At 44.3% G+C, this 72,089-nt stretch overlaps 3 protein-coding genes across 3 annotated transcripts; 1 reads left to right on the forward strand and 2 right to left on the reverse strand.

Moving 5' to 3' along the window:
* Positions 1–14,240: 14,240 nt before the first annotated feature.
* Positions 14,241–19,511, forward strand: LOC131285701 (angiopoietin-4-like). Its single transcript, XM_058314557.1, has 2 exons — positions 14,241–15,159; positions 19,498–19,511. The coding sequence occupies exons 1-2, from the start codon at positions 14,241–14,243 to the stop codon at positions 19,509–19,511; spliced, it is 933 nt and encodes a 310-aa protein (XP_058170540.1).
* Positions 19,512–26,996: 7,485 nt separating this feature from the next.
* Positions 26,997–31,091, reverse strand: LOC131287552 (toll-like receptor Tollo). The gene has a single exon (XM_058316610.1). The coding sequence runs from the start codon at positions 31,089–31,091 to the stop codon at positions 26,997–26,999; it is 4,095 nt and encodes a 1,364-aa protein (XP_058172593.1).
* A 19,633-nt stretch (positions 31,092–50,724) lies between these two features.
* LOC131285702 (fibrinogen-like protein A) lies at positions 50,725–51,732 on the reverse strand. Its single transcript, XM_058314558.1, has one exon. The coding sequence runs from the start codon at positions 51,730–51,732 to the stop codon at positions 50,725–50,727; it is 1,008 nt and encodes a 335-aa protein (XP_058170541.1).
* Between the last annotated feature and the right edge of the window lie 20,357 nt (positions 51,733–72,089).

Consider the following 72,089-nt stretch of genomic DNA (forward strand, 5'->3'; position numbering starts at 1 on the left):
ATGATGATGATGGTGATAGTGCTGATGGCATACGTCGAAGGTCCTCGAAAGGCCCTAGAGTGCGAGCGAGGTTGGACGTTCCATTGACGGACTAGTTCGACTCCGATCGATTATGCTACACATGCTCTCAAGGGTCGTCGGTATGGGTTTCGAAGGGTCGTCATCGCTGCATGCGTTGTAAGAGTAATGGTTTGTCAAAAGCCTACATTCGAACCCGTTATCGGGACGAACCGGGGCAATAGCGATGCCCAGAGGAGTGCGGGAATAAATTTGCATTACAAGCGATTATCTTAGCATTCTGCATTCGATTTGCTTATGCTTTTTTGCATAAATCGTTTGACATCCATCGGTTCGGGAGTTACCCGGGACTAGGTTGACTGTGGCCCTTTGTGTGCGCGAACTCTGCACGAGGTGTCCCATCGAGGGCATCATCATCATTTTCGGTCAGCGGTTATCGGCGACCCACCATCCATGGCCGTGTATGAGCGTACATCGGTTCGGAATGCATCCGTTTTGCAAATGCAACTGCAGGATGGAAGGGGGCGAAGGGAAAAAAAACCAACAAACACACTCGAACCTCCAATTCCCCAAGCTCTTTTACCCGGCGCCCGATAACATATTTATTGTGCAGCATAAATAAAACCTACACACGGAACCGCACCGGAGAGGTGAACATATTCATCGATATGTTTGTTCCTCATCCCGGGCGCAACTCTCGGCTCGGGCGCAAGTACTTCTGCCAGAAGGCTGGACTGCAGGACATGGGGGCTACAGGACGTCGATTGCAAAGGATGTTTGCATCCCCTTCGCAACCATCCACTTGTAACTTCCCGCCGCCAGTGCAACAACCCTTTCTTCAATCGTTGTAAAATGAAAGTCGGGACGGGACTCCCGAGGGAAGAGCGGAAAGTTCGTTTGTTCTACGACTCTTAGCCCTTGTGTTTTCTCTCCGTTTTCTTTCGTCAACAACTAACAACCGGCGGAAACATTTTCGACAAAGAGGCGGCTACAATGGTTAACGGAAAAATGGTTTGGCAAATTTCGAATTATGAATTCATTTCCCATTTTCCATGCTTGACTTTCAATTATAGATCACTTTTCAGCTTTTGTTTGACGTTAAATAAATTAATCTACATTATTAAATCTTATGCTTTAGTTTTATACACCTCTAACGGGCTAACTTTGACTTTATAAATAGAAAATGGAAGAAAACGAAGGTTACTCAAATGAAACGCAATCATCGAAAGGGCATAAGTGATTCAGAGCATTCCAGCGGCTCGCGAAACACACATTTGCATTGAAAATTTGGTACGGTGTGTGCTTTCATTTATTCATCACTGTTTCACTGCCGTCGTGGCCGTGTGCCAATCTCCGGACGCATTACGCTCCCATATTTATAGATATGTTCCTATATTTGTTCAAACGATTTATAGTTGTGTGTTTATTTGTAGAACATTTATACTTCCTCACTAGTCCGCTCGCCAGACCGTGGCCGAGTGCCGTTACGTCCGTCTTAGTGGCCAAAGTTTGCCGTCTTGTTTCGCTGTGTCGGCGACCCGCCTTAAATCCGGCACAGGAAGTGAGAAAGCCAAGCCTCTGCTCCGGGTGGGTGGAGAGGTGGTGTGCAAAAACGCGAATCGAGCATCGAACCACCCTCGGCCGCTGTCTGAGACGAGCATAAATATCGACAGTTTATGTGTTCGTTTGTGTCTGTGCCTGTGTGCTTGTGTTTGAATATTTGCAGTAAGCTGTACGGTTATCTACGATACATACTGAACAACATGTATATGATTAAGGGGCAAACCGACGGGTCAAGCTGGGGCCAAGCGTTCACCTAACAAGCCGTCGGATTCGCCCGGTGGGCAGATTGTATGCTCAAGTCTCCCGACGTCTTCAAGACATCGATGCAGACGCCCCGTGGCACTGTGAGGACGAGGATGGACAGAAAAGTCAGCTCGAGGAGGTGTATGCAGAAGTGTAAAAACGTCATATTGTGAAAAACAGTTCATCTCCTTCTGTGTCACGTTTAATGAAATTTGATTGAATTGAAGGAAATTACTTACAACTTGAATTGATAGTTTATAAGATGAATATTATGTTTGAATGATTGAAATATAAATTGATTAATTTAAAGAAAATTACAATTCTGTCGAATAATACGAAAACAATGGATATTTAACAAGCAAGAATGCTTACTTGTTATTTATGAAGAGTAATAAAGTAAGTAATGAAGATAAATGCAAAGACAGTAATGAGATACATTTTTCGAGACGATGAATAAAACAATAGAAGTTGCTGTCGATGCTTTTCTAGAAACCAATGCAACGTAAGAAATGAAGGATATACTATTTTGCTTACTTAGAACTCACAGTGAAAAAAAAAATAAAAAGTGTATTTAATTGCTAAGTTTCTATTTATAAATAAATTCAGGAATATAAGAGATATAAAATAATAAAACACATGCAAAGTGAGACCTTATTGAACATGGTACACCCACTGTGCTTTGTAGGCGCGGTTTGATGCTGCCCCAAGCATTCGAAAGGCAGCTTCCTCACGGCCTACTGTGCAAATTCACCAGCGATCCACAGACACCATGCGCTTGCAGCGTTTTAGCGGAGGAAAAAAGTCCCAGAGTATTTATTTAATGTGCATCCTTTGGCCAGCAGCCGGTGCTACCAGGAACGCAAACTGATTAGTTGATTTACATTCAGCAGGGTTCAGATAATTGACTTCTGCCATTATTCAAATACATTTCAATTGATTTACCTCCGGACTGGCCGGTGGCGACTCGCCCCCTAAGAGGCGGTCAAGAATATCAGCTTCTTCGCTCAAGTTCTCCACGCGGCTGGACGAAGGGCCGGGACTGGAAAAGATGGGGTAACCTTACCACTCAGTCCAGGGCTTCCTGTGCTACAAATTTGATATTTAAACAAAGATATTCCGGGAAGCTGGCAGGATGCGAGCGCCCAGGAAGTGCAAGGCAGTGCGAGCTCCGGTTTGGAATGGATAAGTTTACCTTTTTGATTGAATTTAAATATTGAATATTGGCTGGGAGCATTGCTCGGGCCCATCAATTACCGGCGTTTGGGAGCGTTTGGGATCGTCTTGGGTTCGTCTGACTGACCTCTCCCTTTTCAGCTCAGACAAACGTCGTTTAACAAATGTATGCTGAAGACCGGCCAAGCCAACAGCAAGCAGCCAATTGAAATTCAGCAATTCAGCAAGGGCAATAAATAATTGCCGACAAGTCGATTTAACCCCTTCGTCTGCAAATGTCTGCCATCTTCGCTCATGCATGCAAACAAACGCACACTCTAAAGGACACGCACGCAAGGATACTCGGAGGGTTGCTGTTGGTATTATTTTTTAAACGGGGCCACATTCTTCCAACATGATTCATGACAAACGACCAGCGCTTCCCAAGGTGCGATCGATCGTAACACGTTTCGTTCCAGAAAATCGTCATCGAATTCTTTCTGGTATGACCAAAAAAATCGTCTTGTTGTGGCCATCGTGATCGCTCACACATTATCCGACATCAATCAATTAAGATTCCCGGAGAGATCGGATAGGTCGGGCAGGGAAGATGGACGCTGATACATCAAAATAAACACTCAAACCAAAAATATAGAAAAAGGAAATACCCGCCGTAAGAAACATCACCCTCCGAGCAGGAGCGAAGGATCTGATTGCACGGAGTTCCTCTCTCCATCTTCGGGAGGACACGGAAGAGTTTGACTTACATTTTTTGTTTGTTAAGGATTTCCATTCAGTGATTGAGAGCACCCGGTTCCAGGAAAGCACCGCTTCCCGATGCCGACGACGATGATGTGTCTAATTCTTTTCAACAACCGAATCGGCCGAACTTTCCGCTGGTCGTTTACATAACCACACATAATACCCGCACACACGCACACACGATTGGTGAAGATCAATCAATGTCAGACGGATGCTCGCGGAAACCTTTTCACGCCGTTTTCCGGCGTCGTTTGCGTACTCTTTTCCGTCGGACGCTTTGTTCGGGTCGCCGGAGTGCTTCCGCTTACCGGACGCATGACTCCATCCGTTTCGAGGGGAGGATTGGCCCCATCCTGCGATGGATGACTTATTGATCAGAAAAGAGCGTCCTCGAGCTCGAGCAGAACTTCTAAGCGATTATTTTCTGCGTTCTGCGATGTGCGATCTAGAAATCGATAGATTGAACAAAAGAGTCCTCCATAATCGTGCGCATGGCCAGCGAGCTGAATGCATCACTACAGTTTTTGCTCTCATCGTCTCTTTCTCTCGTTCTCTCTCAAAGACGGAAATCTTACCATTAATTTATGGGCCTTTGAGGAATTCCTCGGGACTTTACAGCGACCAGACGCAAACCTTGCAACCAGAGTTGCGCTGCAGAACCGAAAAAGAAAACAGTAACGTGGAAAAAGTGGAATAAATTAAACCAATTTAAAATGGCACATGGTTTTGCACTTTTTGTTGCGCGTGAGGTAATAAAAAAAAAACCAAGAGGAAAGTTTCCCCAAAACGCACACATACACATTCCTCGTTCCGGTGCAGTTTTGCGCTGGAAAGAGGAAAGAATCTGACTTGCCGAGAAAGAAAAACAGGACTTCGAACGAGGGGACGAAAGGCGCCAGGATAAACAAAATCTTGCACCGCAGCACCGGATCCACCGGCTGGCGTCCGTGGAGGGATTGTTTTGTAAGATGAAATTAGAATTTATAGCTTCGCCCCGATGGTACCACCATAAATGGGAGATATAAATTAATCAGAAATTATTGCACATACTCTCTCTCTCTCTCTCTGGCCGGGCCCGGGAAGTTGGAGGCCAATATGACTAATGGAGCCGTGAGTGGTCGACCGGGAAATGGATTGGTTCGATTTTTACGATGCCACATTCCAAACCGAACGCACATGGACCCAGAGTTCCGTATTCTTGAATCTTTTGTTTCGCCCCGGACTGGCGTTTTCATAAATATCATTCTCATCAACACAGCATCAGTCATCGACATCGACGACGGGATCGACATTGTTGTGTGTGCTCGGGGTTTGAGGGTTTCTTTCTTTCCTTGACTGACTTCCTTGCGCCATCGCATCCGACTACTGGCCAAGTTGTTGTCAAACGCGATATTGTCATGCACTCAGCGGAGCGATTTGTCTACATCAGAGGCCGAAGCGGGATGGCAAAGTGTTGATTGCGCAAATGACACCGACTTGTCAGCGTTTTTCGTCACCCCGACGATTGCGAGCGATATTGGTTCTGACAGGTTTCGGTCTTGAGCATTTCCAATTGGTTTCAGGTTAAGATTTTAAGAACATGTGTTTCGTTTGAGGAAGTTTTCTTTATCGAGTTGTGAATGTTGTTTGCTGTTAAGACCTTAAGTAAAAGAAGTGTGTAAAACTTAGTTAAAACACATAAATATCGCATGCATGGTTAAAATTAAATCTTTCAATGTTTACCCACTCACAATATTTGTCTATGTCAAAAAGTGTGTGTGTGTGTGTTTAATTTTAATATTTGCACACTCACTTACATAAAATGCTTTATTAAAAGCTTCCCAGGAATGATCATTTTCGTTTTACTCTAAATTTTTAAATTTCATGCTATCTGTATGACTTATGAATTTTTAAAATCTACAGATTAATCCTCATAAGCTTTAAAGCATATGTATTGTGTGCTGATTCATAACAAAATTTGATGTTTCGTCGATATTTTAAAACAAAAATCAAGCATCAATCTAGAACATTTGGCTAAACCGCAAACGGTGGTCGCAGTGGGGAGCGTGAGCCAGCCGTTAATTTCGGCTACGCAATCAATCTAGGGGTGCGGTATGAAGGGGGCCCGTAATAACGTCATGAGTTCAGATTAATGATTCAAAGCTTTAACCTATCTTTTGAGAAATTAAATTAAGCAAGCTGGGGACTATCGGGTTTTCGAGATTTTCACTTCTTCTTTATCATTCTCAAGAATTTGTTTCAATGTTTCTCTATTTTTTAGAAAGTGTATGTGCAAAAGATATTGTGTTTTCAATATAAAGCGGTGATTTCCTATACTGAATCGAATAAAAACTCTTGCCACTACTCTTTTGGTAGAATAAAGATATGCATTTTTTGGGGTTATCTTCGAGAAGTTATATGAATCAACATAAAATTGTTTTTGTGTTTCCACTTCAGTTTCATCGGTTATTATTTATCAACTGAATTCACATGTAATCGAAAGTCTCTGCGGACTACGATTTTCTAAAACTGATCTCGTTTAAATCCACAAATCCTAAACCGTGCTATAGTTAACATCATATTTAGCATCGAAACCGTACCGTACCGTGACCCCGTGGGCCAATCTACCTTCCGAGAAGACTGACAAGCAGAAATCAAAATATAATCACTCTCGATATCCCCTCGTCACGGCGGTTTGAGCAACCACGTTGACACGTGTCATCGTCGGGCGGGTTTTTCGGTGCAAATTCCTCACGTGATTATCCATCCTAAGCAAGGACGCATCGTCCTGAGTCTGCCATCCCGGATTCTTTCCACACCCTTGGGGAAGTGAGAGGTCCGAGGTAGGCGGTGGAGGCAGTTACATAATCCTACGCACGGTGCGCCACTCGGTAAAGCTGAAGCGATCCTTCTTTTACGGTGCACGGTTTCGGTAACGCCATACAATGTTGGATACCACGTCAAGCCGTAGTAAACGAACCGCTTGAAATGATGGTGATTTTCCGACCGATTCTGTGGTCCCGCGCGGGGCTGAGGAGAAAACCGCTACCTTTACGGGCAAGTGATGGCTAGATGATGGCGTCCAATTTGCGTGTACATATCCACGGCCGTCGCCAGTTGTGTGGAACATTGTGAGAAAGCGGGTGGACAGCGGATTGTGAATCAATCAAGATAGAGAGGTTTGACTTGCGATGGGTTAATGTTTCTTGGAAAGATTTTTTGAACATTTTTTCACCTTTGCTTGATCGTTCTGTTGGAGGCTGTGAATTTGTTTTTATTTGGATGGGCATATGTCGGATAAAATTAAATCTAAATCAAATGATTTTAAACTATTGTTAAGTTCACTAAAACTTTAATAAGTGGCTTTAGTATTATTTCCTTACACTTCCTTCCATTTGTAACACCTTGCAACCTACCCATTTTGTCCATCCACATGCACGATTCTCACAGTGGGTCTGGATCACCCGGAACGTCACCTTCATCGCCCTCATCAGCAGAAACGGAGCGGACGCACGCTCAGTATAATCTGCTTCCATGCACAAGCAGCTCCTTAACGAACTGTTATCACAATCTAAGGCTCCTGCTCACGACAAACGAGATGAGATACGTTCGGCGGAATCGGAATCGATTTTCCTACCACCCTTGCGGCTTTCCTCCGGCACCACGGCAAGGTGTTGTATGCAAAAACGCAAATACGCGCGCGCTCGCACACCGGGAGAACATTGTTGCAACGGGATTGCAGGCACCCTCTCATGAATGGGCCACCCAGTTGTCGTAACGAGCGCAGTTGGACTTCGATGGGGGATAAATCATCAACACCACCACTCCTGGTAACCAGCCCCGACAGCTATTCCTCTACTCCTCCTCCACCTTCTCCAACCAGTCGATCGTCACAAGGAGCCGGAGAGCGATTTTCTTTTATTAAACGGTTTTAATGAATGTGATCAATTTGTTGTTGGCTGGCGATGCAAAACGCACTCGGGAGTGAGTGCTCCGGAGGGCTAGACACCCGCTTTTGCGGTTCGATGGCGAGTAGTAGTTTGGAGGATACGATTAAGCTGCCTCCTGTGCGATCTGCCGAGATTATCTTACACCGAGGCGATTACCCGGAGCGCCCCGTCCGGTTCCTTCGGTTTCGACGGTGGCCATTTCTTTCTGGTGCACTCATTTCCACTCCCATCCGCTGTGCGATCCAGCGAGCGGAGTCTGCTCGGGGTGGTCGTTAAGAAAATCCCGGGCCTGGTTAGTGGTGCCGGTTCCCAGACGATGAATAAATGCACCAATAAAACGGAAATTAATATCTCCGGTTGAAGTTCAAGCGTGTTTTCATATTTGTTACCCGTAAGTGATGGCAATGTGGCGTTATTTATGCTTTATTTTCATTCTTCGGGTGTCACATGCAGCCGCACCAGCCTGGCGTGGTAATGGTCCAGGGAGTGTTTATACTATTTCTTTCCTTCTTTTCATCCAACATTTATTTTTTTATACATATTTGCAACCGAGAATGTGAGAATTGGCAATTGAAACTGGTTTAATAAATCCTTCTTGCATTGGTTGAGACATGAAAAGGTCCTTTCGCAGCAGCAGACGAAAAGTTATGATTAGCATTCCAAAAGAAATAACTATTGATCACGAAATCTTATTTTCAGTGCAAAAAATGACATTTTGTTTCAGAAAAGTAAAATAGTTTTTAATAAATGTTTATTATCGATACCTAAAATATGTTAATATTTTATAAAAACTTTCAATTGACCTGGAAAACTTTTTATCCAGATAAATAGAGTTGGATTTGAATATTTTCAACACAGATTGATCCCTCTGTGTTCATTAAGAGGCTTAAGAAATAGTATAATGATTTTCAGGAGTGGGTTTATTGTTGTTTTATATTATTTTTTCATATTGATTCTAATTTCCTGTTGAGTTATTCCAGATATCGTTTACTTCTCAAATTGTTCAGAAAATTATACTCTAAAATGTAACACATGTTTAGTAACTGTGTTGAAATATGAACAGTATTGAAAAAATACGGTAAAATAAGGTTGTTTTTCTCACCTTGTTAAGTGAGTTTTTTTAATATGGCGTAAAACACTAATACAAAACTAGCTTTTACATTATAAGTTTTATAGATTTAAAGGTAACGCTGTAATAATATTCTGTATTAAGGATGATAAATGATATGTTGAAAAATCACGCCATGCAAAATATCTTATTTCTTTGATGAACTTATACCTTATAAATAGCCGCTAATTGTCACAGCTTGCCTCTTTCAAAGATCTTAGGGTGAGACTTTTGACGGACGAAAGCAGACGACCAAGGGCCATGGGACTCACCTCGTCCGGAACCTTTGCGCTGTGAACCCTTTATCCTAGTTCACCTTCCAAGAAGCCCAAGTGTCCGGAAAAGTGTGAATTTGAAGCGGTCATCCGTGGAAACAATTGAATTCCATTCCGTTCCGCTGAACCCTTCTCACCGTCCCAACCGGCTTGTCCACGGTTGGGGATGACGAAAAAGCCATAAAAACGCGCGAACAAAAAAACGATACCATCAAAATAGAACAGTCATGACTTTAAAACAAAACGGCCCGACCACGGTCTGACCCGGTTAGGCACGGTTTACCGAAATTATTTCTATTGTTTCTCACCGGGAAGCAAGGTTCAAGGTTTCGGCAGATAGATTCCTTCGTTTTATTGACACATTCTCGAGAAGAAACGATACGCGAACCATCGCCACCAGCGAACCACAGTGCAACGTTCGAGGAAGGCGAAAATGAAATATTTCCTCACCGGCCATTATTCATTTTTGACTCAACGGTTCCGAAGGGATTGTGAAGTAGCAGAAAAAAGTACTGCCCATGCAACAAGGGAAACGGCGAACGGACGGATCAGCCTGTTGCGTTCGGCCCCGGTCCGACAATTCCGGTGACCATAAATCTCAGAACTTCTCGAGCTCTCGAAGATCCTGACCGGGTCCTGCTGAAGCCCACTGAGTTCGAAAAAGCAGCGGGTGCAGTTCGTTTCAGCACCAGGATTCAGCACCATATTCTCCCCGGTTTCCCCGGTCTGAACGAAGAACGGAGGTGGATGAAAAAGTTGACTAAGAAACCCCCAGCCGGAGTGGAGTCGCCGATGAGACGCGGGTTGTTATGTTTTAATTAAGAAGTTATCTGACGATGGCCAAACGCGGGAACTCTTGCTCCGCCAGTTGAAGTGAATGTGCGCTAAGTGAGGAAAAAGCTCCTAGACGAGTTCGTTTGCAAGGGGGTTTTAATGCATTTGGGATATTTTAAACGAAAGCAAATTAAAGTTGCATATGCTCTTAATGTAGTAAAGATGCTTTTTTTTTATACCATATCGGCTGAATTTATAGCAGTTCACAATTTAAAAAATATTCAACACACTTGAAAAAAAAAAATGATATCGTGGGTTAACATGTATTGCTATAAAATTATTCGTCAAATTTTTAACATTCATTGCAATGATTTTAACTGTGATTGATGTAGTATGAAAATGCATTTAATTTCTATTTTGGTAATAAATTGCATTGCAATCAGTTGCTGACTCTTCAAATGCCCAAAGATTTCCTGTTATTTAGCATACTCTATATATTGAGAATAGTCCATGAATTATAGTGACTCACGATCACAATTTTGGGCATATTTACTTTTTATACTGTGATTAGATTTTTATTTTTCATGTTCGAAAACTATTTTGTATAAATGATCGTTATTTTAAAACTCAAAACTACCTGAACAAGGTTCGGTACCAAAAATAATACAATCAACAGACGAATCTTGGATCTTTTTTTACAAACGAAGAAGAACGTTAAAGAGAAGGTAGTTGAAGAGAAGGGTAGATGAAGAAGGTTCATTCTTTTCAAAACTAACCATATCTTACACAGTACAATGATAGAAGAGAGCATAAAAAATTTATCTCTGATATGAATAATTGTGAAACCCATATATGCTTGACGTGATACCGAAAGTGTTATTTTTTTATTAAGATAGTAAAAGTCAAATATGATAAATGACAAGTGACTTGTTGATCACTTTTCCAAACGATTGTCCGAACGATTTCTTTATTATAATATTTTTCCCAATGTCGCCATTCAAATTGATTCGATGAAAAAACACCTGTCCAGCTCTCTTCGGACAAATTTGCAAACAAAATCGTGCCTTTGAAGGGTCGCGGAAACCCTAGCAAGCTTTCACAATAAATCAATCATGCTCAAGGGTTTCGGCATTTAAAAGTGGTTACGCCTTGCCCAGCGAAGGAAAACCCCGCGCCTGGGAGATTCTTCATTAATCAGCCTTCAGAGCCCAGGCTTAAGCTAGCGGATTGACGTGCTTTCGATTTCATCCAAATCATTCAATTTGCTGGAGTGTCTTGTGAGCTAATAATTAATCACCACCGCAATGCACCCGGGGCTGAGGGTGCGTGTGTGTGTGTGTGCGAAATCAATTTTTCTCCACCGGGGCTGGGATGAGATTTCATCGATTTTCAATTAAGTCGTAATCGGTTTCGCGTTGGGAGTACTTTCCTTTTTTTTGTAATCTTTTACTTACCTCACGGCGCTCGCCAAGTAGAGTTGTTTTATATTTTCCAACCATTTTGCTTCGTTCGCAAAAGACCAATGGACCGATCTTCCGTTTGGTTCCGTCATTTCCACCCACCGCATTTCCCTTTGAGTGTCTTAGGATGCGGGCCGGTTTTTCCGCGGCGCAACAAGAGAAACCTCGACCGGCAAGTGTAATGTGGGTAATGAAAATATTTTATAATTAATCACACGCCGCCCAGGCTGCGAGGCAATCGCTGCTGGCTTAATCCACCCTCGCACTTTTGCGGCGTGCGAACTCATCCCCATCCCCATCCGTTGGATCATCTTCGTCATCTTCAGCGGGCCAGTAATTTATTCAAAGCAAGTGCGGCCTCAAGTCTTTAAATTAAGCCAAGATTTACGACCCCTTCTCGTCCGAAGACGCGAGCGCGCGCGCAATCCGCCACGCATTCTGTGGTTTTGCCGTCTTACATTTCGATCGTTACTAGTAGTGTTTCTTCTGCATTTGCGTGTTTGTGTAATTTTCCTTAACTCACTCCCATCGAAAGGCAGGGATACCACACCATCCTCCGGGCGGTAGTTTTTCGGCGGGCATTAATTTGTTGTAGCCGAAAGTGAATTTTAAATCCATTCTTTTGTCGTCGCCATCCTCAAAAACCGAGTCACAAAACACACAATCCCAACCTTTTTCGATGGTGTCCGCCGGTGGACAGCAAATTATTTTCGGTTGCCGCGTATTCGTAAGAGAATGAATCAAATGAATTCAAATCGTTTCCGTACCACGGCCGGCATCTAGCATTCCTCCCCACCGCACCCGAAAGAAAAACCCCCATTCCTTTGCGGCGGACTTTTCAAGCATAAATGTTACACTCTCACGCAAATCGGTTCAACTCTTTCATGGTGCTCGGAGACTTTAGTTACACTTTTTTTTCTTACTTCTTTGTCGCGTTTGGTTGTAAAGTGTTCTTTTTTACGATTTTTCTTAAAGTGAAGAGTTTTCGGTTGAATGCAAACTGAAACGAGAAAGACATAAACGGCTAGCGAGTGTGTGTGTTGGTGTTTTAAGTGGTTTCTGAACGCCCCGGATTGTTTGGTTTGTAAACATGGCGCCGCAATGGATCGCGGCGACATTGTCACCGGTGACATTCATGGTTGTCGACTTTAGTGCAAGAGTGGTCGAGTGCGGGGTGGACATTAGAACTCGCGAGTTAGTAATCCACCACCGTAGGAGCATGTGTAGTATTTCACGGTGATTTATTGCGAGCGTATTTACATAATTGCAGATGATATTGAACAACGTTTGTGGCATCATTTTTCGAGCTGTTTTGAGATTTGTTGTTGATTTTCGCAGGTAAATAGAAACAAGAAAGTGGGAGATAATTAACGGATTCCGCTTCAACGGTTTTGCTCGTCAAAAGACCCAGGCACGCGCTTGATTTGATTATCTTTTGGCTTCAAATCATTGAACTTTTAAATGTAGGTGTAACTCACTAATTTATACAGAAAAAAACAGATTGACTTGTCCTATAAATGTATAGAATTAGAAACCAAAACAAAATTTTATTAATCCTCTTGTGGTTAAAGAGGCTAAAACTTAATCTTCGTAGAAAATCTACGGTTGAAGCAACTGCTATGATGTAATTGTTGCATTTCCATCATTCTAAACCGGAAAATGTAAGATATTTGCAATTTATTTTCAAATGTACGAAACAGTAAATCATTGAAATGACCATCGGGGTTATAATAGTTACGAATTCAATCCTTAAAATAGTGAGATATGTAAACACTAGAAATTGAAAGTAGTTTGAGTATTTGTATGTGTTTAAATTTTACTTCAGTGTGTTTCAAAACTATTTCGCTTAATCTTCTTCTTCTTGGCTGTGTTGTTGGTCAAGCCTGCCCTGTTTTTAAGGGCTTATTAGACTATCTCCCTTTGTGTACAGAGATAGTAAGTCCTCTCGTACAGGGGAGGGTCTGGCCTCGGTTAGAATTCGAACACACGCCTCGAGCGGTCAATTTACTAACCGGCTCTACCGCCATTTATCATGTATAGTATAAATGGTTATTCATTGAAACTAAACTTGCAAAATGTGTCCTCTATGGTCTTGTGCATTGCCGTAATCAGTCAAATTTGACTGGACGTGGACGAAACGACACTTTTAGCCATTTGGGAACACATTTCAATAAAAATACTAACCAACAGAATCCTTACATAAAAACTGTGGCTGTAAGTTTTCTTTTCGCAATTGTTGCACGACGCACAGTATAATGTTCAGTGTATACTAATTTCACACTAATATATGAATATTTTCCCGTTGGAATATAGATAGAGCGGGGCCTAAATGGGATACTTGAAAGACAAATACTGAATCGAAAAGAAAGTAGGTTGTGGTGAAAAAGAAAGAGAAATGATCGAAATCGAAAGAACTAGTATGGTAACTGATAACATAAAAAATGAAGTAAATTGGGATAATGAAAATGTATTGAATGGTGTAACTATTTATAGATGTTGTACAATTGCGTCAAGTTGGGAAGCCCTGACCGATAATAAACGTTGACAACAAACCCAATTCATGCACATTCTATGAAACAAAAATACTTGCAAACATCAACGACTGCAAATTTAGCGCCTTTGAGTAAAGTGGTGTTATCAAACATTAAGTGCAGCTGCGCGGAAGTCGTTATCACTATCGTTGCTTTTGCGTCCGTTGTGTTAGAGTTAACGGGAGTAAATGTCAGGGAAGAAGAACCCTTTCGCTATTCAACATCTCATCAAAGGGCTTTCTTCTCAGAAAAACTTATAACTTCCAATTTAAAATTGAAAATAATTGTACACCAATGCAATGAAAATGAATCGAGCAGCTTAAATACTTAGTTCAATTGACTGATTGCAATTTTCCACATTCTACCTTTCCTTTCTTTCGAGTTATACACCCCTGCATTCCTTCATATAAAAGCATCTCCAAATCATGAAGCCGACTATAGTTTCAGTGAAGTCTCAAGCATTCTGCAACAAGATAATTTCGCTACCAACCATGTTTACCAACGTGCGCCTCTTTAGTCTATTTTGTGGAATAGTGTTATTCTGGCATTCTTCGGCAAGTTCAGCTACTATTTCGGTGACGGATTCTTCAGATAACTCGGTCGGTGGATATGGATTCGAAGTGATGATGGCCAAGCTGGACTTTCTTCAGTACAAGTTGTACCAGATCGAGCTCGGATTGAAGGAGCGCGACGAAGAGGTGAAGGAAAAGCTGAAGAAACTCGAGGACTCGATAGACGGCATACAGTGGGAGATCCATCGGCACGATCGAGATGCTGGACACAACTTAACTGTGCTGAAGGCACATTCCCAGCAGATCCTCGCTCAACAAACAGCGTGTGCTAGCCACGAACAAATGCGGAAGGAGATCGCACAACTCAGTGCAAATACAACGCGGTTTATGCAAAATCCGCTGTGGTACGTACAGAAAAGCTCATTCAAATCGTGCAAGGAGGCACCGGCAAACGTATCAGGTGTCTACTTGATCCAGCTGAGTGACAACGAATCTCCTTTCGATGCGTTTTGTGAGCAGAATAGCTTCGGCGGCGGATGGTTGGTGATTCAGTATCGCTACGACGGATCCCTCGACTTCTATCGAAACTGGACAGAGTACCAAAAAGGATTCGGAAGCGTAGATCGAGAGCACTGGCTTGGATTAGAACGGATTCACCAGCTGACATCGCGTCGACAGCACGAGCTACTGATAGAACTGAAGGATTTCAATGGAACTTATAAATTTGCCCGTTATACAAACTTCACGGTTGGTACCGAATACGAGCAATACGTTTTAAACAATTTGGGAACTTATACTGGTACAGCGGGAGATTCACTGAACCGTCATGAAGGTATGAAATTTTCAACATTTGATAGAGATAATGACGAGAACAGTGACAATTGTGCGAAAATGCGTAATGGTGCGTTGTGGTACGAGAACTGTGCTGATTTCAATCTAAATGGACTATACTTGAACAAAACTGATACTGAAACAATGAGTTGGTATTATTTCGAAAAAGATTACCGTGGATTGGCATACTCTAAAATGATGATCCGTGAAGTTTGAAGATATCAACCTACTTTCTTTCTTCCAAACCCTAGAATGCATTTTGCATGACAAACATGAAGCTGCCTGAACCGTTAATAAGAATTGGTTGACAGAATAAAAGTAACAATATTATCTCACAAATCTTTGCTCGCTGTGAAATCCGACCAGTGGGACGCGGGTACGTTTGAGCACGGCGTTAAATAAAAAGTTCAGTAAAGTTTTATGAAGTTAACGTTAAAGTGTCAGCACTTAAAATAAACCGTGTGTCATTTGGAGCAAAAAAACACCTATATTAAAAGATATTTCGGGGAAACAAGTGTAAAGACTGGAAATCTGCATCAAATTATGTAAAGCATCTTAAAATTTTTTTTACTTAGAATGGAACTTTTGAATTTGTAGCTTTTTAAACTATGCGAAAATACAAAATATATCCGTTGGTTTGTATATTTTCATATGACTGAACAATTTTAAGGTATCGTTTTACTTTTTTTTATATCTTTTACGTTTATTAAGTTCGATTGTCGCATTCCTGCTTCGAGCTCGGAACACATGTTGCATTTTTCTCTTCTCTCTTGCAATTTTAACAGTTTTGAAGCAGGCTAGTTGAACGCTGTTTTTCAACACAAAACTCCGATCTTTTCACATTGGAATGCGGTATTCATCGGTGAGTTTTCTTAATTTTTCTTCATTCAAAGGCCAAATCATTTTCCAGCAACTTTGCGGTACACTTTTGATCTCTTAAATTCATCTTATAATGTTCAACATTTGAAGCATCTTTAAGGCACATCTTCAACATTGTGATGATCCTTCGCGTTCTCCTGCATTTAATGTACTTCACAGCAGCACCCTTGGCACTCCTTTGACCGCTGAAGACCGCTTACTGTGCCACCACACCGGGTTTTGCCACGCAGAAGTTCACTTTCGTTCCACCACGAGACGTTTCTCACCTTCCCCGGCAAGCATCAACAGTTTCGAGCTGCTGACGGAACTTCGCTTTCGCTTTAGGAACCCGAAAACCTAAAACCACTTGCCCGACGATGGCCCCACCCGACGGAACCGGCCCTAAATCCAGGCAACATCATTTCCGTGGCAGCTGGGGGTGCGCGATCACCCGGCACTTGCTACTGCTTTCCGATTTCACGGCCATTGAGCGGCGCATTCGGGGCTGCGTGTCGCTGGGAAACAATCGAATTGACTCATTTCCGCCTTCGTTCGTCGGTCAAGAGACCAAAGCGCTGGGGCTGAAGTTTTCTCCCCTGGTGCGAGGATGAAAGAAATGAAATGGGCTACGTTTTCCCTCCAATATTGTCATTTTCATCAATCCTCGCCGACGGGGAGCGCTACTCACCGACCGCCCCGGGAAAGCGGCAACTCGATTTTTGGGTTTCGATCGAAAAATGCACACGGCAGAGAGAGCGAGAGAGATGGCAATGGAAAAACCTTTTCATCCCGAAACCATTTCACCTGCACGTGGGAATGAATTGAGGAACTGCACATTTGCGTCCGTAATATCCCAAAAACAGAAATCTCTTGCTCCCTTTGGGACTGCATTCCGGTAGCTGTGGAAATTCCAGTGCACATGTTTTCCTCAAAGAACGGGTCGACAATCTTTTTCGCCTCACCATGTGACTGAATGCAAATTAGATGCACCGGCAGTGTGGCTAGTAAGGAAAGCAGCAAAAGAAATTGAGAAACTAGCAAAAACAAGACAACACTAGCACAAAGAAAGCACGTTTGTTTTGCGAGTTGTTGTAGGACGCGAAAGCAGCAGTGGAGGGGCGGAGGTAAAAGTTGGCGAAAAACAAAGCGAACGAAATGACTCTTCCGGGAGCGCAAGGATGGAAAATGTGTTTTCTTTCTGCGATGTGCACGCCATGATGCAACTCGGAATTGGCAGAGGTTGAAGGCAAAGGCAAGCGCAAAAAATGGAGTAACGAACCGATTCACGATGGCCGTGATTGCATGGTAATGTGCGCTCGCGCTTGCACTAAACGACAACGGTTATGTCGGCAAACGTAGGACACCAGACGGGCACCGAGCGGCCGGCAACAGATCGGGGCGAGGCAGCGACGTTCACGTTTTTGGTCGATAAAGTTAAATCTTAAATATGATATTACGTTTCATGGCGCTCGTAATGGCGTTCGGGGTTTCTTTTTTCTTTAAGTAGAGCACCGAGCTGGAGAAGAAGACCCTTTTCCCAACGCCAGTTGGTTTTTCCTGCTTGTCGGCGTCGTTCTTCGCCGAGCGACTGTTTTGGAGGGTGTTGCGTCAACTGTGAAGTTGTGAAGTCGGCTACCGATGTGCCATGCTGGGAATCGGTTCAAACCATAAGCTGCAAATCGGTGACGTTAATATTTTCTTCTGCAGAATTTACATGGCGAGCGAGCGAAATTGCATCATAACGAAGGCTCATGAAAGTTGAGCAGAGCACTCAATTACAGATTACATTTCACTTGAAATGTGTTTTTAAAAACGAATGCAAGTGCTGCAGTTGATGCCCATTTTTTTTTACTTTACTATCAAAAATGCAATAGAGGTAATTTAAGAAAAATGTGAGGTCCAAATTATCCATGAAACAAACATAATTATGAAAACTTTTCAAGATACCTTAACACCTGTTGTGGAATATATGAAAATCGTAGACTTGAATTCCAACTGAAAAAGTTCTCTCCCTTGAACGAAAGTCCTCATACGGTAGGCAAAGCCTTACATGCCAAAACAACACACAATTTTAACAAAAGCTGCAGAAACAAATTAAAAGCAGATAATCGTGTGTTTCGGAAATTAGTATTTCACTGAAGCTAAAATCTTACTCTATGATTTAAGAAATTGTTGTATTTTGGTGCAAAAGACCAGAACGAAGGCATCACTCTGACGTGTGAAATCAAGTCCCTTTTTATTTTAAGCAGATTGCTTTCCACGACCAAATTGTTTGTTTAAAAAGCTGCAGGCATTCACACTAGCTTGATAAAAAATCGCATACATTTAAAATCTTTCACAAACCCACATCGCTGCATGCATCGATTTCCATTCTCATGGCCATCTTCGATTCAACGATTTCACAGCACGATCCGTCGGTGCGGCGATCTTTGCAATTTGTTCGAAAATAAACCCGATGCATTTGCGTTGTTTCTTCGGCTGCGGCTCAAATTAATGCACCCTCCGAACGGTAGCAGTGTATCGAATTCCGGCGGCATTTTTCTTCGCCGCATCATTGCATCACTGCACGATTCAGATCCATCCGATCCGAACCGAGGCCGTGCACTTCAACGCTCCGGGATAACGATCGATAAAGACGCACGGGACGGGCGAAGTAGAAAAGGGCGACGCAAAAAAAAGTATAATGGAAAGATCGTCCCGTCGTCGTCGTCGTCGTCGGGAGATCACGCTCACGATTAGCACTCCGCGGTCGTTATGGATCTTCGACTATTTGCTATTCATTCCGCGTTTCGCGAAGCTATTTTCCTGCCGATTGCCAAACACGGGCAAACACGGCGGGAAACGCCAGCATCCATCGTGCGATCCATCGCCACGCGGAAGGAAAACACATAAAAAAATTGCTCCAAGAATGGCCTACACACACACAGCGAGTATAAACGACACGACACGACTTTGAATGGGCTATCATACGCCAAGAAGCTGGGCTTTTTTCTTTTGCCCTATTCCTAAGGCCCTTTGCCACTTCGGCTGTCATTATTATCATTATAATTGGCCAGCCCTCAGTTCCGCTAGAGGAGCCGTGTTTTTTTCCTTGCTTACCGTTCTTCTTAAGTATTCTTTTCATGACTCCCTGGAACTTCGGCGATCGCGGGAGTGGAAGGATTTTTCTTTTCCAAGCGCCAGGGGTCGGTAAAATGCGATAACAAGCTTTCGACCGGGCGAACTCGCCAAACGCAAACTTCAATTAGAATTCATCTTGTTCATCGCGAGGGTTTTCCCTTGGAGTATTCCCGTTTTTTCCCACCAGGACCGGATAAAGTTCGCAGAAGGTGGCCAAGAAAAGAAGCCTGTTCGTGGTAACTTCCTCCCGGTCGCGCTGTGGCTCATTTTTCGTAGCAAAAGCTTGAAAGAAAAGAAACCCAAAGTGACTTCTGTTGCCGGTGCCGTAATGAGATGTACTTTATTCATCTCCAATTTGCAGCATTACCGGAATGAGCCTCGTTCGACGGAGAATCAGCCGGACCGAGCGGATAAATCTCACCGTTCACTCGTCGGCTTTCGGGCGAAAAACCCGTCAGGCATCGGCCTCTGATGGCTACCGTTTAAGCATCCTCCGTAGGTGGCGGTGGCTCGGCCTGCCGGAAGGGCGGCCCGGCTGGGATGTTCAAATGGAATAAATTCCGATAAAATAAGTCAATAAATTATAGAGTGTGCGCCCTTTCCGCCCCGCTTTGGCGCTTGACAAGAAAGCGGTGAATCGAAACGAACGGACCCTTCGCCCGCGCAGCCCGTTCGGAAGCGTTTAACTCTTTAAGACACCGCCTCGCCCCACCGCCAGAGGGACACCGCGTGGTGCGGCGTGGAATCAGAAACAGAAGTCCGACGTTTTCCGCCCACGGCAATGGCCACGCAAGCAGCAGATGGACACTTTTGCATATTTATGTATTTATATGCTCGCCAAAACCCGGCCGCCAGCCGAAAGAGTGGGTGGACATTCGACAACGGCAGACACGATGCTGCCACCGGCATACACACACAGACACGCACGCAGATGCACGGGCCCTTTATCCAGGCGGAGAGTGTCGGCCAGTCGAGCGATAAATAAATTAGGTGCTGATGCATTGGAATTAATTAACTAATTAATTATGCCGATTCGGACGGTGCCGATGCGCGGCGCTCTGCACACGGAATGTGATAATGTGGAGCATAATGTGTCATCTTTCTTAATGTGTTTTACGCTTTTGTTTCGATCTGTCGTCCTCGGTTTATGTCCACTCGATGGTTGGAAGAAAAAGAGTTAAAAATCAATGAAGCAAATGACAAAAAACTGCAACTATTAATTGAAACATCAATAATGGACAGTAAAACATTTAAAACTTGTCCATCAATATAAGTTGCTATTTTTAACTTTTGAATAAAATTAGATTTATAGCGATACAATCTGATGTAGTCTTTTAAGATTAAATAAACATGTTGCCAATGCTTTACTGTCGTAGAAACAATGCATATTCATAATGTGCTATGATCTAAGCTAGTGATGACCTTACTATCTAAAGAAATCACGTAATACATCAAAAGTAAAAATTAGTTTGAAATTGCAATGATTGAAATTGAAAAAAACAATGAAACAAACACCAATCAATCTGTATGCATCAAACCACATACTTACCACAAAAACACGCACTTGATAACGCATCAACTGCTCAAGTTCAAACAAAATAACTGAATCATGGAATCAATTAACAGCACCATTTAAAACAAGCGTTTTAATCTTCCTTTGTTCCCTTCGTTCTCGTTCAACCGTTCCCAAAATCAAACCGAATCAAACCGCATCTGACCGCATTGAGATGCAAATTTTAGCTAAAGTTTCGAACCGTTTTAGCCCCTCGAGCTCTTTCTCGCTGGCACAAGACATTCCACTGCAGACCAAAAAGGCAGCTCCCTGTGTTTACATTACGCTTTCACCTCAAGACGGAAAAGGTGGAAGGGAGCGAAAAACAGAAATGAAAACGAAACTAATCGCTCAGCTCTCGATCATTCCGCTGCGGGGATGCGATCAAAGATTTCGAAGACTTATTCCCCCGTTCCGAGCGTGGAAACCGTCCGGAAAGCCTTGGTTCATACTTAATAATGTTCCGGCCGAAATGAAGTGCGTAGTCGACGTCGTCGTGGTCGTCATCGTTGTCTTGGGCATTGGCACTCGTGAAAGCCGCCACGGAACACAACCGGAACCCCGGGAAACACCGCCGGTTCGTTCCGGGCGTGTAACGGGTTCACAATCATCATAACTCGCTTTTCGGTACCGGTGGGAAATGATTTGTCAAAAATTAATTTGTGAGTTACAGGGTACGCTTTGCTACCCCACCCTCCTATCCTCTCTCCTCATTCCCTTCCGCTTTGTGGGCCTTTTCCTATGTGCACGTACCTTCGAGGGTTGATTTATTGCAAACAGATTTCCCAAACATGGCCTTCGATGGCCGTGGAATCGTTTCGGAGACGAAACTCAACCTTGCGATGCCAATGCGCGTTCCTTCCCCAGTTGTTGTGATTTTCTTTTCCATTTCTTACTTTCGTTCCATTTCGATCGACCCTTTGCTCAGGGGCACCGGTTCCCGAAAATCATCTCCCCACGAAAACCCGTGGCAGGGCGCAACCCGCGATGCACGATACAAAATGCTAATGGAGGTAAGCCTTTCTGCCGATGCTGAATTTCCTGGGCCGGGCCTGGCTCGTCCGTCCAGCAGCACACGCGCGCGTCATGCGTTATAATAAACTTCACGGGAAAGGAAAGGAAGCTGCTGCTCCACCGTCACGGAGCCATCGGAGCCGTCCGGGTAAGTGGAAGTGCATTAGAGACTGACACCGTGTTGTTGTTGGCACAAAACGAGCCGCGACTGCTCGGAAGGTGGCAAGCAGAAGCAGAAGAAAACGGCCTGCTTGGCCAACCCTCCAAAAACCCGTTCCCGAAGCGAGAGATCAGCCGATGGGGAGCGAGAGCGGGGATACCCGGACAGATACCGAGCATAAACTGACTGCTGTTATTCTTACTCATCAGCATCATCAACGAGTAAACATCAATTTCACGATCAGAAACGATCATAATCATAAAGAACGAGCCGGAGCGAATGTCCGTGATTTCACATCTCCCGAAGTCCCCAGGTTTCCCTCACACACAGGTCCGCAGAGAGGAGTGGTGTCTGGACTTGAGGTTCCGAGCTCGTTATTTCGTTAGCACAAGGCACCAAACGCCGAACTCCATGGGTCGTGGAAAAACCGCGTGGCGCGGAGATCGTCGTGCGGCCCTTTTTACATACGTCTTCGTGGTTTGAAATGCTGCCGTTTGTTTTTCGATTTCGTTTCGATTTCATGCTCCACTTTTCGCCCGCCTCCTTCGGTGCCAATTCTAGCGAGATGGCAGCATGCTTTAGCGTCGCTGGGTTTTGTAGCAACGTACGTTTCATTTTGCCACAGGAAGAGCACCCGGAGAGGTAATAATTATGCTGGCAAAAAGTAACACAAACATGCATGAATCATATCAATAACAATAAGGTATGAGTCCGAATGGGCAGAAAGTGAAATTTATTGGGCTCTAAACGTATAATGAAAATTAAAGGCGGTCGTATTTTTCTTGCTTCAGTTGTGAGGAATGTTAAATAGATGGAAGCGGATGGAACACATGTTTTGCGGGTTTAATTAGCATTTTAGGATTCCTTGCTCGAAACATAGTCATGATACATCGAGTAACACGAAAGTTTTTATAGATATTTAAAAGTAAAATAAAAAAACAATATTTAAAAACCTAGAAGATGATAAAAAATATGACAAAAAGTATTTAGTAGTCTATATTATTGAAAAACATTCCTCCAAAACATCCAGAAAATGTGAACATTTGTGAACATAAACTGCAATATTAAGTGTTTTTCCTTGAAATTAAAATTTAACGATAGAAAACGAAAATTGAAATGAAAATGTATCAAAACAAGCAAACATCGACACTCAGATTAAAAGTATACAATTTCTTGCTTGATTAAATTTATTACTTCATGTGTTTCTTTCTTAGATCTTTTTAGCATATTCTCGTTATAGAATCGGGTTGCCACAAATACTCTACAAGGTTAAGTTATAGTTATTATAAGAGTGTCGATAATAAATTCAACTTACCAATGCCTATGTCCCTTAATTCTAAATTCTTCAAGAGTTTCTTAAAACTGTTGTGGAAAACCCGTTTTGATTATTGGAATACAAACTTTATTAACATTGCATGGTTTAAATTCCTTACTAAACAAGCATTTTGCAATCTTTTTAAGGTTGAAGTAGTTAAACGATTTACCTTACGTCAAGGCTCTCAACGAAATGATCTTTAAAAAGGGGTTCAGAACAATTTCATTTCACCTTAACTCAACTGACCCCATCGGTCCTGCGCTTTTTCTTCCCATTCCGTTTTCCCCGACCCTTTCAAGCCAACTTGAGTCTCACCCACAATACACAAAAAATGGGGCCATGTTTGTTGAACCACTGCTTCCAAAGCGTGGTGTACTTACCCTATCCGTGGCCTATCCTTCGTGGCGGGAACAGAAAAAGGAGACAAAAAAGATGACCAACCCAGGTTGCGAAGAGGCGATAAAACAGACTCCATCCCCGGTGCGGCACGATCGGAGTCCCAACCGTCCGTGCGAAGGTCAAGCCCCGCCGAAGAGACGCAGTGGTCCAGTATCACCACCGTCATCATCAACGGCAGCATCTTAGGCGTCTAAGGTTCGGGGGCTTCATTCAAGGATGAAGAAGGAGGCAAACAGCGAAAGAGAAAGAACGGTGTGGGGGGGGAGAAGCCTCCATAGGAAAAGAGTGTTGGATAAATAAAGGCATACCCGAGAGGATCCACCCTGATGGCTGGAATACCTGAGGTTCGTCGAGGGTGGTAGTGGTGGTGATGGGTCGGGAGGATGGAATAAATCTCGATAATTTAAGAAACTAGCCCGCCAGAATTGGTACACCGCAGCGCACGCCAATCATGCCGTCGGCCGCCTACAAAACCCGACCGAAAGAGCACGGGAAGGTCCCGGATGCCATTCCGGCATCACCTCGCCCGCGTGCGACTCCGTGATGGACAGAGGGCAAGTAAACAAAACACCGGCGCCCGGCTCCGGGACCCTCGTTCTCACCGATCGGGTCCAACCCTTGGGCCGCGGCCGATAATTTACGAGACTCGACCCGGCCTTCCTTTGCGAAGAAGATGAGGTCCACGAAGAGCACGACAACGACGACGACGACGACGAGGATGATGATGGTGATGAGGAAAATGCTGGTTGTGATGCTGCAGCGAGTCGCTCTAGCTTCCCCACGAACCCTCCATACCTTCATCTTCCTTACCACTCCACCGGACAGGAAAATGACTCCCTCTCGGAAACGATCCAGCACTCGACTCCTCCACAGCGAAACTCGTACTGCGTTTGCGACCACGATCCCGCGAAAGGTATTTCGGACCTCCGCCGACAAACAACGAACCATCATCATCATCATCACCATCATCCCGGGGGCCATGGTCATCCCCAACCAACAACAACCCGCAACAACCAGCGAACGAAACATAGAGGAGGAGAGCAGGAGGAGCAGGAAAAAAGAAAAGTCAAACACTGAAATTATGTTTCATTTTTCGTGAATTCAAAATTGTATTTCATTCGGTTCGTTTTTCGTGTGTTTTTCGGGGTTTTTTTCTGTTTTCTGTTTTACGTTACCATTTTGTATTTCTTCACAATTTTTACCCTCTCCGCTGCCATTTCATTCACCTTTTCTTTTACTACTCTTCTCTCTACATCCCTTTTCGCCGCGTTCTTCCTGTACCTTCCACGCTCAACGCGCGCGCACGTTGTTTTGTAATAAATTATTATCTTCTAGTCGAAAATGTACAAATTGGAGCGAGTTTATAGATGCCTTCGTGAGTTTTGCGTCTCTGTTGTTGTGTTTGTGCGTTTTTTCTTCCTTTTGGGGTGTAAAATCTGTGTTTGAGTGTGAGTGTTTACTGTTTGGGGTTTTTGTGCCATTGTTTGCCGTTGTATCTAATTTTCATTCTCTCTTGTGTGTTACATAATTTTGGGTTTCCCTAATCTTTTTCTCTTTCTCTCTCTCTCTCTTTCTCTATTACTTTCCATTGAATTATTGACTGTTTATATTTCTCTAGATCGTTATTTCTCAGCTTCGCCTTCGGGGGCTTTTCATCTGGATTCTGGTTGGTAACTTGTTAATTTACATTAAGTTTGTGTTTCCTGTAAGTCTTTCCTCTGTCTATGGCAAAGTATTTATTCAACATTCTTCTTTTATTTCTGTTTTTATAATGTTTTCCTCTATTTTGGTCGACAACACTTTCCTTTATTTGTTATTTCGTTTTGTCTTGTTCCGCTTCAAAATGGCACCAACTCAACATCACCAGGTGGAATAACATTTTACATATTGTGACTCTGCAATATTACTATTTTAAGTTTACGCAATCGGTTAATACAATCATGGAAGAGATGCACAGAAAATACATTTACACACCCAAATACACACAGAGACTCGGTGTTACGTTTTTGTGTTTTGACTTCGAGCTGCGCTTTCGTGCTGGTGGAGTTTTACTGTTTTGTTTAGCTATTTTTCGACCACGAATTGTAATAAAAACAAACAAACAATACTTTTACCAACTCTAACGGCCGGTGTCGACGAGTAGAGTTCCTTCTTCTCCTAACTTAAGAATAATTAGTGCGTTAATATGTACGTGTGAGTGTGTGTAAGTCTGCTCAAATTACGCCTTCCCCCAGCCCGGGCCGATCCGCTGCCCGTGCCGCAAACCGCACCGGAAGGGGTTGCACGCTGATTGAAGGCCATATAAAAACTAGTATCACGTTCATTTAAGTCATATTTAGTTCTCTCTTCTTCATCTCCACAATACTCGTCGATGATTACCTCAATTACTGTCCTTGTTTGCACTTCTTCATCAACCGCGAGGAAAAAGGAAAAGGTGCTTTTCCAATTTCCGCCTATTGACTCTCCTTCCTTTGCCTATACAAATCGTTGAGCGCGAAATTTATCATTAATGTTTTCTTGTTTTTTGTTTTCTAATGTACTTTGTAACCTAAAGGAGAAAAATATTTGGCAAATAAGAGCAGTTGCGCAAAAAACGGGAATAACATACAGCGTATCGTCTTTTAACTGTTTTCATGTGGTTTTTTGTTTTGTTTTCTTCAGCTTCGCATTACTTATCTCTCCGCTCCGTCCGGTTCCCTCTTTTCTTGGGTTGGTTGTTTTCTTCCCGTCTCTTCTCTTTCCTTCCTCCCCTCGTTAGCGGTGGATCTGTGGTCTGTGTGAACTATTATCTAGAATCGTGACCACTCGGTCGCTTCGAACGGTGGTGGGCCACCATCGTAGGAAAAATTAGAGAAGCGGAACCACATTCTCTCCACATCATTCCGGCCCCGTGCCTTCCTTCTCTGTCCGCGCGCGGGGGAGGAAGGATGTGACCTCCATCATCCATCATCACATACAAACACACGCACGCCCATTCGAACACGCATTAACCAAGAAAAAGACGAGCGAGCAAACGTGGCCGAAAGGAGAGATCGTCGTTAACAGTAGAGTGAAGGGGTTGTGAAGTGGCGTGGTTTCCACCCTTCGGTTTTGCTCCGTTTTCCCTACCCTTTTCCACCCTCTAGGCGGAATCAATCGTAATCGTAATCGTAATCGTAATTGTAATCGTTAATATATAAAACTAAAAATCAACAAAATTGACTGCCTTTGTATAGCGTTGACTTGTTCAACAGACCGTGAGTGTCGTGTGACTATCTGACGTAGTTTAACCATTAGTTGGACCTTTTACCGAGCCAGTCTCTGTTTGCAAATAACGTTTACGTTTCGCACCATCGGCGGCGAATGCTATACTATATCTATGTACACCCATCATGCGCACCTGCAGTTCGGTTTTCAGGAGGCGTAGGCAAACCCTTTATCTTACACGAAATAAGCTCTTCCGTTGCGCCCCATCTGGGGCGTCTCGGGTATCGTGGAGTACACGTGTCCAAGCGAGGCACTGGAGCGGCTCATGTTGTAGTGCTGGCTCATCGGAGCCTCGTAGTGTTGCGAGGAGGCCGACGACGACTCGTCCTCGGTGTTGCAGGTGCTTTGGGAGGGGGTGCTCTGGGGCAGAGCCATCCCGCCCGGATGCTGTCCACCGGCGACGCACGGAGGTCCGCCGGCACCGACCGGCCCACCGCCGATGCCATCCCCGAGCCCCGACGGTGGGCTAATTTTGCACCACTGGTCGAGCGAGGTTGGGGCGGGCGTGTAGCGCAGGTTCGCCGGACTGCGGGTGATGTCACCGAGCTTCGTCGGCGTGCGGTCCTTGGGGATGTCGGGCAGAGCGTACCGCAGCTTGTCCCAGAACTTGCGCTCGCCCCAGCACGCCACGGTGCAGGTCCGGATGAGCAGGTTCATGATGGGGTCCATCGAGACGATTTCGACCGGCGCCGTCAGCACGATGACGATCTTGTGCCGCCTGTGGGCCGGCCGCACGTTCTCGATGACCGACTGGAGCGCCACACGGAACTGCGGCTGGGACCACTCGTTCTGCAGGAAGTTCATCGACACGACGAGCAGCACCTTCCGGGCGGCGTCGGCCGCACTCTGCAGCGAATCGGCCAGGAACGCGCCCGGATGCACGTCCCGATGGTGAAGACACACGGAGTACCCGTGCAGCTGCAGCTCGGCCCCGAGTAACCGTCCCACGAACTCGTTGTCGTGCACACTGTACACCATGTAGCAGTCGTACAGTTTGTCGCCGTCTTCCTCCTTGCGGCCGGCGACGATGATCGGATCCTTGACGAGCCGCACACCGTAGCGGGCGTGTGCCCACAACCGAACGTCCTGTCGGAACACACACGCGAGCGCTACGATCAGCGCCGTACCGATGATGGCCACAACGACGGCGGCCAGCAGCGGAACATAACCACCCCCGATCAACCCATGACCGAGCAGCACCGTCCTATGCACACTCGGCGGGGAATCTCCATCTCCGGCACCTCCATCACCGACTCCATTCGAGCCCATGTCTCCGACGAAGTCCAACCGATTCTCGCAACTTCCGATGGCATCAGCCACCACGCGACTATCGGCGCAGATCATACGCTGCAGGTCGAACGTCCCGGACACACTGCGGATCCAGCGCTGCAGCCGGTGCAGCGAGTCGCAATCGCAACGCCACCGGTTACCCTCCAGCGACACCCGGCTCAACGAACCCGTCTCGCTGGCCGCCGCAAACGCCTGCCACGGGCGGAACTCGCTGATACGGTTGTCGCTCAGGTTGATCACCTCCAGGAACTTGAGGTTCTCGAACGTCCGCTCGCCGACGAAGCCGATCGCGTTATGGTCGAGGTACAGCTCGTTCAGGTTCGTCAGCTGATCGAACTCGAACCCACGCAGCTCGCTGATGAAGTTACCCTCGAGGTGAAGTACCCGCAGGCTCGGGATGCCATTGAACGTCCTGTTGTGCACGTCCCGGATGTTGCTCCCGTTCAGGTAGAGAACCTCCAGCTTCTTCTTGCCGATGAACTGGTGGCTCGCTAGCTGGCGCAGCTCGTTGCCGTCCAGGTAGATGGTGGACGCATCCATCGGGATGTGCTCCGGGACCTCGGTGTAGTCCGCCGTCCCACAGTCCACAATGTTCGTCTTCCACGTGTGATCGTGGTAGCAGCTGCACCGATCCGGGCACGTCATCTTGCAGTCGCAAGCATCAAAATCACAACAATGACACGTGGCGAAGCAGTGCGTTTCGTAGCGGCAGAGAAAGTCGTGCGACCGTAGATCCATCAGGGGACGAATGCTGGCCCCCCGTTCGTGCTCCATCGTGCACATTACCGTGTCCAGGTCCATGACGCGCGGATGCTGCCTCAGATGGGCCAGCTTGTTGATACCCTGCAGCCACTCCATCGTGCAGTCGCAATGGATCGGATTGTCGCCGAGGTAGAACTGGGGCACCTCGCGCGCGTTGTCCACTCGCGTCAGGGCAAGGGCTCCGATCTCCAGCTTGCGGATGTAGTTCCCGTACAGGACCACCTTCACCAGGTCGCGTTTGTTCAGGAACGTACCGGCTGCCACCGTCTCCAGTACGTTGTTGTTGAGGAACAGCGTTTCGATGCCGTCCGGGATGCACTTACTGTCCACCGACGTCAACCGGTTGAACGACACATCGAGCATCTTAATCTGCAGGTTGTTCAGGTCGTAGTAGTTCCCGAGCTCGGAGATATTGTTCTGATGCATATCGAGCCACTCGAGCGACGTCGGGAAGTGGCTGTAGTCGAACACGCGGATTTGGTTATCCGAGACGTTGAGGAACACGAGGGCCGGCAGGGACGTGAACACACCGCTGATGTCCTCCAGCTCGTTGTTGTCCAGCCGAATCGCGCGAATCGTGGGGTTCGAGCTGAACGCCGACTGGTCGATATGGCGGATCTGGTTCGACGCGAGGTTAAGCACGTGCAGCGACGACAGCGTCACGAATGCGTCCCGCGAAATGTTGGTGATGCGGTTCTCAACCAGACGCAAGCCGAGCAGCTGCTCGAGGCCCTCGAAAGACGCATTGTTGACCGCACTGATGCGGTTCTTGCCCAGATCGAGCGACTTCAGGAAGCGAAGCTTGCCGAGCCCCTCGGGAATCTCCGTCAGCCGGTTGTCGTTCAAGTTGAGGTCGTTCAGGTTGGTGAGGTTCTCCAGGGCACGCCCATGGATCGACTCGATGGCGTTCGACTCGATGTACAACTGGTTGAGCACGTACAGCTCCGAGAAGTGGTGCTGTTCGATGCGCTTCAGCCGATTGTGCGATAGCGTCAACGCGACCAGGTTCTTCAGGTCACTGAACGCGTTGTCCGCAATCGATTCGATCGCGTTCGCCTCCAGGTTGAGGATCTGCAGGCTGTACAACTCCCGAAACACGTGCCGGTCGATTTTGGTGAGCGCATTGTGGCTAATCTCGAGCACCACGAGCCGCTTGAGGCCGGCAAACGTATCCCGGTTGATCCACTCCGAGGTCAGCTCGTTGTGCGAGAGGTCGAGAATCTCTAGCCGGTCCAAACCCTCCAGCAGGCCCGGGGCCAACACCGAGAGGGAGTTGTTTTGGAGGTAAATCTGGCGCAACTCTCGGGGGGATTGGAAGGTCTCCGGTGGTAACGCCACCAGCTTGTTGCTGGACATGTTAAGCACCTTCAGTGAGCCGAGTCCAACGAAGGACCGGTCGGCCAGGGACGTTAGGAGGTTGTCCTGTAGCATCAGCACGTTGAGCGAACGGAGCGACGATAGACCGTTGTCCGGTAGGGCAAGCAGATCGTTGTGCGAAAGGTCCAGCACCTCGAGCCCCGTGTTGCACGCCTTCCCGGGAGCAGTAGGACCGTTGCCCCAGTCGGAGAAACCCAGCTGCGAGATGTCGGTGAGCCGGTTCCGCGTGAGATTCAGGTGACGCAGCGAAAACAGCGGGCAGAACACATCCGTGGGCAGACTCCAGATGTTGTTGTCGGCCAGATCGAGCCGCTTCAGCTCGGTCAGCCCGCGGAAGCTTTCCGGGTGGAACTCCAGGTTCATCGCCGACCAGTCGGTGTTGTGCGTCCGCAGCGAGAGCGACCGGAGGTCGCGCAATGTTGCCAGCACCATCGAAGGCACATACTTTATCTTACAGTACTCGATCTTGAGGTCGCGGAGGCGCCGCAGCGAGCCGAGGAAGGCCCCCGAATGGTGACTTCCCTCGAGCGAGCTCTCAAAGAACAGGATGTCGCTGCACTCCAGCTTGAGCGAACTGATCTGTTCGATCTGGTGCGAGCTGAGGTTACGCATCAGCGTGTCCGTGCCACCGATGGTCTTCAGCTTGCAGGACAGCACCGTCGTGACGGTGGCCGGCGTTTCGTCGTCGCCCGTTTCGTCCAGCACCCGCTGCCATTTGCAGCCCCGTGGCGCAATGCCTTCCATTCCGCGAATCAGCGAAGTGGATCGGCCAACAACGACGGTGGAGCTGCAGAACACTCCAACGAGCAGGAGGAGAAGAACGTTTTTGATAGACTCCATTTTGGTACGTTTGGTTTGGGAAGTTCCTTGTTTTTAACGATATTTGCCAATCAACATGAAAACTTTCGAGGGAAATAGCTTGCGGTCCGTGTTTCACTTTAAATACCGTGCATCGACACTTCAGCTTTAATATTAACGATTTTTGCTCAAACTTCTTCTTTCCTTTAAAACTTGTACACAAACACACACTCTCTCATGTGAACCGAATACTTTTCATTCAAATGCACATAATTTTGAAACTTTTTTTCGTTTGCTCTACCGAAAACCGCGGAAACTCAGCACGGAAGCACGTTGTCGTCGGGAAAACCGGTTTAGCATTAGGTGCGTTAGCGGGAGAGGGAAAAGAAAACCCGCGGGTGGTAACGTAACGTGAAAAATGAAACTCGCCGAAAAAAAACAGGGCGCAACAACACAAACGGAGTAGGCTGGTGGTGTTGGCTGTGCTTAAAAACTTTCCACAATTGCTCTCGTCGAGGAGCAGGCTGCGGATCCTTTCGTGTGCCTACTGTTGGCGGTGGTAGTGAGTGTTGTGGTGGTGGTGGTGTTGGTGGAGAAGATTGCCACTGCTGCCGATTGTTGCTGCTGCTGCTGGGACAGTAACGGCAGCATCGTGGGCTTTCGGCTTTACGCGCAACTTCCCAACGGCCGTTCGACAGCCTATTTTTCTTTTTTCAGGCAAGAAAACTCCACACGCGCACCCCGAACAATATCGGTTCACTTTGTACGACACGGTTTCTTCATTATTGCGACCTCGCCATTTTTACTTCCGAATTTTTCTTTTTCACTCTGCTTATACTTTTTTCGTGTACACTTTAAATACGATCGATGCTCCTTTCCGCAAAAGGATTCAATTTTCCGCACACTCACTCAAGCCGAACGGTATTCTCCGTCGAACATGTATACATATATTTTTTCTTTTACTTCATCGAAAATATCCTTCCAGATATTTTAGGCACTCACAACATTCGACACTCGTTCCGATAGCGGGTTTTTTCACAAATTATTTTTCCATCGGCACCAAGTCGTAAAGTTCCACTGCGTTCCGTGCTTCACCGTCTTGCGTAACGGTGCCTTCACGCGACAGGGAACGGTTTTTCCGGCTGTTTTCCTCTGGGGACAAACTCGGGACACCTTATTTTTCACTCTTCGGATTCCCTTCACTTGTGAAATGTTTCTACTGCGTTCTACCGATTGTGTTTTCTTTTTGCCTTTCCTATCGTTTTTCGTATGGGAAACCTATCTTGCCTTGTGTGTCAGCGCGTTGTTGTACGTCTGAAGCGGTTGTTTGGGCGCTATGTGTGTGGGATTTATGTTACGGGACGTGCGTGCGAATGCGTACGTCCTTTCCCGTCGAGGGTCGCTGCTGTAACTAAACTTCGATGGCGACGCAGCGTACCACGAAACCCGTCATCAAAGCGAATCCGGTAGAAAAGCAATCCCGAATAAGAGCTGAGAGTGAATTCGTATGGATGAATCTCCACTGCCACGCCAGATTGAGAGTGGGGGAGATGAGAGCAGCTTCTCTCGTTTATGTTGGCGTGCAAAGATTCTCGCGTGCGAGTGAGATAGGTAGATGGAAAGCAGTTTTATGCTCAGATCAGTTTACGGAGAGTAGCATATTTCGTGTGAAAAAGCATAAACATGAGAACAGAAACCACGGAGCAGATGATACATTCTCTCATCTCGTTCTCCCGCTCGCATCTGCCTTCGTTAGAAAGTTCATTGATGATTTGGAGGGGAAATTGAATGAACACACTCGCTCTCTTCAAGCAGGACGAAAAAGGACCATTTGGAACAGGAACCGGTAGATCCTTTCAGGTGGAGGAGCGAACCGGTTCAAACGATGGAAAAATAGGTCCTGCCAACACGTTCAGCAAAAGATAAAATATTTTTAAAGCTTTTGCGCATATTTTTCTCGATAATTATCGGATCTATGCATATTAAGAGTGTTTGAAATAGTCGGTTAAAATAAAATCAAAAAATACTTGCCCGTGTTTTTTTAAATATTTTCAAGAATTATGTTTCCATTCTCTCCCTCTCTCTAAATTCTAATTGGAATCCACTATCTTTTTCTCTTTCTTTTCTCACTACGCGTCCCATTTTCGCGCCCTCTCCCCTATTCGGCTAAAAATGCTGCACGTTTTTGATGAACTCGACGTCACACAAGTGCATCGGTGCATGGCACAAAGCGCAAATGAAGTAGAAAAAGTCGAAGAAGAGAGCGAAACCAGCAGCGCAACGGTCGGAGTGGGTTCATAATTTTTCGTTCTGTTTTGTGCTGGTCCTTCTGCTTCCCCCTGGCGAGGATGGGTCGTTTCGTGGGACCAAACCACGCCGAAGAGGTCTCCGAATCAAACGAATTGAATTTTTCTAAACATCTAAACCAGACTGTTTTGTCTTGCTCTTTCTTTTCCTTTTCTTGCGTTTTAATTCGCTTTATCTCTTTCGTTCGTTCTTTCAAATCAAAGGACCCTTCAAAACAGCCCGGCCGACCCGTTCCTTTTCTATTCCTTGACCTCAATACCAGTGCCAGCAGTTCTCCATCCCTGCTTCTCGCTAGGCTCCTCTGGTTCGGGACTCAAAACAAGAGACAAAAAACAAATCTGTCCAAATATCGGGGCTAATTCGCTGTGTCCACATCCTTGTCGAGTTCCAGGTAGGACAAGGAGCTTGTTTGGTTCCTCTCGAAGCCGCTGCCTTTTTTTTCTACCGTATGGGAGTTGTGCTGGTTGTCCACTGGTCCTCCTATCCTTTCGAAAATTGCATCCCGAGCATTCCAGTGCCGAGTCCTGCACCGAAGGGACAACAACATAAATTCTGCCCCGGCTCAGGATCACTTTTGCTATGGTCGTATTTCTGTAACTCATTTACTGTGAAGCCAGCACTTTCCGTGGATCACCCGGAGCGTTCCGGACTAGACGGAGTTTCGAGCGGGTGTTTTTTACTTTGTTTTGTTCCTTCTTGGGAATCGCTCAGCTCGCGGGCCCTCTTCCTAAAATCCCATTTCTCGAGAAGCCGTCAGCCTTAAATCAACCATCGCCAGAACGACGAAAATGGGCCTGCCAGTAATTAAACACAAACACAGAAAACCCGAGCAAATGAGTTAGGCATTTAGGATCCTTTCCGTGGCGCGTGATGGATTTGAATTTTTTATCACTTTATGGAATGCAACATAAATCGATTCTGCTGTCATTCTCCCTCGGTGCTTTTTTCCCTTGTTTTTGTGTTATCGTCTCTTCTCTAAATTACTACAACTTTCTTTTCTATTGCCAAACGACGCGGCGGAAGGCGCGATTGCGGCTGGTGATTGGAAGCAAATATTTTGATAATGAAGACGATAATTAGCCGCGGACTCCGGCCGGTGAGTGGTTTGCGGGTTTATGATGGCCCCGTCGCCGGAAAGGGGGGAAAATAAAACAAAAAAAGGCAGTGATTAATCCCTCCAAAGTGGTCAGCAGACAATGGACACACATACACAAAAAGGGAAAAAAAGCAACAACAACAACAAAAAACACACAGTTCAAAACATTTCAAACAGCAAACCCACGAACACAGCGACAAGCAAAGCGTGTCCCTCGAGCGGATGGATGGAATGTCAATGACGGAAAATTTGCATATTTTATGTCATCCTCTAGCGTCCGCGGAGCGTCGTTTAAAGCTTTGGAGAAATGTCGGTCAAGCGAGTCGGTGGACAATAAAATGCTGTATTATCTGGTGGGGTGGTGGTGTGGGGGAAGGATTTTTGGATGGCATGGCGTTTAAGGGGTGAGTTTTTTTTCCCTGCATTTCTAATTTGGGTTTTTGTTTCATCCGTTGCCTTTTCCACTGAATCCTCGAGGGGAATTGACGAGGTGTTAAGTGTTTGCCGGACGGGAGTGGCTGCTGCTGGAGCAGTGACATCCGAAAGTATGTATAGTACTGCTGTAAAAATCGATGGAATTGGGGTTGGTTTTGCCCGTTTGACAATGACCTTTTCGAGGAAAATTTGCATTTTATTGCATGGAAGAAGAGGAATCCTTCTTTAAGTGATTTATTTTATACAACGTAGGTAATGCGTACGGTCGAAGAACAATTACAGGAAATAACAACAACCTATTCTCGTCCTTGACAATTGGAGTTTACAACCAGTTTACAACATGTATTTTTCAGGATGCGAAATATTATTTCTTTCATGCATATGGTGTGAACATAATAATTATTTGTTTCTATTCTTGTACTACTAATATATTTTATAATACACACAAAACATGACAGTCTTCATGTAAATAGTATTGTTTTGTATATCACCGACTCTATGTTTAATTTTTAACTACCTGTAGTGCATCTTGAAACTGTATCGTTTTATGAAAAGTCCCATATTCTCCCAACCACTAAACGTCTTCGTGATTGTATCGGACCGATTGACGAAAGAATCGTCACCCGTTGTTGAAGTTTCACGCTGCACAGTTCCTCAATTGGCTGTGACGATTGTGAAAAAGAAGGTCCTCGGGTGCTGCGGGGTAAGGACTTTCTTTTCCCCCGTACTTTTGTGCAGTCCGAATCAAAGAAAGCATCGGCATGAACTTCTGCGCGCACAATTGGAGCTCTTGTTGAAAGCAAAACTGCTTGAGAGATGGTGATAAACATCTTGAAACTTTTTCCATTTCCCATTTCTGCTGTGTCAAATCCCATCGATCTTTGTCGGGCAATGAGGGATCACTTCATTGAAATTTTTTATTTTGCTGCATTCATACATAAAGTTGTTTTTTGTCGTACTGTTTGCACTGTACTAACTACACAATTCTGTCGACGGTCAAATAATGTTGCATATTTTATTAGAATTGATTTTCATGGTTTGTACCCGTCCACTCCCCGGAAGCAGAAAAACATATTAGGTTCCCTGGTGAGCTAAAGATTGGATAATGTCCTTGCTTCCCCCATTGTCCTTCTTTCGAAGGACGATTCCATACCCAGATTTCCTTCCATACTACAGCGAGAGTGTCGTGTCGAATACTCCAGCAACGGCATATTTAATTCATTGATGTGATGAAATCAAAACAATTTCATTCCCATGGCGCAGTAGGTTGCCGTTCCGGGAGAGCTAGAATTTCATCCACCAAACCCCTTCCGGAACCGGTTGTGAAAGATGGAAATTGATTGTTGCGATATTGTGAAATCGCTTACGATAATGGCTCGGGAAAGTCCGTCGAAAGAAGGCAGCTCTCCCTTAGGAGAAGTCGAAAGGGCAGCTCGTCCGTCTTACTGCGTTTTTTTCCTCGCCACTGATTCGATTGAGCAGCCGACAGAGTATAGTAGAGGAAAAAATGGCATAAAAATAGAAAGAAAAAACATATTGTCGATCTACTACGCTGGTCTACAGCAAACACTCTTTGGCCTTTCTATTCCAGGAAGCTCTACTATTTTGGGTACCGCCCGGACTGCCTCGGAGGAGTTGCACTTTTGCGAACGGAAATAAATTGATCATTCGATTTTATTTCCCACTCTACTTAGCCGATATTAGGTTTGCTTGTCTTCATCTGGAGTTTTGCCGGGTGGCGTGAAAACAGCAGCACTCCGGCGTCCCCGTAGAGGTAATACTGAGATTAGTTTTTGTTCAACCTGAGGTTTTTCGAAGCCATGCTGAAACTGAAGCACAATGAAATCACGAATTGCAGAGCGAGATTGAAAATCTGGTTTAAAAGTAAGCAAAATCAGTAAAAGAGTAACATGGTTGACTTTAGGTTTACGAACGTTTCTTACACTGAATCTGAATTTAAATATACTTAATCTGAATTGCACAACACAAATCGTTACATAGAAATAAATTTTAGCTCAATCGTTTGTTTGAACTTATCACGGAAATAATAAAAATAACAATAACTTTAAGTTTTCCCGCAATTAGAGGTTTGTTAGCAATCTGTCCAAATCCAGAGTTTTGTTAACCTAGTGTTAAATCACCGATTTTTTGCTATTTTCTAAAAAAGAGTTTAGAAATATTTAAGTTTGAAAATGTTTGAAAATAGATTCTTTTAGGATCCAATGTATTATTAAAAACAAGGACTTTGCTGGGTAGAAATACCTTGTGTTACAGGTTTGCATATTTACATGCAAAAATGCTTTTCTTCAAGTAAAATATTTTAATTTTGTTGTTTAAATAATTACGTTACACGAACGACTTCATCCTGTTCTCGTTAAATTACGTTTTGCACGTTATTGTACTCTGCACGTAGTGACGCGTCGTTGCCATCTCACCGGTTCTGCAAATCCATACAAACCGTCCTGAGCCTGTTAAAACTCCGGTGTATCGTCCTACATCGTCCAGTCGAGGCTGCGACCCGGTGCATAATTTCTGCATGATGCACCGAACCGTGTAGCGAGAGGGAATCTTTTGCACACGATTGCACGGCACCAAAGCAGCAAAATGTTCAGACGTTATTGTGAGCTGCTGCCACAGTTCAACCGTGTCCTCGTCCACCATCGTCCGACTTTTCTGCCCGAGGTTTTCCCGAACCCTGGACGGCCTTTTTCCTCGGGACAACACGGCATCCCCGAGGCCGACGTACACTCTGGCAGGGCGCCCATTGCCGGTCGTCGTGTCATCAAAAATCGGCGAAAGAGTTCCGAGCGAGGCCGGAAGAAAAGGAAAGCCCCGCGGTGGTGGCACCGTCCCGGCGGCTCATCGAGTATGAAAATGCATTTTACAGAGCAACCCTGCATCGATTGGTAGCGCAAATAAACAAGCCCGGCGGCGCGGGACATTGCCATCGAAAACATGCGAGCGCATGACTCAATAAAAAGGACCCGGACACACTCAGTCGGGCGTAAAATTGATTTAGTTTATGATACCCATCGACCGGCGACTGGGTTGTTCCGTGGCAAAAGAGTTTGAGCGTTAGGTGGGAGTTTCAATATTGAAACTCGATTGTTGTGTTTGCTGAAATCGAGCGTGTTATCAGCTCGTCCGTCCGTCAGCAACCGGTTGCATCCGGGTGTATGCCTATTTCGCTGTGTCTAGGAGGTTGCATTTCATGTCATCACCAAAATAGACCGCTAATCTCACCGAAGCGGTTGGATTTCGGGTCGCTAATTGCAGCAGGATTGGGCATTTTGTTCGTCACATCGATCGAAGGATACGATGCGTTGATGCAAGTGATGATTGTCTCTATCCGCGACAGTTGCACGGTTTTAATGTATTTCATCACCGTTCATTATCGTATTCTAGTTGTTGATATTTAAAATTAAAGTCATCATCATACACAATTAACATGTGATTAGGGATTTTTTGGAAAAATGTTGTACAAAACAGAACACAGCTTAGAGGTTTTATTCGGTAACTGTTTGTTGTGAACTACATAAAAAACGAATAAAAATGGAACGTAAAAAAGAAATATAAATTCTTAAAATGATGCAATGGAATCTTACATATTAATAAAATACTCAAAGTCATCTATGTTTCTGACTTATTTATTCTGGAATAACTGGAGAAAAAAAATCACAATTTTGTTTATTGGGATCTATTCATTCTTTAGGCCCTTAATTCAGGTTTATACTTGTACGAATTGAATAATCTGAGATATATTTTATTTTTAGTTAAGTTTTATTTTCAACGTATTGGAAATTCTCAAAAATGTAAAATATTCTATTATGCAATAGAAAAAATCTAATATTAATGGTGATGATGGTGATGAGTCCCACCTCTTACCCCAACATAGGTTTGAGAATGGCGGAGATATCTTGAGATATTTGTAACAAATTTCTAAGCAAGTCACGAAGTGGTGGTCAAAGTGACCCTTCACGAAAAAGACCAGTCAGCTCTCTTTTCCTTGCATACATCGGTTAGCACAACGTTCATAGAACAGAAATCGTGGAACCACTCTTTGGAGTGTATGGCCATTATTAAATTAAACTTAAATTCAAATCAAAATCCAAATGAAATTAAAATTAAACGCAGGTAATCGTAGAAAAATTAATCGCACATTTTAGCGCAGCAAAATAGTTTTCTTTTACTATTGTGTACCTTCTTCTGTCGATAACGAATACATCATTCCCGAGAAAAAAGAAAAATCTACTTTATTGTGCAACTTATATTTCTACTGGTAACGCAACTTTATGAGGGTGATTAGTGCAAGAAGGGAGGCAAACAGCTGCTAAGGACGTGTTTTGTTTGACACGAAGTTAAACTTTCGATGGTACAAATTTGGCTCAGTATGCTCAAATTATTCAGTTTCATCAACGAATGGTAGATGTGCAACATGATAAAATATTTTAAACTGGCATATTTTGTAATATTAATGAAAAACTAGTATTTTTAAGTACCTACTACAAGGCATTACAAATTTGACGGATTTTTTTCTGACAGATTTAAATTTTATGTGAATTTTGTTGACAAACATATTTAAATAACACCGCCATGAACATAAAAAGCAATCTTATGCTAAAATTGTGCACAAAAACCGCTCACACTGCAACGGTTTCGAACAGTTCGTTGTGTACATTGCAAGTAAAACATGCTTATTTGTGTAGCACCGACAGAATGCCGAATCAATGTCGATGCTCTGATTTAGTTTTTTTTTCTGTCCCATCTGCAGCGCCATTCTCTTCCGCAAGTGCAAGCATTCAATGGATTGAACAATCGAATAAACAACCGTTCGGATGCAGTAAAAAACTTCCGCCGTCGACAATCGTTCATTTCCGCAAACGCGGCATGCTTTGTCTGATTCGATTCGAGCGCGGTGAATTTTCCTTCTGTACACTGCTTTTTTCCCACCCTCTTCCCTCTCCCCCGCCCCCGTCCCCTGCAACTTAGCTTAAACTTTCTCCACGGCAAATCAGCGGCCAATGCTGGCGGCAAGGTATTTAATCTCCACCGCCGCGGTGTTCATAAACGTTGATCATTGTCATCCGACGGGCGTTGGCTTTTTGTCGGTCTAGAATGGGGCCCCTTTTTTTGCTTCCCGGTTCCCCGATCGTGCCGTGGAAATGCCGACCGAGCGCCGGCTGCCGAGGACATTTGATAGCGTTTCGGCAGGAGTGTTACCGACGGTAAGATCCGAGGTGAGGTGACTGGTGCGGATGGAGAGAAATCCGGGAAGGATCTTTGCAGAAAGAAAAACGGAAACCAATCCGAAATCAATCCGCAGGCGATGTTGCAGCTGAGATCGCTTTCACCACCTTTCTGTAGCCTATCCTTGCCGCGCTATTGAGAAGATAATCTGTTTCTATGCAAAGCAAGCAAAATCTGGGACAGGAGTTAAACTGAAAAAAAAAATCATTGGAGATGTTAACTATGGCAATCGAAATGTTTTGTATTTATTTAAGTTTTAAAATACATGCTTAAAAGTAAAACCATCCTAGAAAAATATAAGAAGTCATCCTGGATGCATTAGAATAATGGATCATATCACTTTATAAATTATAAAATAAATTCCGGCTGTAACGTTTCATTCAGATAACAAGAGATTCGTTCTTGTGGAGTTTCACCACAAAAGGTACTTGAAAATTTCTCAGGATATCTCCTAAATGGACCAGCTTAAGACAAAACAAAAGAATATAGTACTGGTCCTTGCAATGGGAAGATCCTTTCAGTTGCGTTCCGTCCATCACGAACCACTCGATACAGTTGCAAGTCGAGGACCGTTTACCGTTTACCGATTCCCACCACGAAAACGTTTCCTGAAAACGATGCAACGATGAAGAAAATATCGATTTACCACTTTTGCCAAATGAATTACACGGGCTGACAATGACGATTGTTGGATACTTGAGTTCAAAGTTGTCATTTTGGACTATCGTTCCGGGGAAGCGGGAATCCTTTTCCTTCATTTTTTGTCCACTTCCACTTTGATTTCCTTGCGACAAGCAACCCACTTTTTCCATGGTCGATTGAACGCCGGTAGCTTCCCGGACGGTTTGACGAAAACATGCTGCTTGCCTGCTTTCCCCTTCCTTCGAGATGCTCCGGAATGCGCTTGTCTCGTTTGTTCCTCGGGCCGCAAAAGATTCGGTATCGTCGGAGATCTTCAAAAGTGCAATTCTATCTTCACGGTGCCATCTCCACCGTTCCGCGCTTCCCTCCGCCCGGAACCGAAAGTACTTGATTTCATTATTTTTCTCCAGGCCGTATTATTTTTTGCTGCCTTATTTGTTCCTTTTTCCTGGCCATGGTTGACATGGCAGCTCAACCGGTAGTCATTTCGCCTCGAAGGAGGACCGCTCTACGGGGATGAGTACGGTCGAAAAATCGGCGTAGGCCAGGAGGGAGGACCGTGATATCGATACCCAACATTAAAGCGCTTAGCATTCCGGGACTTGTTGGTAGCTTTCGGAGGCAAACTACAACAGCACTCCTCCGTTGGTCGGTTTATTTCCTGCGCTCCGCCCGTCGGTTGAATATCGTTCTTCCCGGGGGTTCAAGCTGACGAGTGGATGGGATCGTTTGCAAAAAAACACAAAACTTAAGGACACAAAAACCCCTCCCGGTGCCGCGATCGTATCTCGTAGCAGCATTTCGGTAAAAGTATTTTATTGTCACAGTTTTATCGCTTTTTGTTTCAACCAGTTACTCCCTTTTGCCGGCTGCCGGAAAAACCATATGGGCAGAAGGCGACGATCATGCTTCATTTCAGAACCATCCATCCGTCCATCCGTCGATATCGGAGCGAACCATCGAAAGACTTGCCGGAATGAGGTTTTTTGAAAACGAGTAAGAAAAATCGAACACACGCCCAGTAAATGGAAAGAAAAACGGATACCAAAACGCCCCGGAAGCGAAATGGCCCCAAGTAGTTAGTAAAATGTCCCGAGGAGAACGTCGGCATCAAATTTCGGCGAAGTTTTGCGAGTCCAATTAATTGAAACCTTCCATAAACCGCACACAAAAAGTCTACCTTCGTTAATGAAGTTGTTCTTGTGGATTAATTGCGTGGAGATTTTATTGCATTTGCAAAATCAAATGAACCAACGGATGTCTTCCATACTCGGTGCATCAGCAATGCATGCCAATGCGACGTTCTGGTGGTGAGAAAATGCCTGATCTTCAATTAATGTTTGCAACTTTAACGATAAACTTATCCAAATTTGAGTGAATTTTATTTTTCAACACACGGATGCCATTAAATATCGTCTCGGTCGAATGAAACTTTATTAGCCGAGAAGAAACCATTGCACTTGCTTGTTCTGTGAAGAATACGATCAAACGAACGGTGGAATGATCAACAAACATTAAAATGAAAAAAGTTCAACCTGAAAACGCGTAAGTTTCCAGCATGTCTGATACTATAAAAGTCTGTAATAGTAACGATATCTAGAAGTATAAAGATGAGGAAGAAAAAGTATCTAGAAAATATGCTGGAAGAAGTATCTAGATCTAGTATCTAGATAAAACATTTCTACACGTAAAGATAATAGAAAAGTAGTACTATTAAAAGTACACTGATATGTTAATGAACTAAAACTTACCTATTTTTTTCATCTAATCAATCAGAAACCCTCTTCAAACCATTTTCAAATCTCGCAGTGAAATTAGATTTTATGTCAAAAGATTGAAAAAACTAAGCCGGTAAAATATTTAATTTCATAAATTTGCTACATTAAATTACGGTTTTTGATGATTTGAAAGCCATTTTTACTGTAGCCTCTTTCATTCCTTCCATCTCTTCCTAAAATTCATTCAGTTTTGCTTTATCTTTAAAAACAGGATACTACCTTATCCCGTACCTGGCTGATTAACATTTTGCCCATTTAGCACCTAAGCCTTTTAATCTTCTAAGCTCAACCATTTTTAAGCTTCTTTACGAATTTTCCGATAAGCAAAACAGAACATTTCCCTTTCGAGGGCTGCGAGGGAAGGAGTCCCGAAAGCCAATCGATTTCCTTAATCGCCACTTGCCGTAATCTTCGAACATCGATAATCCACCCACACGGTGTTTCCGCCTAAGCAAACAGCCACCAAGACTCCCGGCGAAGGGTCGAAGCGATAGAGGAAAAAAACCGAGTAAAACAGGAAAACATATCCCCTGATTGACTGTGCGGTGGCCCGCCGAGGACTTTAGGAGGTTACCCGGTCAATCGGAGTCCCGACCACGGCTAGGCTTTGGCTCTGGTAAACTATTTCACTTTATGTTATTCCAATTCTGACCTTTACGCTCCACCCGCACCCCTTTTCCTTCCGCGTAGCGAGTTCGTTCCGTTCCCGGACCGGTTTGTGTTTAGATAAAAATAATCATTATTCGAAGGCAAACATTTACCTTTCGCTTCGAGTTGGGCTCACCGAAAGCAAACCACTTGTGTGTTTGTCGGCTGTTGTTCTTGCGTCCCGACCATCAGGAGTCCATCAGGAGTCCGTACTGAGTCCGGGACCAACCACCGGGCCCTGATCCATCCAGCGGCTCCGACTCGTTGGGTGATTTTTACGACCCTTCCAACATCACCACTTCGGATGACTTCGGGGCGAAAACACAAGAAAAGCAATGTGATGGGTGTATCCTAGAACCAGTCCTAGTTCTAGCGCTCCGCAAGCGATGGGTGTTACAGTTTGCCCCGAACAAATTACCATCACCAGCGGAGCTGAGTGTTGGAGGTACGAGTTTAGACGTGCGCATCGTTCCGGACATCAAAGACACTTGCAGAACACAACGCGAGCTCGGGGAAACTGACGGACGAAAACCGTTGATAGCCTCGGGTACAACAGGTACCTAACCTGTCCGGGATCAGGTTTCACCCTCGCCTAGTCATTCCACCTGTCTCCGTTCTTCTCCTAAGCCCTACCGTCCATCGTTCCGCGTTTGGTTGCTTTTACTTTCGAAAGCGGATCGAGCCGGACGCTCCTCAAAAATCAAACGGGGATCCTTTTTCGCTGCCCTGTGTTGGTAGGTTCTTGGTGCCGGAAAACACACTCTACGCCCTATCGGACACGATGGTTTCTCTGCTTTGCCGTCAGTTTTGTGATAAAATGTGATGTGCCACCCTTTGGTTCATTTTCCACTTCTTTACGTGTAGTAATGTTTTCCTACCATCTTCCACTGCTCTTTCCCCACTCCGTTGAAGGAAACGGGTTTTCGATCAATCTTCCAAATGGATAGATTATTATTATAATTCACAGCATTAAGGATCGGTGGAGAAGTTTAGTCTACTTTCCGGCCGTTGGCTACGGCCGTTTGACAGTCGTATAAGTGGGCGAACAGCTCTAAATCGGGTCATAATCTGGACGGATTTTGAAGAAGATTCTGATGCGGATAAGAACCCAACCGACTAGCGGCGGAGTGATGGTTGGATGGAATTCATCACATTTCTTGATTGGTCATGGCACGGGGAATCGGTGGAAAGTTTGTCAAATTATGTTCAACAGTCGGGCAATCCATGGTTGGTTCTTAATATCAATAGGCATTCCTTTTCCCAAATTGATCTGACAGCAATCAGTTCGAAGGATTATGAGGTATTTTTGTTTGTGTGAGGTTTTCGTACAACTGCCATAATGGTTCAAAAGATAATGTAGCATACCATTTATTTTGAGAATTTCTTTACTCCTTTTAGTTCCCTTATTTTTAACCGATGTTTAAAGTTCTCAACTAAAACGTAAAAAGCACTCGATTGTGCTCTGCTTAAGATCGATCGATCAAACTTTCTCAGCCACACCCAACGAATGACAAATGTCATGAACTTGAAAACACGGCTAAATTTACTGCAATTATAAATTCTGCATAACTTTTCCCTCCACAGCGACTCGCAGGACGTAACACGGACGCCCAAAGGTTGCAAGCCCCCAAAACCCCAACGATGAACTGTACCGGCTCACCACACATTGTCCAAAGTTTCGTGTTTACTGCTCCCCCCAGGATTGTGGGCCCGGTTTTATCGCTAAAGTGGTAAGTTCCTACGGTCTATCTTTCTACGGGGTTGGAAACTTTGAGTCCAAATTCCAAAGCGCTACCGACGCGGTACTGAGGTTCTTGGGTCTTGAGTCTGTTGTGTCTTTGGGGAAACCGCTGCAACCTCACGAGGCTCGCTGGTTGTTGAAAGCGGGAAGAGTTTTTCCTTGCGGCACGGGAAAAACTTGTGCAAGACAAACGGTCTTCCGGTTGGTGCTCGAGTGGGGCAGAATTTATGCATTCCCATTCGTGAATACCCCGAACCGGTGTAACCCAACTCCATTGGTTTTGAAATGCGTCCTGCCCATAAGCTTCACTATAAGACAATTGAAGTTCGAACTATTTTTACTGGAAAAAAGTGAACCTATGGTGTATGGTTTTGCAAAATAAAGACCCGGGTTTTCCGATTTTTTCACTAAACGTTTGTTTTCGTACATCCTTCAACCCTCGGAAAACGATAAAAATTATTTACAAACAGAGCATAAAATCATAGACCCGAAGGATCTCTACTTTAATAATGAATGACCATCGGAACTCCAATTGTGTGCGATGAAAGAAAATCGCTCCTCCGGAAGACCTATGTCCCGCTTCGAAAGCAATTGTCCGCTTGCAAACCTTATCGCAATGTCTGGTCCAGTTGTCGGTTATTGGCAAACTTTTCACACAAACCCCGATCTTACGACGTGCGAACAAGCTTCCAAACGGCAAGGTTCCCCATAGGGTGTTCGCGCCTAAGCTTTTGTGGTGGTCATATCGAACCCAAACTGGCGGGGGTTTCCAAAACTGACACACTCCGCAACAAACTTTGGCCCGTTCGGCACTCCATAAACTATTCGCTGTTCGATAATAAACCGCAGCCAAACAATGGCATCCGCTCGGGGAACGGTAAGGTGTGTTTGCAAAGAAAAGGAAACTTTCTCGGGAAACCAAAGGAAGGAACATGACGAAGAAAAGCGCGTTCATTTGTCAAAAAGTCGGCCACAAAAGGTTGGCCTTTTTATTTTGGTTTTGGAATAGGAGCGGCCACGTCGAGTTTGGCGTGTCGGAAGATCGTCGTCCCAAGGGTACGCACCTGGGCGGTCTTTGAGACCGTTTGACAGCTTGCATTTGAAGAGCTCGAGCCCAAAAGGCATCTTCCATTGCCCCCTCCTCGTCCGGGGCGTCCTCTGGCCAGCCTCAGCGTTGTCCCTTATTGACGCGCTGGCTTCTCCTTTTTTTGATTAATGCGATTTCTATAGCAGGACCGTGCCCGATCAGGGTGCGGGTAAAATCGTGTCCCCAAATGTTTTGACTTTGACGGCCGAGTGTGGATAATGGCGTAATATCTGTTCACTCTTCATCCGGTATCATCCCCGGAGTCCCTACGACAAACGCAGTGCCGTGGCAATGAAAGGGATGCACCACAATTGACATTCGAAACAGAGCCGAAGGTATCGGGAAGGTACCGAGCGTCCCGTGGCTTGCCTCGTGGTTTGCCTGGCGATTGTTTCGAGAGAGTTTTAAAGGCGAACGGGCCGGACGTAAAACTGTCCCTTAGCGACCCGATCGATCGACAGCCCTTTTGCTTTTGCCTTCTGCGGGGTTTTTGCGCTCCGTCGCATGAGGGTTACGGCGTGATAAATGGGACAGGGCTGAATTATTTGTTTATGGTTATGTTCTGGGCCTTTATGTCACTGATGAATACCGCTTGGCTTGCGGTATCTGTGGTTTCACCTTCCCCTCCCCCGGTGTCCTTGCCTCGCTACCTTCCCGGTAATCCTTGGATTTATAAATCAAAAGCATCTGCTCGACGCATCCCGGCGGTTCACAAACGATCGAAGGAAATTAAAATGGGCATCCGAAGGGAATCCTTCCCGCGTCGATGAGGGCTTTTGTGTTGTGGTGATAAAAATTAATCTCGTCGCGCAAATAAGGGAGCAAGCAAACATATGCCAGGAAAATTAGGAAAAAAGGCTGATTAGGATGATTTGAGTTACTGGAAGGTAACGAAGAATCACAATTGGTAGCAGGTTAGGTGACCAGTTTTTTCTAAAAAGAATTACGTTTCTCTCAGGACATGTCTACATAAAACAAACATGTTAACGCAAGATCATTCTTTGTAAACTGATCACTAGCGCAACGAACGTTTTGAGATTTGAACAACTTTTCTCTATTTCATTTATGTACCTCAAATTCAGCAGGTTCTTTTTCGTTTATTTGATAATAAAACAATTACATAAATTTATTATCCTCATATACACTAAATATATATACTACAAAATGAAAATACATTCTAGTTCTTCTCAATTTTCTTTTTTTCTGTTTTTTAAAGAAAAAAATCGCGACAAAGTAATTAAAATTGTAATTTGGTACCGGTCAAAATAAATCCATATCAAATTAATGAACTTCAGCATTATGTTTTACAATTTACCTTTAACTGTGAAAGTGGTTTGATGCCTAGACTTTGCAATAAATATCGTTGGCTTATGACTTACATATTTGGGTTATAAATAAGTTTAAGATGGTTCAATAGAATTATTTAATGCATATTAAGCGTTCAAAAACAATCTTCAACTTTAAATGTACAATATTATTGAGCCTTCAATAGTAAGAATATCATAGTTTCACAGATAGATTTATCTAAACATTATGACCAGTTGGTAGAATGATTGTAAAAAATACGCTTAAAATCCTAAGCAAGCGAACACCACATACAAACATACTGTGCTATTCAAATGAAACTTTTACATTCAACGGAAAACCATCAACGGAAACATCAATCTTAGTTGAATGAATTTCGAACAAATGAACTAAAACATAATTTATTTGAAAATTTTTTTAAATCTAAATGTATTATCAGATAACCTTGGAAAAATCTGCTTTAAAAACGTGCATTGATTAGAGTTGCCAATAAAATTTTGTTAGCAGTAGAACATATCTCGTATCTTTATAGATTTTACAAAATGAAATATGACTATTCACTCTTAAAGTGGGTGCATCCGACACAAAAAAGATAGCTCTGTTCTTCTGGCCAGAGAAAACTATAGTGCACCTCCAACAGGAAGTGAAAATCATTGCCAACGCCTAACAGCAAGGCGAATTTCCTCTGGCAGGAAATCTGCGTCGACTTGAGTCCGTCCGCGAAGTAGTTAGCTTGACTTAGCCGGCATCTTTTCCCAGATCCCTGTGCTGTCAGTTAGTTGTTTTAGCTGTCGGCCAGTTCAAACAACCGTCCCAGCGAGCCGTACCGAGCTGTCAAGCGAGCAAACCAAGTAGTAACTGGCAGAGGATTCTCCCAGATCGGGAGCGAATCGTCCGCACGGTGACAGCGTTTGCGAAAAACCCGTTCCCATGCAGCAGGACGCATGACGGGACGCGTGCAGAAGGAACAGAATTCACTCGGTGGACTCACGCCAACAGTCCAGAGGCAAAAATACAGGATGTAGAGCTCTAAAAAAGAGTAATGAAATGCCACCGATATAATAAAAACGGGCAGCGAGCGTGTGTTGCAGTGCAAAAGGACGCGGTGCAGAAGCTGGAAAAGATGAATAATGTTTTGGTGTTTTAACGATTTTCAACATGTGTTTTTATGGTGTGGCGTATTTTGGAGCCTTCGGGGACTTGGTGGAGAACGCACAGGGGAGCAACGTGTATTAAATATCCGCGGTCTTGTTCGGCGGCTGGGCAAAGGAACACACCCTGAGATACTGGGATGGCGTTGTTGTCTTCCTCGCGAAAATATCCACCACCCTCCACAGGACGGTCCACGAATGCTGTGTTGAAAAAGGAAAAAAAAACATAGCTCCCAAAATAAAATCGGATGGCGGTTTCAAAGATTTTTTTTGGTTTGTTCGTTACTTGTTTCATTACGAGAAGGCTCGCTGTAGCTGTCGGCGTCTGAACGTGTACAAATTGAGCATTAATCATGTTCGTAAGGAATTAATTCATAATTATTCCATGTTTGCTCAGGCCACTGGAACACTCGACGACACGCCATCGCCAGCAGACGACGACGACGACGACGATCCATGCGCTGACACGTTGACTGGTTTGTGGCGAAGGCGAGGAGCTCGGAAAACCTCGACGTGCCCCGAAAGGTGGATGCACTCCACATCAAAGGTGAGCAAAAGAAAATGCACCGACGTACGTCCCTGAGGCATTTCAGCACTCATCCCGGTCGGTTCGGATGATAGATCATTAGTAATCTTTCCCATTCGGTGGTGATGCGCTCGGGACAGCTGCAGCTGTGCGTGTGTGTGTGTGCGCACACTAGCGGTGCGATAAACCGACGATCGTTAAACCATTACCGGCGAGCCAAGTTTGGAATGGACGGAACCATTAATCTGCATTCCCCGGGGCTTCGGCTTGGGAAGTCGCAGTAATTAGTGGAGCGTCGAAACATCCCGTGTGGCGGTTTTCGGGAAAATCGGGTGTGGGTTTTTAAGGCAAATGTCAAGCAAACAGGGCGTCATCGAGGCGACTATCTTTCGGTTCGAAAACCCGCCATCCATCCCTCCGCAAACACGGGACACAAAAGGGATCGTAAATTACGGTCAGGTTGAGGGTGAGAAGGCGAGAAAATGAAATCACCCGCCGAGCCCGAGTGCACTCCCGGATGCTGGTCCTGCACCTGGACAGCTCTGCCGATTCCAGTAACGCCCGGAGTACCGTAAAACCCAGCAGTCGGACGCTGCGGAGTTTCGGAGTTCTCGCCAACGACGCGCACCGCTGGACACTCGGTTGGACACAGTGTTTTGATCGCTCATAAATTTCACACCTTTTGTCACAGAGTGCAACAAACCGAACGACCTCCGGGCTACCTTCATGCGTATCCTTTTTTTTCGCGCAGCAACGTAACCAACTCTCTTTCCTCCGATGGCGTGGCCAATGCATTCCGGGAGTGCATTTGACAAAACCTTCCCCGCAGGGGCCGAACAGCAAACGCTGGCAGTACTGGCGATGGAACGGGACCCGAAAAGGGGACGAAAAAAAGCAATTCATTAAAAATTACTTTCGCAACTGCCACCCGTGGTGCGGGAACTCTTCGGAGCCGGTATGAGTGTTTTGCTTGCCCGAAGTCAACCCAAAATACTCCTCTAATTCACTGTCGGCTGGTGGTAAATCAAATCGGGGCAGGAAAGAAAAACATCATCAGCCAAATGCGGGGAAGGGGCGTCGAACTTCGCTGAGGGTTGCGAGAGGGAAAAGAAAAGTGCAACCCGTGTTCCGAGCGGGTATCAGGAATGCGAAAATCAAACGAAATGAAATGAACCAGCTAAAATAAAAGTAAAACGATACAGTCATCGTCAGCTTTGCACATTGGGTTGTGAGTATACAAACCAACGGGGATTTTTGTAATTTTCACATTTTGAATAAGCTCCATTCGATGATACTTTTATAAAACATAAAACACAGAAATATTACTATAATGTTTTAAATAATAATGGCTTTACAAATTGGTAGTACAATTCTTTAATAAAAATTTTGTTAAGAAAAACTGTAAAATAAACATTAACATAATATGCATCCGATAAGATTTGGTTTTATTTTTATTGTCTATAGTTGTTCTACATAATATCAGAATATGTGTTTAACGGCTTACGCAATATAATTCCCCGATCAGAATGAACATTGAATAGCGATTTGGATACGATTCGTTAAGATATAATCGCTACTCTTTGTGCTTTTTTATCTTGTTTATATTTTATTAGATGGGATATAATTGTGAATACGTACGAATTCGGAATGCTTGACATTACGGTTAACCCAATAAAAAAAAAATTCACTACTTCCTAGAGTTTTTAAAAGGTCTAAACTTCTCGGATCATCATTTTGGAATATGCTAATCCATGATCTTTGGAATTGAAATGGTACCACAAATTCGCTTTAGAATCCTCTATGTTCTTATATAGACCATTTAGGTTTGAATGATGACAGTTTTTGTTCCACCATGCTCCTTTGTACTTACTCGCACAATTGTCACTACTCTCGTCGTTATCTCTATCGACTGTAGAAAATTTCATACCTTTATGATACACCAGCGAATCTCCCGCTGTACCAGTATAAGTTCCCAAATTGTTTAAAACGTATTGCTCGTATTCGGTACCAACCGTGAAGTTTGTATAACGGGCAAATTTGTAAGTTCCATTGAAATCCTTCAGTTCTATCAGTAACTCGTGCTGTCGTCGCGATGTCACCTGGTGAATCCGTTCTAATCCAAGCCAGTGCTCTCGATCTACGCTTCCGAATCCTTTTTGGTACTCCGTCCAGTTTCGATAGAAGTCGAGGGATCCGTCGTAGCGATACTGAATAACCAACCATCCGCCGCCGAAGCTATTCTGCTCACAAAACGCACCAAAAGGAGATTCGTTGTCACTCAGCTGGATCAGATAAACGCCAGATGAGTTTGCTGGTGCCTCCTTGCACGATTTAAACGGTCCGTTGATTCGCGAGATTGATGAGCTTTTCTGTACGTACCACAGCGGACTCTGCTTAAAACGCGTTGTATTTGCACTGAATTGTGCGATCTCCTTCCGCATTTGTTCGTGACTAGCACACGCTGTTTGCTGAGCGAGGATCTGCTGGGTGTGTGCCTTCAGCACCGTTAAGTTGTGTCCAGCATCCCGATCGTGCCGATGCATCTCCCACTGAATGCCGTCGATCGAGTTCTCGAGTTTCGTCAGCTTTTCCTTTACCTCTTCGTCACGCTCCTTCAACCCGAGCTCGATCTCGTACAACTTGTACTGAAGAAAGTCCAGCTTGGCCATCATCACCTCGAATCCATATCCAGCGACCGAATTATCGGAGGAATTCGTCATCGAAGTATTTGCAGAGCTTGTACCGAACTTCCTGAACAACACTATTCCACAAAGTAGAATGAAGAAGCGCAAGTTGATGAACATGGTTGGCAGCGAAACTATCCTGTGGTAGAATGCTCAAGACTTCACTGAAACTATAGTCGGCTTTATGATTTCGAGATGCTTTTATATGAAGGAATGCAGGGGTGGACAACTCGAAAGAGAAGAAAGGTTATAGAATGAGGAAAATTGCAATCAGTCAATAGAACTAAGTATTTGAGCTTCTCGATTCATTTTTACTTTATTGTTGTACAGCATTAGTTTCTATTTATAAATTGGTCAGGACGAGCTTTTTCTGGACAGAATTGATTGATGAGATTTAGCGAAAGGGTTCTTTACCCCTGACTTTTATTTTCGTCATCTTCATCATAATGGGCTGAGAAGGAACGATAGTGATAGCGACTTCCGCGCAGCTGCATTGTACTTTTGATAACACCAAAGTGTTCATACGCGGTAGAATGTGCTAGAGTGGTGCTTGTTTTCGTTGTTAATTATCGGCCAGGGATTTCCAACTAGACTCTGTTGTTCAACGTCTGACGTCTCCACGGTTGGTCAACGGTCCAACCGTCAAAAACCCCTATCATATTAATTTGCGTACTGCTGTTTCTCAATGGCACGCTTTTTAGCCAGCTACGTTAACATTCTTAATGCAATTTTGTTTTATTTTTATTTAAGTAATCACAGTAATTACTTTACGTTCAAACACATCGTAACAATATTTTTTCTTCTCGATCCCATAGTTTGTTCTGTTATCGTTTTACAACACTTCTCCTTCTTATTTTCCAATGGGTCAGTATTCATATTTTATTGCCTATTCGCCTGAACCCATTAAAATCAGAATCAAAGGTTCCAATCATATCTAAATCTAGATGTTATGAATGATGTACATTTCCCATGATTTGTCCAACAAACATTTGTATTTCATGCATCATTATATCATCTTGATTTTATTGAACATAAATAAACAGTTTTTTAAAGTTTGGTGGCTTAGAACATTTTATTTCTCCAATGAATCAAGTTCAGCCTATATTTTCTTCCTTAGGTATGAAGTAAAAAACAACAAATATATTATTTTATCTATGTATCACAAAAGTATGTATAGTATATAATCCACTACATTGAACACTGTGCGTAGGGCTACAATCGCAAAAAGCAAACTCACATCCTCCACAGGAGGGTTTGTTTCTTGTGCGCCATTCGCAACGGAATATGATGGACACGAAGCGATGAGTTGCTGTTAGTATGCTACCACAACCAAGAAGTGTTCGATCCTGGACAAAGGCAGAATTCTTACCATTAGCGTTTGACTTTTTTAACTTTTCGTCCCAGGAGCATCTTTATATGTTGCTAATCATGCTGAATTGGAGAAAACGTGTTCTAGGATAGAAGGTATTTTTAAAAGTATCAAAATGAAACTAAAATCAGTTCCATTTCTTTGATAGATTTGTTTTTAAATGCCATTTTACTAAGCGAATTTGTTTTTATTTGCAACGCCGATAATTGTAGTTTCATGTTTCAAATTTGGAACGTTCTAGAAGCTGTAATCTGTTGTCACCAAGAAGTTAGTGGTAACACATGTATAAAGAATTTGCTTTGTTAACTTTTAAGCATATTTTTTACTGCAAAGGTTTGTCGAACTACTCTTGGCAGTATACATTATTAATTCTCTTTTTGTTTAGAAAATGTATATCTGAATAGTAAAAAATCTTTATGTTTAAGAAGATCTGTAGAAGAATAAAGAGCGAATTGTAGAGTAATAATGTTTTGCTGTGCTTTACTGGTTTAAGTTCATATTCGTGTTTTTAGCACCTGCATTTATAAACCAGCATAAGCTCTCTACGCCTTCATTGACTGCAGGCCAATGTCCTTATAAAAATTCTGTTTTCTTTCTTATTTTTTAAGACTTTCCCTTTGAATTTTTTCTTCCCCATCCAGTATCGTGTTTTCTTTTCTTTCATGCATCGTCGTATAAGTCATTTGTATCCCATTGAACTGGTGTGATGTCGTTTGTTCTGTTTGCCAACAAGAACACCGTGGCCTAAGCCGCATCGTTGGTAAATTAGGTTTGTACTTCTTCTCTCTCTCTCTCTCTATCGCTCTCGTTTTAAAGTGCCGCACCCAAGGAACACCAAAATAAAACCAAATCAACCAAGATCACACACGCACGGTACCTGTGTTGATCCTGTGGTCCCTTCTCGATCTATAAAACCAAACGAGACGGTGTGTCGGTCAACAGGACAACAGGACAACAGACCACCACCATCACGACACAGACAGCGTGTGTCGCAAGAAAAAGCTTTTTTCCTACTGCCTTTGTTTACGCAGCATAATAGAAGGAAGCCTTTTATGTTGGGCGAAGGAAAACATCGGACACAAATAAAAAGAAAGGAAAATCTAAAGACAGGAAAACGTCATCCAAGCCCGTGTGAGGTCTCGGTCGAAGGCGCTGCCAATGGACAACTAGACCACCTTTTAGGTGCTGTTGCTGTTTTGTATCGAGGGAAAATATTCTAAACTTTTCAATCCACCGATTCAAACCACCAGGCTGTGGGAAAATTCCAACCTGCTGTCCCCTTCCCGCAATGGGATCTCCACCGGAAAAAACTGTATCGCAAGCTCTGCTCCGGGGCCCACTTTTGAAGTAGTACGCCCTCATGTACATCCTCTCGGAGGCGTGTGTTTTCGGTACGGAACAAAACTTTCGCATTAAACTTTTGCACGTTTTTCGGCCGCCAGGAAAAACCACACGTAGAACTGTGTAAGCCATTACGAGCCAAGCGGGCGGTTCAACTGGCGCTCATGTAAATTGATCCACCTAAGCCTAAGCCCGTTAGAGTCATTACATCAATAGGCTATTCGGTTCAGTTAGGCGGTTGTTGTTTATCCGCGAAAAAAAGTTTCTCTCCCCCATATCATGAATCCACCCTTGGTGTAGGGTTTGTTTTTATTTTTCCACTCCACGTTCGGCACAAGTTTTAGTGAGTTGTTTTGGAAAATATGTTTGCGTTCATGTAAACTTTCGATTTGTTTATTTGTTTATGTAAAAATAAAATTTTAACTTGGATATTGGTCTCTATGTTACACAAAATGGGCAGTTTTAAATAATCTTCTTTTTTGGTAATAGTACCATTATATTACCCTTGTTTTGGTTTGTTCAGCACTGTGTTAGATAATTTGAACCCTATTATAATCGAATCAATGTTATTTGAAAGTGATATTGTTATTTAGAATCGATTCACATTATTATGATTTGTTATTATATTCATTATAGTATAATTTTTTATTTACTAGTAGTTATTCAAATTTCAATACAAATTTAATCTTTCTGAGTGAGGAAAGCAACATTTTTCATAGTGCGGAAAAAACATTGTTTATACAAAAAGTTTCTCTTCATTATGGTTTTTCCTCACTTTTAACTAAGCTATTGCTTTCGGCAACGTTCGTTTCTTTCTCGGTATTTGTTATTCTACCTCACAAGAGCAGGATTGTTTGAAAAATGTTTCGTCCACACAGTCCCGAAAGCCAGCTCGCTTGATCCTACCCGTAGCACCATACCGTTATCAAGCGCTTTTTCGATGCCACGCAAACCATCTACACGGTTGAACAAAGTTTTTCTCCGGCAATCAATCGAAGCGGGTGTATAATGTACTCAGATGTACCGCCAGGGTGGCCTTCTGTGTGCGTTTTTCTGTGTGTACGTGTGTGTGTTTTAGGAGTTTGCCCTACCCGGTGAAAATATGAAACCCTGCTCACAACCCCCCGGGGCGCTTCCTGCTTTCTGTGCAAACCACCTGAAACCAACGGCCACCAGTAAGTCACGAGGTTTCGATGGCAAACAAATAGCTCAGACGGGGCTCGGCCCAAAACGAAGCCCAAGGAACCTCGCAGGCGGAAAACGGGTTCCGGAAATAGGCGTGCTTTGGTGGTGGCCTTATCCTTTCCTTCTTTTCTCTTCCGGCGGTAGCCCTGTTTGCAAGCGCTTTTGTGCGATTGCGGCCGTTATGTGAGGAAGTCAATAGTTCCTTCCCTTACGTGGAAACGCGTCTTCCCTTGTCCGAAAAGAAGGTCAAAAATGGTTCCGAACACGAAAGAGCTTTTAGGAGCCGTGGCGTACGCTCGTGTTTCTCTCCGGGTGATCCCTCCCGACGTTGGCCCGCGTGACGTACCTGCACACGTACACGGGTGGACATGGCTTAAGGATTTAATGTCCGGACGCGGGCAAGGAACTGAAAGTAAGTGGGCCAAGCAGGGGCATCATCTTTTCTCCTGTCGGCAAGTTAGCGAAACTAACCCTAAGACTCGAGACCCGCATGGCGATTGCATGTGTGGACTACATTGGAAGGTAATTGAAAATCGCTTACCCATCCGATATACTCCGGCTCGGGCACGATGTGGGTCAATCATCGGGGAACTGGAGGGAGGCTTAAATTGAACCGTTTATCGTTTGGCAAAATGCACATTGCATCGTGCCCGGCTCTGCCAAGCTGTTCATGCTGTGAAATTGATAATTGATTTAATTACACCAATTAGATCCGTGGCCAGTTGTGGGGCACAAAGTACAAGAAGTAAAAAGCAGTTTTCATGTGAGAATTTAGAACCGTTTTTTCCCGCGGGGCTCAGAAGGTGATTACCACTCGGAAAATTGGGGTAAAATGGCGCCGAAGGTCAACCATGGAAGGGCTGCCAAATGTTTCAGGGAATACAAATCAGCAGTGAAAGGGTTTCATCCTACTGGCAAGTAACGGGCAGGCGAAAGAAATGGCTAATTTTAGTGTTGCGGTGGAATGATAAGTTTACTTCTAGGAAACTTATTTTTCTTAACATATCACATAAAAACTCCACACGTTTTACTAATTCACTCCAAACGTATACCGGGAGTCGGTCTTATGAAACATTTTTCTCTCTTAAGTTTTACATTTTTAAACAAGGTGTGAGCATAACAAGCAAATAAAAATGTTATTGAAACATTTTTTCACGAATGGAATCTCTAATGCAGAATTTTTGGCGATTAAAATTGTGATTTAAAGCCATAGTTTTATTTTGACATTTTGTTTTCGTTTCTACATATTAACTGGTTTTTATGAAAGTTTAGGATTCTCTAAGCCTTATACCAGTTTTTTGATATTTATATGTTTTTGTTTTGATATTCTGTTTGATATGATTTTTTTAAAATCAATCGGTTATTGGTAATATTTTAGCATTTTTGTTAAAGTTTCATAGAAAATAAACCCTTCCTGTTTATTACTTTATGCATCATAGACGAATATTATTGTGCTTTGGGTCATAAACCCTACTTGACAGAAGATTTTTATTTTTCATCCAACTGGTTTATCATTTCGATTATTCAATTCGATTAATCATCAATCTAAACTTCTTATTTCTGAATCGTCTGGAGCCATTTTCATTCACATCGTCTTTTGAAGAATATCTTTAAGTGCAATCCACTCGTGACTTTAAGTGGCTCGTTAATGCAAATACTCCTTCGAAACGCAACGGCACGAGTGAATAGGTGCATTGAAGCACCGATGAAAGGGGATTAGAGAAGGATTAAAAATAAACCGCCATTTTTGCTCGGTACATCTGAAGACAATTACCATCACCCTCGCGTTGCATCGGACGGCCGTAACGTGGGAGTAATTATCGATGCACTCCGTCCTACATCCCCATTTGACCGTGCACGAAAATCAACGAAAACAAACAAATGCATTTAAGTACAAAACCTTGTCCGGCGCGCTGGGTGGAGCTGGGAATGGAATCTCCGTTGTTGAGGAATTAATCAGCTTGCGACATGAGTGCTCGAACCGATTTTTTGCTCCTTTCACACCCTACGGTTCGATCGCACCCGAAAACGGAACCATCACGAAAATAGCCGCGCAACGAGGTGTTTATTGTACAAATGGATGGGGTTTTCTACTTGGGACGCACCGCTTCGCGAGAATGCTTTTAACTTTTATTGATCATTCGAATTGCGCTCCTGACAAACCTGGCCTGGCTTCGGCTTGGTGGTCTGCCGGCCGAGGTTCGCTTGTTGGCGGATGATCCAGTTCTATCCATTAGTCGTCGCCAAAGACACGAGCAACTAGCATGCCCAGCCTCGATTTCTTTTCCTTCGGCTCTGTTTGCATTCGAATAACGTGTGTAACGTCATAACCGCAGCGGATCATAAACGGACAAGAAAGTACGCCGTCGGCCAGTAATAAAGGTTGGCTACTGGCTGGCTGCTTTCCCGACCGAGGCGGAAAAACAAAACACCGTCGCTACCGATGCAACATGGCAGTAGTCACGAACGACGACGACGACGTCGACGCACACATCGCTCTGGCAGTGCATTAATTTGTCAGCGGTCATGTTTTTCCTGACGGTGGCAGTAAGAACACGGTGTACCATGCCCTCTTTTCCACCTACCTCACACGAGCGGTATACTTGCCCGTGTAATCGTTGCCACATAATTTAATTTGCACTCCATTGCTCGAAACAAAAAAAAGCAATAAACACCAACGAGGTAGGACGTACGGCCAGAACGATCGTTTTCCTTGGCAAGGAAAGGTGATGGCGATGGTGATGATGATGCTGTGACTCCACTCGCGTCCCGCGCTAGCAGGAGAACATCCGTCAATGTTCTGCAGAACGTCGGACGAGCAGGAAAAAGCGTAGCACACGGAAAAGGAGTGACTCGAAGGGCGGGTGCTGGCAAGTCGTTTGTTTCGTACGATTTTTCCTCATCAACAACCATTCCGGAGGGGAGGGTTGGAGGCTGAAAAGTGCCGTCCGGCTACGCGGTGGAGCAGCTGGGCGTAGGTTTGAGTAATGAACGAAAACAAAAGCCATTTTTATTACTCTAATATCAATCTCGCAGGGCAATGTAACGTGGGTAACGGAGTAACGTAGGTGATTGAGGAGTAATAGGGAGGATAACTGTACCTGCGAAACACCAAACAGGATTGTAAAACGACCTATTTTATACTCAAATAAATACGTTAGTTTTCAAATTAGTGCGGTCATCCTTTGTTTACAATATACTAAAGATGTTTTTTAGATTTATAAAATTACAGTTGAACTGCAATTATCAGCTTCTAATTTACGAAGAAAATCATACTAAACACCGCCAGGGGATTCACCGGAAAATCCAGCTCTACTCCACTCGACTTGCCCCTTCCCCTCCGAGCGTCAACCTCGACTTCGGCTAACAACGGCAAACAACTGGGGAGGTTTGTTTTCACAGCGCATGATATTGTTATGGAAATCAACTTAACTTTTTCCAGCTTGAATATTTTATTAGATAATAGAAATGATCTCCGTTGTTGGCGGTTTGTGTTGGGGTGGTGGTGGTGATGTTTGGAGCCCCGGAGCCGAGAGTGGGAAATATTGAAATTTACATTTTCGCTTCCTTTTTTCTCTCACTTCGATTCTTCTCATCGGCGCTTGAATGACGGACCGCGAGTGGTTTGGCAAGAACCTAGTGAGGCGGGGAAGAAACAAGATGGGAGGAGGGGAACAAAAAATCCATCCCGATCGTACTGCCTGCCAGCATGGACCAAACGAAAGCACATGGTTGGCGAAACTCCAAACCAAAGTCGAAGCAAAACCTTTTTTTTTCTCCGTGAATCACTCTTGGAAAGGGGCAGAATGGGGGGTTGGAAGCGTGCATACCAGAAGCGAAAGGAAGCGAAAACGTGAGCCCGCTGCAAACATGACGCTAGAACAGCGCTGATGCTACGAGAAAGCGCAAATTCTACGCACCCCGAAAGACGAAAATCGAATGAACGGATGGATGATATTCAAAAATTCGCTCCCGCTTTTCTCGATTGACGATGATGGTGTTGATGGCGCTGATGGTGAAAGGAGGAGTTTGTGGGAGGGTTGGGGGACACTCGACGTTTTGAGGACGGAAGGGGGCCGAGTTCTGGCAAGTATTAGCATAAACTCACCCATTCGGAACATTTTAATATTTTCATAATAATGTCTTTATTGCTTTATTGATGTAAATTTAATTGTTCGATGAAAACGCCCGTCGGCTCCTTCGCCCCCAACCGGCCTTATGGTTTGACTTTTTGGCAAAATGAATCGTTGATTTATGATCGCGAACGTTTGGTGTTGGGGCGGAAGCGTCGCCCGGTGAAGTGAGAGCGAAACAGGGGATCCACACAAAAGAAAAGGATAAAAACTGCTCGGATGAGTTGGAACTAGAGTAAGGAAGAGTTGATCGTAAATTTTGTTTAATGACTCGAGCAGGGACTCTCGAGTGGGACAAAGTTTTCCCGTCCACTGTAGGGCGTCCAGGAAATGGTCCGGGTGTAGCTCGGGACACTTACACACACCCACACCCGCAGACTCGTCAGAATACTACTAACGCGGCATCTTTTCGAGAGTGTTCTATTAGGCTAATCTCATTAAAGGAGCAACAATTTGGAGTCGAAGCGAGGCGGGTCGAACTGGTCGAAAATGATGGTTTGGTTTTTCCTTGACCCAGCAATGGAGTTTTCCGACCGTTGAGCTACTGCACGCCAATGGAAACAAAAAATCAACACTGAAAATAAAACAAAACAAGCGAAAGTAAATAGAATGCCATTTTGTGTGCAAAGAATGCAAACAAGAGAAAGGTTACACATGCTCTCACCATCCCCTGTCGAGCGAACAAAATGGCCACGGGGGTTGTGTTGCTTGTGTTTCACGTAGCAAAAACTCCAATGGCCAATGGGCGGAAAATTAACTTCCAGTAATTAACGAGAGGTATTCTCCGCTGGCAATAAGCCGTGATAATCAAGTACCATTTTTTGTTGCTGCTTAACGTCTCGCTCCTTGGATCCCCGCCGTCCGGATGCCATTCGAAGGCTCGCTTTCACTTTTACGTTCTACATCAGCACACGCTTCCCGATATGGTGGAGCAACAAAATACCAACACACCGGGAAAACAACTCCCAGTTTCAGCCTTCGTGGCTGGTTTCGAAGCAAAACAACAACCAAACAACGGCAGAAGGGAGCAAAAAGCGACGCATAAATATACTTCCTGGCACAGTCAACAGAGGCACAAAATGCTGATGACGCTCTGGTAGGATCCGAGGTCCACCGTTCTTAACGCTGCCTGCTTCAGCCCTCGGTCTTTGGGTCGAATAATTAAAGTGGGATTACTGTATTGGATTAAAAAGCTATAACCGTCTCGCCGTTTGCTGGAGGGTTCTAGAGGTGCATCCGGACTGATCCCAACATTGGAACATCCAACCCTGGCAGGGAGAGATGGCAAATTAGAAAGTTCTTATACGTCTCGGGCAATGTGAGGAATCTGCTTTCCAGATTGGCTTTCGGTGGTTGTTTTTCGCAAGCATAGATGGTGCGGATATGGTTCAGAGCGGGTTGGAGACTAGAATGGGTTTTCACGCCCCGGGGACGGGTGTTTATTTCTGACAGATGGACGATAAGTCTTTGCCAAATGGCGCATCAACACGGTTCGGGTAGCGGTCAACAGGCGAAACAAGATGCTCGCAGCGAAATTAAATCTAGAAACTAGAAGCAGATGGATTTGATTCACAGATTTCGCAGAGATCAAGGAATCCGGAATAGATTTATGTAATTACTAGACACGCATTGGGAAAAAGTCACATACTATTATTAATTGACGTAGCTTTACGGATTACTGCTAAATGTAGGCAATAGGCAATAATTGAAACAAAGTAAATTAAATGCTTTTTTGTTACGATCTCGGTTATGCATTTTATTTAAACAATATTTTATCTGAATACAATTAATCTCAAGGTTCGATACATGCCATACGAAGAGAATACAAAGAAAAACCTTTTTCTACCAAAAACTACTCCATTATGCATACGATTGAGACGCGACTTTTTCTTCAGCGATCCAGCATTGGATCCGCACGGTTTCACATCTTCTCGCATTCAAATTAATTCTTTAGCCATAAACAAATCGTAAACAGGCGCACGCTCAGTGGAGCGCGATCGGGAATTCTAACGCTCTGGGGTTCTGCAGGCCGCGTCCCATAAAATCGACCCCCGTTCTAATTTATTCGTCAATGTGCCCAACGAGCTGTTAAGTCATTGGACAAATGAATGGTTCCGGCGGCCGCTCATGGGTTCACCGGTGGCGAGACTCGGCCGCATGACGCGATCATGCGAATCGCGAGGCCTTGTCCCGGCGAGTGGAATTTATTTGTCCGGTGTAACCGTGTGGTCCACCGAAAAATGTGATGAAACGTTTCCCTCCCGGTTCCGGATTGCCGATGCAAAACTGGAAAACCATCGAGGGGTTAGAGCTAGCAAAGCAGGTCTAGCGCCAGATCGGGAACGGCCTGCACTGGAATAGGCGATTTCTGAAGCTTCCTCCAGCCGGCCTGTTTGTCAGCCTGCGCGGAATGCAACTCTATGGAATTGAAATTGCATCGAACGTTGGTCCGGCCCCGTTTCGATTGTTCAACCAACGGTCCCAGGGCGACCCCGGCAGGCCGGGCTAAACGAAATACTCATCAATCAAAATATTTATTCATTCTTGACAAGTACACACAACCGACGGGCCGATCGGACCAACTGTTACTGGGACGTGGCACTTTGGCAAAACAGAAAAGAAAAACCCCAGACGGTGTTCGGGAGGTTCGGGGTGAGATTTTGACGGCAATTCGGAGGCTGCACAACATTCCTTGTGGTTACATCTGATGAATATTGTTAGCACGTTCTTGGTCAGGACTGTCAAACATGTGTCTCGCGGTGGGACTTCTATTGAATTTCCAAAAACCGTTTTTCTCAACTTGAGCATTCAAAAACCAATAGGGGTGGTTTATTGTTCTTTGCAATGATATTGGATTTTGCATGAATATCGCTCGAGCTTACAAGCACATCACATTTAAAATATTTTAACACAAATTTTCTTAAAATTTACCTGCAAAACTTAAAACATTATTGAGTATGTTATCAATTTTGAGGCTTAGAAGAAGCTTAGCTTTAAGATTTTTTCAAAAGAATTTTTAAAGATAATATTCAATATTTTTAACCTCATTTCCTAAAACTGATTATTTATGTAAGTTATATTCTGTTGTGGTTTCAACAGAATCAAGTACATACAGGTTTCTTTTGTATTCATCATTCATTCAAAAATGACATTTGATGCATATGTGAATACGACGATCGTTAATTTTTAATTTTTTTATTGGTGCTGGATTTAATCATTATTTTGCACAATTTTACATTTTTCAAGCATATACCTCTTTCTGCTAATCGTCCCCTTGTAAAATTTAAGGTTTAGAGAAAAATGATGCCTTGTTGGTGCTAATGACCCCGAATTGAAAAAAAAGGTCTCTTGCATTCGATATTCAATGACAAAATCAGCATTGTTTATGCTGTTTGACTCCGCTGCCCCATCGTATGCATGCGGGTAGGCCACATGCTTAGCTTTGAAAGGTATCGCCAGTAGATGTGAAGTTGAGTGTGCTTTACATTCCACCACCCGCACTATCACAACGTATCCATCTAGTTTCGCACAATTTGGCCGCTCGTGAGTTTACGGCACAAACAGGAAGAACTACGCAGAGCTTAGGAGAACGGTTCTGCGATGTGCCGATGCGTTGGCTGCTGTCATAATCCTGCCCTGGGATGGATGGATTCCGATCCCGTGATCTCCCCCCGGGCACGGCCAGCTGACGAGCCCGGGAGCGTAGAACACCAAACGAGCGGCGGTGGTTTGGTTTCGAGCTCATTTAGCCTCACACGCACGTACGCCAGCGCCACCGGATGCGCTGTGGTCGAGCACGAGCGGGAGCATATGGAAAAGTTACAGCAGCACGAGTCTTCTAGACGCCTTCGCGCCCATCCACCCGTAGTTAATCAATCATCAGAATGTCAATTTTTGATGAGCTTGTTTTTCGTCGGCCAGCAGCAGCAGCAACAGCGGCGCTAGCGCATAATTTATGAGCCGATGGGCCGCCAAAGGCGTTCGCCATCGTAGGAGCGCCCGGTTTTGCTCCGTTTTTAGAGTTCGCTGCCTCGCGAGAAATCTTTATTAACATATTTCAAGTACAGCTGCCGAAACGGCAAGCGGCCTTCACGGTGGTTTCACCCCTGAAGCCTAATGGGAAAATAATTATACCGTTTCTATTTCTTTACTTTGGTTGTTCTAAGGAGAAGATTTTTAAGCAATGGACTTGAAATGAATAAAATCAAAAACGAACAAATGGACTGTGATACGTGATATACAAAACAAGTAACAAATTAGTACAGTAATTTACCTGTTTGAAGTAGAGGCAATATAAACAGGCCGAGTAAATGATCGGACCTATAAATATTTTGATCTTATCGATGATCGCTTTCTATAAACTGTCGAAAATACGGTCCGTCAACTGACTGCAAGCAGTGCAATAAAGTCACCAAACGTACTATAAAGTCACCAAAGCCAGAGTCGACGCTGCACTTACCAACCATACAAAGTTCTGGATGGAACCTAAAACCTCCGGCATACAACCGGACTGCACAGCATGCCGTTCAACTCGGTGGCGTCGGCGGACAGATCGATGCCTTCGATGGAGTGGAAAAGAACAGACGCTCAGCCGAATTGCTCTGCCTGGAATGCACCACGATGAAACGAACGACGAAACGGCGCAGAAGAAGTTCAAACACTTGTGCCTTCCCCAGAGGATCTGATGGCCTTCACGTGTGCATCTCATTTCAAACCTTTCGTTAGAAATCCGATACCATTCTTTCCCACTTTGACTGTGCTTGGCCGTTCTTCACGCCGGCCGCCATCGTCTTGAAGTGTCAGCGCTCTCTGGGAGAAAGCAAAAGCCAACCCAGAGGGGCGGAACGGTGCTGCCAGTTGTGCTGTTGTGTCTATTTAATTTTTGGAAATTTATGGTTATTTGATTTCCAACCGGGCCGCGGGTGAAGTTGGGCTCCGGAGGAAAGTGGTCCTAGAACGCAGTTCTACGCTGGTTTGCAAGGCTGGAGGTAACGGTGGGCGGTTGGAGGAGTGAACGTGGCCGCTTCACTAAATATAATACAAAACACTTTCTTGTAGACATGGTTCCAGACGAGGGAGAAAATGTCACCCGAACACACACCCTTTCTACGCGGTGCGTGTCGAAGGAGGCTGCGTGCGCTATGGAAACCGACACTTGGTCTCATCCAAGCGCTCGTGGGTTCCGGCGTACGATCCTCCGGACAACGAGTCCAAGGGTGCCCGAGGGCTCTGGTTGATTAATACTGGTCATTTGTTTTTATTCGTCGTCTTACTGGCACTTGATGAACCATTTTCTCTACCCCGAAAACGACGTCGAAGCATAGGCTGGATCGTCTTGAGGGTCATTTCGCCCAAATTCGACGAAGGTTGTTCGAGAAAACAACAGAAAACGAACATTGATTGCTATTTTTGACCTCCAGCGCTCGAACACAATTCGAACCGATCAGCCAGCCTCACGTTCACAGGTTCGTCAGTTTCGATCCACAAAATGTTACAAGTCAATAAATTAAAAATCCACCAGCACGGACGGCGTGGATGAATTTATTCGTCCTCCTTGGCCGAGCATTGTCGGCTCGAGCAAGTGGAAAGGTTTGACGGAGTGCGGAGGAAAAGTAAGAAACTAATACCGATAACAATAAAAATCCCTCCCCTCCCGGAGGAAACGCACCCTTTTCGGCGAGGCGCGCGCGAGATCGCGTCCCACACGCTTGCGGGCCGTGCGCGTTCTCGCGATGGGTCAGTATGAGATATTTATTTGATTCGATTTCCATTCAAATTACGGCACCACCATTAAAACATAAAACTTCCCCAAAACAAACAATTCCAGGTCCCCGTGAAGAAAGTGCAATAAATAACACCGTCCGATCGTTGAAGTATGGAAAAAGAAAACACACACACACAAATACACAACGCTTTGGGGTAGTTTTTATACCCCTCTCTGCCTCATGCAGTCAATTTTTGGCCTAATGGGAGATGATTGCTGGAAAAACTGGGCTTGGTGAATCTATAAAATAGACCGAGAACACGATCGCGAAGAGAACAAGGAGAGTTACTTCTTTGCTCCGTGTCCGCTTGTGTGGTTGAAAGTCAATCCGGTAACTGAAGGGGTAAGGAATAAAAATGTCTCAGCTATCGTCCGGGAAATGACATCATTCAGCGTGTGGTAAAATTTATTTCCATCTGCTGTAAATTACTTAAAGGTACTTCAACGGCTTCGGAAAGTAGGTTGCCCGATTCTGGATCATAAAAGCGAGAAAATAAAACCATTCGTTTAAACCCTCTTTTCATGAAAAGTTTTCTCTTGCCTTCATGTTATGTTGAAAGAGACGAGTGCAACGAAAGTTTTCAAATGTTTATTTAATTAATGTTTGATAAAAATCATTTTTTGAACATTTCTTTTAGCTTCTTTCAGTTGTCGTTTTCTCATCATTATTATACTTTATGAAGATTTTTTTCTAATCCTACATGATAAATCGGACAATTTTCCAGTTAAAAAAACAATACAATTGATATCCTTGGATTTTTAGTTCACTCTCTTTAAATGCTTCACAAGTTATCTTTATCTGTGGATTTGGGATTCCTGCTCCTAATCCCGTTTTAATGCTAAAGAAGAAATCATCCATATAAAGTAGCCGTGTGCCAGAACATGACTTTTAATAGCAGATAGCATTATCGCCCATCGATGTCAATCTTTTAAACCACACCATTTGGGCAAACCCAGCAGGCCGCTGTCTCCGGTAAGGCCTCCCTTCCCCCGTTGGTCCAACCTAAGGCCCCCTCGGATCAGATAGCTGTGCGTGGTGCGATGTTCGGCGCGCGGATAGAATATAATTTTCAACACCTGCCAATGCACGCATTCCGCACCATTTGCACTCATTTACATTCAAATTGATGAAAAACTATTCAGGCCCACATTAAGACAAGGCCCTCATGGGCCCTGGAGACGGGGAGACGGGTTGTGGGCTTGGGGAGGGACACCGAATTCTCGCCCCATCCCGAATGCCTACGACATTTACGTTGATGGCGCTGTTTCGCTCCAAAACGGGCGACAACTTAATTTATTCCCGGGGATCATTCCGGCGGGTCGTTTTGGACTGTTTTGGATAAATGGAATCAAAATACTCTAAACCGAAGGCCCAAGTAAGAAAGAAAGAAAAAATACCAAAGAAAAGAACACGGTTCGCATTGTAGGGAAAAGGAAGGCAAAGACGAGGCAAAACAACTAGCTGTTACTTCACAACACATGAACTCTCGCACCCACCGCAAAGGGAAGCGCTCCAAATCCAAATTCTTTGCCCATATAAATTAGTAATTCAAACCGCCTTCGGTTGTCGTTTTCGGAGACGCGGCCCGTTTTTCCCATACCGTTTGCGCTGGCCCGGAATTCGGAATGTCGTGCCGCATGATGGTGACAGTTAACGGCGGAGTTTAAAGTTTCACACCCGTGAGCGAGCGCAAACCAGCCCAGCTCCAAGAAACAAAAAGGCAAACCAAAGCCAAACAATTCCAAGATGTGTGTGTGTGTCTATAAAGAAACTGAACGATTCACGATCGGAGTGGAGATCTGATGTGCTTCCCCTCGCGAAGAAAAATTAAGTCATCGGGGGGCAATAAATATACGGCCATCAACAATCGCCCATCAATCGACGGTTTTGTTTTTTCGCTGGCGGATCGCAGGAGAAGGGACTCCGGACTGGCGGGTTCAACGAACTCTGGGAGGAACTCGATGGAAATCACCAAGGACGTCCAGCGACAAATGGCCTCCGGTTGGTTGCAGAACTTTTTGGCAGTTTCAGGGCAATCCAGAATATTTTCGACGACATTTTGTCGCATCCACATTTTTTGTTGATGCACTGGCTTTATATAGATACTGTAAAATGTAGACCGTTGTCCCGAAGTATCAGGTTATTATAAATGAATCTTTGAAAAACTGCACTCCTCGCGGCGGCAGTATGGTGGTGGTTCATTTTTTGACAAATAACTCTCCACTAGCTGTCAACGGAAGGGACATATTGCCTCGATGACAGCTCGTCCTCGTCCTGGCAACGAAGTTACGACCATGACGATCCAGACGGAGCCGAGACTGGTGACGGCAAACTACGAATCGGGGCTCGAGACAGGCTACTAAACTAGTCCGTGTTCCGCTCGGACCGAGAAAACCCCGTTGAACGTTCCATTGAGGAAAGTATTTTTATCCGGAGACGAGGGATGGAACCCGGACTGCCCGGGCGTCGTTCGACCATTTTTGAGTAATGTCTATGCAGTGAGTGTACAAATGCGCCCATCCGGGCCCCCGGAACGGCGGCTCTGCCAAGGGAGAGATGCAAACAAATTGCTCCAGACGATGTGGACTAATGGAAATTAATGACAATGAGGAGGAAGTTTAAAATCAATTCCTGGGCAGAGGCGCACTCCGGAGGTCGTGTATGCAACCTCCAACTTCTCTGCACTGGATGTCCGGGGAGCATATACTTTTCACTCCTTTCCTCAGCAAAGCCACCCTCTCCCCTTCAGGGTGGAACGATGTGGCTTATGGCAGCACGTGGGGCATGTGTGAGGTGTGTGTTTTTTTCTTTCGCTTGTGAAGTGAAAAATATCGCCACTGTCAGCGGTGATTAATTCTTGATGCGAACCGTGCGGGGTGATTACTGGATCGATTTGCTGAAATGCGTGTTTATGAGTAACTCCCGCTGTGGCAAGTGGCGGGGGGAAAGATGTTGGGTGGTCTAGGTCGATGAGAGGCCGGCGAGGATTGTTGAAAGGTGGCTAAGATAAATATATTTCATTCAATTATCCACTTTGTCAATGAAACTTCTTGCATGAGAATGTTATCCTGTGTATGCATAAACCTTGTCGAGAGTGATCTTTCTCGAGAGGTTATAATAAAGACTTTATACATTACCCGCTGGTCAACATATAGACAACAATGAACGTAGATGTTCAGTTTAGTTTAGGTTTAAACCATGTGCTCTAACTACAAAATATACGTTAAGCAGCGTTTTAATTTGCTTGAAATAAACAAGCACATCAGTAAATTAAAATACACAGACTTGTTTCATCAAATTAAAAAACATTCGTAACATATTAAGTGGTATAGTAAAGTAGCTCAAACGCAAGTCATCAAATAACACTTTCTCAGTGAAACAAGAATCAATCCTCATAAGTTAAAATAACATGTTGATGCAAACAAAAAACACATATTTCAGATTAGGTTTTGGATTCTTTAAGTTGAGGAATGCTTTTTGATAGGAACAAGTTGTAATCAGTGTAAAAATACTGGTTATCAATTGAACTTTAGATAAAACAATTGACGAAATTAGAAATGCTGACAAGTGCATTACAAAAATTTACTCAAATCCTCATACAGAAAAGAAATTGAGTAAAATTTGAATCTTTATTAAAATTTCTGATCAATCAACGGACAGCAAAGGGGTCCTTTCAATCTAAAAAACCATTACAACTTGTATGCGCATTTCTCAAGCTACATCTGATTCATGGCTTTCAATTCATTTTCTTCTGAGTCATCTATTCGTTCTGTCTCTTTACAACAAATCCATCACTATATGAAACCTCACCTGCGGTTATCTTGTGTTCGGAAAAGCATCAAACCAAACCGAACACGAAAACACGAGTGATCTTTAACATGTTTGCTTAATTAAGCCATCGGTGTGTACGGCCATCGTCCTACGTATTCCCTGGCGAGGCGGCATGCCTATTTGCACCTCTGGCTGGCGGCATTTCTTCCGCCGAGCCGGCAAGAACCGGTTGCATACCCGCTTTTCGGGATCCGTATAGCTCATTCCGGTTGGCAGCAAGTATTGAACGTTTTTTGCTCCGGCTACAGCCAGCTTGTACATTGTTTTTTCTCTTCTCCAGGAACGGTGACGGTTGTGTTTCCCTTTGCTCTTAGCCAGCGCGCGCTAATGAAGGAGATTTTTTGTTTGAATTACGCCGATTCGATGCGGCAGTTATGGGAATCAATTAATTGGCTGTAATTAGCGCCTCCCGGGTTCGTCCGTCATCCTTTCGGGGTGTTCCTGGCTTTGGTAAAATTCCTCGCCAGGGGTGGTGGTTTTTTGTCTTAAGCATAAGGCGGCGACAGGAGATGCGTATGAATGACGCTTCCTTTTATCACCTCCCGGTAGGAATAAAATCGTTCTGAACGCGTGTTTAGCGCACAGGTTTCTTCTTCACCGTTTTGAACCATTGAGCGATTCGTTCCAATGCATTCGGTACGGTTTGTTATACACTGATGACCATTCGGTAGATTTCAGTGTGGTCGTGCTGGTGTTTTTTTAATGCGTGAAAATGCATCCGAAACGATGTCGCGATGCAACGAAACGGTCGAGTGAGTGATCAGCACTTGCAGAGAGCGTTCAGAGACGCAACGCGCGACTTACGATGAATGTTATAATCAAATTTTAGCAGGTCGAATGAAATTCAAACAGAATTACTTACTTCACCTGCTTTCCTGACGGTGATGGCCTTAATGTTTCACGAAAAAGCCTCCGGATACTTCCTGGACCACCAAGAGAGAGATTTTCCAAGAAGAGAAAAACTTCCTTCCCCCCTCGGGCGGTGACTGAAGCGGAAGAAACTCAATTAGCGCTCCAGCACGCTGGCTTGCAGAACTGGAATGCGTTGCGCCAATTTATTACGCTACAGCGTGCCCGACAGGACTCCTTCCTTTGCCAATGGCCGCGAGGAACCTGGGTGTCGAAGATTGCCGAAGCAGCACGCTTTTGATCCTTGATTTGCCATTCCCCATTGGCAGTGCGTCAAAAGAACGGGGAAGAAATAATAAACGATGAACCAGGACCGCCGGGAAAAGCCGTGATAAATCCATGTTTCGGGAGAGGGAAATCAATTGAACAATTTTTGCAAAGAGCTAACTGAAGTGCTTCGTAATGGCTAACGGTGGCCTGGGGCAGTGTTTTGAGAGGACTGCGTTTTACTTGTTTACTTTTTGCATTTTTCCCACTGGCTTGAAGGGAAAGCAGCTGTCCGAATACTGTGTCGAAAAGTTTGACCTTCCGGCTGGCAAACATCAGAGGGTGAATTGAGTTTTGAAATGCAATTGAAAACTGTTTCGTTCCCGTCGGAAAACCACTCGGCCCGAACGGGGATTATTTTTATTAATTTTCTTTATTCCACTTCAGGCTTTCTTCTCGCAACGTCAGAGGGGAAATTATTCGCACGCTAGTACATTTTTAAACATCGTGATTTTATTTTTAGTAATAACGTAACAATACATTTTTTAAAGTGTTGTGCTTTATCAGATTATGAGCATTTTTCATGTTAATTTTTAAATATTGAGTAATTCAGTTATTTTCACAAGCCGTTAGTTTCAAATTTGAGATTTATTAAAAATTCATATTCAAAAAGTTTCAATTATTTTATTTTTAACTGATACATGCTGATTTCTATTCTAAAACTGCATCGTCTAGCAATGGACGTAATGGTAATGGTAATGGTAAAAACTAGTCTTTAAATGTCGAAGAGGTCAAAGCTTTACAAATCTCACAAGCAAACAAAAATCAAGTAAACACAAAAAAATGTGATTGAAAGAAATTTTACCTTTCTCAATAAAGTTCAAAATCCTATTGTCGATCCTCAGATTCCAGAACCTGACGTGAATGTGCAAATGGCAACCGTTTCTCATGTTGTTTTAATACAAAAATAAAAAAATCAAAATGAAATCGCTTCCAGTTATTACAGCTTTTTACCCACCGTTTATTTGACGAGTTTTACTTCTTTGCCACCCCAGCCATCGTCGCTGCGGTCCTCATTCGAGCCGTCGCCCAAAGGCAACCGGAGGAAACAACTTTGCGAACAATCGAATTCTTTCACCAAATTAATCCACCACATGGGGTGATCTCATCTTCCGGCAGGCCCGGTTGGCAAAATATTCTGGCAATGGGGCCTTATGTTTTTTTTATAAAACATTTTGTTTTTCCAATCCCTTTATTCCATACGACTAATGCCAGGGAGTTCTCACCATCGCCGAGGGCGAAAGAAATGCTGTGAAAATCGACAGGCAGATTCTTTCAGATCAGCGCAGCGTAGAGAGAACAATGTTAGCTTTGTTCCACCAAACGTTGCACTAAGTTGCAGTTTGTTGCATTTATCCTCGGGTCGTGGATTTTTTCCATGACTCAAAGCACTTTTCATTTAGCTTCATGCAGTGTTGCCAAATGTTTGGCGAGTTGTTTTTGGACAAAATATTGGAACGTTTTGTAACTATCTTAAAATACGTGTTCTTTCTCACATTTTGGCATCAAAAGTTTGTATTATTACATTTTATTATACAACATATCTGTTAAACAAGGTTTAAAACAGCCATGAAAAATGTTACAAATATTGTT

The sequence above is a fragment of the Anopheles ziemanni genome, chromosome 3, assembly GCF_943734765.1.
Source record: "Anopheles ziemanni chromosome 3, idAnoZiCoDA_A2_x.2, whole genome shotgun sequence".
NCBI lineage: Eukaryota > Metazoa > Arthropoda > Insecta > Diptera > Culicidae > Anopheles > Anopheles ziemanni.

What these genes read in the sequence shown, in the direction of transcription:
- LOC131285701 (XM_058314557.1), top strand. Translation starts at nt 14,241, where the DNA reads ATGAAGCCGACTATAGTTTCAGTGAAGTCTCAAGCATTCTGCAACAAG.
- LOC131287552 (XM_058316610.1), bottom strand. Translation starts at nt 31,091, where the DNA reads ATGGAGTCTATCAAAAACGTTCTTCTCCTCCTGCTCGTTGGAGTGTTC.
- LOC131285702 (XM_058314558.1), bottom strand. Translation starts at nt 51,732, where the DNA reads ATGACGAATTCCTCCGATAATTCGGTCGCTGGATATGGATTCGAGGTG.